This window comes from Ambystoma mexicanum, chromosome 13, assembly GCF_040938575.1.
Source record: "Ambystoma mexicanum isolate Mex_15411 chromosome 13, UKY_AmexF1_1, whole genome shotgun sequence".
Classification (NCBI taxonomy): domain Eukaryota; kingdom Metazoa; phylum Chordata; class Amphibia; order Caudata; family Ambystomatidae; genus Ambystoma; species Ambystoma mexicanum.
Window position 1 is genome coordinate 409,426,963 of NC_090938.1, and position 72,089 is coordinate 409,499,051.

A 72,089-nucleotide genomic window follows, 5' to 3' on the forward strand; every position below is an offset into this window, starting at 1 on the left:
CTGGCAAGAGTCCGACAGGTAAGAATAATGAGTCTTTTGAACAGTTCTCTAACTTTGTTCCTTTCCTTCCTTAGATGATGGCCGGCGTCCGGGCATGGCGGCGTGCTGCTGAGATGAGTAGCGCTGAAGGTGAGTGAGAGCACGATGCGCGATGCACCCCTTTCGTATTTGCATTGAACTGAGTTCTTTTTCTGTGTGTTTTAGGTGCTGCGACGTTTTCAGCGTGAATGCCGTTTATGAAGAACAAATGCGGTGGGTAAGCGCGGTATGCGGCGCCTCTAGATGTTTCCATGCTAACCTGGAGTGTCTTTTCTCTCTTGCAAATGGCTGAGAAGTTCCGGAGACAGAGTTCCCCCAGAGCGGCTGGGATTTAGGTAAGCGTTTGAAGCTTGTACAGTATTTAAAAATAAGCAAAGATTTGCAGAATGCTTACTAATGCCTTTTTTTCTGTTCTTTTCCCTTTTTCTTAGGAAGCGGCATGCCGGGATGGGAATGACACCGCCGAAGATGCCTGAAGAACAGAAGGAGCGATGACTGATGGACAGAAGCGCTGCAAGGTAAGGCTGTTCCTAACGGTGTTCTTGTTCTTGCAGGAGCTGAGCGCAGAAGAAAGATGCAGTCCTACTGGAGACCGATCCGAACACGGTGAGTGTCACGCTGCAGATGCAGAAAACGCAAAGCATGTTTCTCAGCCTTGGCTTAAATAGTCTCTGGGTATCCGAGGTGCCTCTAGGCTGAACCACACCCAAAAGACTAGACCGCACGTGCAGTTCTGGGAACAGAAATATGTGGGGGCATCCATCTTGTCACCATCAATGCACTACAAGTCCAATCCCCAATGTTATCCTATGGGACTGAGTGAGTCTGGTGCCACAAGCACCAAGTCTGACTCCAAGTGGGTCTTTGGAGGGATGGAGAGGCCCTTGAGGGCTATGTAGGTGATCGTGGCCTGGCTCCAGCCTGACATCTTGAAGGGCTGTGGACATGAGGGGCAGGAATCATGACAGCACTCCCCCTCCAAGGCCCCTCTCAAGGTGGCTCTTCTGTCTGGTCCTGCTTGGAGGTAGCGGTGGCTGCTCGCACCAACAGACTTTCTAGGGTAGGTTGTTTTAACAAGTATCTGGGGTCACTACTTGATGGTCGGTATTTCTTTGTCAAGTTTTTATTTACTGCCAGACTTGATTCCGGTGCTTCCAAATTAGCACTTACTCTCTTCTGAAGAGCGACATGAAAGGGTAGGATAGGATCCCTTTGAGGACCTTTGTGCAGGATATCTGTGAGGTCATCCTGTTCAAATGGGAAGGCAGGCCTGCTCCATCCCAGATAATCAACTACCTTGATCATTAATTGCCTGTAGAGGCATCTGTGTGCTCGTCTGATTTTGGCTTTCCAAAATCCAATTCTGGTGAAGTGTCCACTCCACTGGCTGTCTGTAAATTTTCCTGCAGGTCCCGTAACCTAGATTCTTCTGATAGGAAACTATTAGGAACATTTGCAGTGCCATACTGCAAGCAAAAGGGTGCATCATTATCATTAGACAGCTCATTGTCCTCATAATTGGAAGTGAGTGACTTAAAGAAATCCTTCTTAGCTAAAGGAGTGAAGGTTTTCTGAATATCAGGCAAAGGCATCAATGGCTTCGAAGGTTTCGAGCCAGATGCCCATGGAGTCGTTGATGTCTTCGATGAGGACGTCTTAGACGTTGTTGGCACTAGTGGCATCAATGTCGCCTCTGGTGCCGATGACGTTGAGGACTTGGATATACACTTGTCCTTTGTCCATGATGGACTTCTATGGCTCGAAGGATTCCTCGATGACTTTTCATCGTGATGAGGCCTCGACGGCTCTCGATGGAATCTGGCCTTCGTCCCGGGCTCGAGGGCGTGCAGGATTTGGCTCGAGTCCTTTCCTTACCAGCTTCAGAATGCGCGTTAGGAGCATGGCCTACTTGCTGAGGGTTTCTGGCTCTCGAAAATGTTGAGCCCAATCAGAATACAGATGGCAGAACACGGAGCGTGCATTTGCACACAAAAAACTGAATGCCCCTTTGGTGGAACATTTTATTGCTAAACAACATAGTCCCACGTCATTTACCTGGACTATTATTGAAAAATTACCGATCCCGAAAAGAGGCGGAAACATACAGACTATGCTATATAAACATGAACAACTGTGGGTGTTCTGCCTAAAAACGGACAAACTGGGTCTGAATGAACAAACCAACTGTCAGACCCTAGCAACCATATAAATAGCGAGCCACGATCCCTACGTGACGGCATTTGGAATGCTTTTCCATGTTGTTCCACTCCCCTGTTCTCCATTCCTTTGACACTTACAGGAATCACCAGTAATTCTCTCCATGAAACAGACACTCAGCTCACTCACATAGGGCAAACCCAGATTTTGAAAATCTGGTGGAGTTTCCCTTTAGATATAAATAGGTACCTGTGACTATATTTCTAAACCCATAAGACATCGGAAGCACGAGGGATTATTGGAAGCTATCTAAACAATTGTCATACCATACTACAAGATGGTACCCACATCACACCATCCTTAGATAACCTATTTGCCTTCCACCTATGTGCTGCCTATCGTGCACGAGCGTGGGTCACACCAAATAAAAATAAACATGACGACCTTTGCAGGGAGATTTGAAGCGTCACTCTAGAGGTAATCGGACGTAACAATCAAGACCAGATCCCTATAGGTAGACCACACGCTGTGCGCCAGACACGGCGTGTTAAGCACCATGGTCCTAGGGAAAATGATGTTAGACAAATAAGCATAATGATACACTCACCCCACACTACAAGATGGTGATCATACCATGCCATTCTGTGCTAGTCCCTTTTCTAACACACTGCGGCCCATCGCGTATGCGCGTGGGTCACGTTGATGAAAATCAAACACAACCTCGCACACGAACACCGCAAGGGTTTTGGAAACGTTACTCTTTGAGGTGATCGGACCGAGCAGGTAAGACTGCATCGCCGCATATAAATCCCACGCTCGTGCGCCTGGCACGCTGTTATCAAGCATCACAAGCCCATGAGACTCGATGCTATATAACCGTTACACTAGATTTAAATAATGCCAAATAAACACACGCTGGTCGTGTGCAATCCAATCCTCCAACTATGATTTTTTGTGCCCTGATTCGGAAATAATTATTCTTTCAGGTGGTCGCACGTGAATGCGATAGCAACCACGCATCCTCTATTTACTAATCATCAACACTCCTTGATGTTGACTAAAGCCAAACAAGGGTAAGTCATGGCACTTACCCATGAATGGGATTTTGGAATTGTCAAAATTAATATTGTCCAGAGTGCAGATACTCAATCCAAGTACACTGTCTATCTGTCTCTCCCCCTCCCATTTTTGTATACCATCTGCAGGTGGGGTGAATATAAGAGTGAATGAAGATATCCCTCTTATCACAACAGCATGGTAACACATGCTGTGGCCCTGAAGAAAGTGGGAAATAATCTGTAACCACTGAAACCGGTCGGCCAACACGTGACGTCCCTTTGCATAAAAAGGATAGCACTAAGGGGCACTTTTGATGAAAATAAATATTTGTGCTACATCTGCTCATTCTCTATCCCTGGCGGGTAGAAAGTGGGCTGTGAGTGTAAAGTACACCGGACCAGAAAGTCTGGATGCAGATTTGTCCTGTGTAATACCAACCAAGGACAATCTTGTCTTTTTTCTTTTCCAGTAATTTTAAATAGGAGCCATTAAGGCCCCGCAATTGCTTTTATATAAAAAAAGTGTGGTATTGTGGAACAAAGGAAAACATTAAACTATGAATGGTTCCATTTGCGAAGCAAATCATACACACTAATCAATTGCTCTTGAGAAATTCGAAAGGAAAACTCGTGAATGCCTTGGTGAAGAAATTAGAGACAGGGCAAGCTTTCTTAACTACTATCCCATCACCCTAGTTAAGCAATCCACCAGCGCTTGCTAGGGTTAGAAACACAATATGGTTTAGTTAGATATGTGCGAGGGCAAGCTTGAGTAAGGCTACACGAAGGGTAGAAACTGAAATAACCGTGAATTGTGTATACCTGTGTTCGAAGGTTTCGAGCCAGATGCCCATGGAGTCGTCAATGTCGTCGATGAAGACGTCTTAGACGTTGATGGCACCAGTGGCATCGATGGCACCTCTGGCGCCGATGACTTCGATATGGACTTGTCCTTTGTCCGTGACGGATTTCGATGGCTCAAAGGATTCCTCAATGACTTTTCATTGTGACGAGGCCTCGATGGCTCTCGATGGAATCTGGCCTTCGTCCTGGGCTCGAGGGCGTGCAGGATTTGGCTCAAGCCCTTTCCTTACCAGCTTCAGAAGGCGCGGTAGGAGCATGGCCTTCTTGCTGAGGGTTTCTGGCTCTCAAAAATGGTGAGCATTTCCTGCCTGAATGATTCCCATTCAGCCAGAGTAGAGGCCGCAGTGGGGCAAGATATAGTCCTCTTTGGTGAGGAGTCAGACGAGGATGACGAAGTAGGCAATTTGTGATGCCTTTTCTTCGACTTCCTCTTTGATGACGAGGAGTGGTGGGAGCTACTCAGTGACATTGACCTTTTAGTCTTCTTCCGTCGAGGAGAGTCGACTCTCGCTTTGTAACGCTCACCTGGTATCCACGGGGACGTCACTCAGCCTGTTCTGACCTCTTACGACCTTGAACCCTTTCCTGGAATCTACTCAACTGGAGAATGGGCCTGAAACACAGGATTGGTAGAGTTTAACTCCCTATTGTCTCTGTGTGCTTGAACCCCTTCTTCCCCCGGAGTCCAACCCTTCCCTTTGATCCACAGCTCACCTTGTTTTCTTGCAAAGTGTGCTCTCCGTCCTGCTTTCAGCGCAGGGGCGCGTTGATTGATGCGGGCTCGTTGCTGCCTATTTACTTCACTGGCAAGAGTCCGATAGGTAAGTATGAGTCTTTTGGACAGTTCTCTAACTTCGTTCCTTTCCTTCCTTAGATGATGGCCAGCGTCCGGGGATGGCGACGTGCTGCTGAGATGAGTAGCGCTGAAGGTGAGTGAGAGTGCAATGCGCGATGGGACCCTTTCGTATTTGTATTGCACTGAGCTCTTTTTCTGTGTCTTTTAGGTGCTGCAACGTTTTCAGCGTGGATGCCGGTTATGAAGAAGAAATGCGGTGAGTAAGCGCGGTATGCTGCGCCTCTAGATGTCTCCACGCTAACCTGGAGTGTCTTTTCCCTCTTGCAGATGGATGAGAAATTCCAGAGACAGTTCCCCCAGAGCGGCTGGGATTCAGGTAAGCGTTTGAAGCTTGTACAGTCCTTAAAAATAAGCGAAGATTTGCTAAATGCTTACTAATGCCTTTTTTCTGTTCTTTTCCCTTTTCCTTAGGAAGTGGCGTGCCGGGATGGGAATGACACTGCCGAAGATGCCTGCAGAACAGAAGAAGCGATGAATGATGGGCAGATGCGCTGCAAGGTGAGGCTGTTCCTAACAGTGTTCTTGCAGGAGCTGAGCGCAGAAGAAAGATGCAGGCCTACTGGAGGCCGATCCGAACACAGTGAGTGTCACGCTGCAGGTGCAGAAAACACAAAGCATGTTTCTCAGCCTGGGCGTGGCTTAAATAGTCTCTGGGTATCCCAGTGTCTCTGGGGTGAACCACATCCAAAAGACTAGACTGCACATGCATTTCTGGGAACCAAAATATGTGGGGGCATTCATCTTGTCCCCATCAATGCACTACAAGTCCAATCCCCAATGTTATCCTATGGGAGTGAGTGAGTCTGGTGCCACAAGCGCCAAGTCTGACTCCAAGTGGGTCTTTCGAGGGATGGAGAGGCCCTTGAGGGCCATGTAGTTGATCGTGGCATGGCTCCAGCCTGACATCTTGGAGGGCTGGGGACATGAGGGGCAGGAATCATGACAGCACTCCCCCCACAAGGCCCCTCTCAAGGTGGCTCTTCTGTCTGGTCCTGGTTTGTTTGTATGGATGTGATGAAATCGTCTAAGCAAGTGAGGTGCATGGATGTACTCACAAGGCTCCCATGTCCTGTCTTGTGGACCATACCCCTTCCAGTCTACTAAGTAGTATAATTTGGATCTGATGTACTTTGAATCTAGGATGTCCTTGACTTCGAATTCTGGCTCCCCGGCGACTACGACTGGCTGCGGAGGCGTTGCTACCCGGGTCCCAGGTTGAACAGGTTTAAGGAGAGACAAGTGGAACACAGGATGAATTTGCATGTTTGATGGCAAAGCTAGTCTGACCGCCACAGGATTTATCACAGAGGTGACGGTGAATGGACCCAGGTATCTTGGACGGAAAGTTCGGGCTCCTTTAATGGACACGTGTTTAGATGCCAGCCAGACTTTGTCTCCCACTTGGTAGTTGGGGGCCTTTGCTTGGTGTTGATCAGCAAACTTCTTTTGGCGATTCTTAGCGTGAAGTAGGTGTTCAGCTGCCCTTTTAAAGGTTTGAGAAATGGTCGTGTGCAAGGTTTTGACTGCTGGCATTTCCAGGGTTGTAGGAACATCCAACTCAGAAGTACGTGGGTGCCTGCCATACATGGTATAAAAGGGTGTCTTCCCAGTGCTGGTGTGTAGGGAATTATTGTAAGCATATTCAGATATCCATAATAGGTCGAACCAGCTTCCTTCAGCTTGGTGTAACATGCAACGCAGATACTGCTCGAGTGTCTGATTTGTCCTCTGTTTGACCATCCGTTTGGGGATGGTGACTGGTGGATAGCTAGATGTCGATCTGGGCCATCTTCTCCAGAAGTTAGATACGAATTGAGTACCTCGGTCTGAGACCAAAACTGAAGAAAACCCATGGAGCCATACGATGCCTTCAAGAAATACCTTTGCCAGAGTGGAAGCATTTGGGAGCCCCTTAAGAGGAATGTAATGTGCCATTTTTGAAAATAGGTCCACGACCACAAGAATAGTGTTAAACCCTTGACTGGGTGGAAAGTCAATAATAAAATCGAAGGAAAACGTGTGCCAGGGTGCTGGTGGGATTTCCAATGGTTGTAATAGCCCAGCCGGTTTCTGCTTGGATGACTTGTTTTGAGCACACATTCCACAAGATAGGATGAATTGGATAATGTCTTTACGCCACGTGGGCCACCAATAATTTTGTTTTACCTTGGCTAGGGTTTTAGCGATTCCGGGGTGGCCCTCGATCAAGGAATCATTATAACCGGACATGACTTGTTCTCGTAGTTCTTGGTTTGGTAAGAATAAATGATTCCTGAAGTAGGGCAACTGATCTTTTATCATGTAATGTTCTCCTTGTGCACTCCACGCTTGTAAGTGCTCCGGACTCATCAGGTTTTGGATTTCTTCATGTAATTCTTTCTGAGTTATGGTTGCTGTGATTCCTAGGAGCTTGTCACTCGGGATGATTGCTATTGGGTCAGGGGGCTGATACCCTTGCTCTTCCACCCCCATACGGGAAAGGTCATCGCCGTTCCCGTTTTTCACCCCTGGTCGAAATGTAATCACGTAGTCATATTCAGCAAAAAAAAGAGCCCAACGTAGTTGTCGTGAGGATTGGGCCTTTGTCGTTTTTAGGTACTGGAGGTTCCGGTGGTCAGTTATTAAGGTGATTGTGTGTCTGGTGCCCAAGAGGTAGTGCCGCCATGCCTTAAAGGCTGACTTAATGGCCAGGAGTTCTTTGTCTGTGATAGCATAATTGAGTTCAGCGGGTGTTAATTTACTCGACCAGAAGGCAACGGGGTGTAAATGGCCCGTTTCGGGGTCCTTTTGTGAGAGGACGGCTCCCATAGCCATGCTTGAGGCATCCGTTTCCACCAGGTATGGGAGATCAGGGCGAGGGTGGCGTAAGATTGGGGCTGATGTGAATCTTGCTTTGAGTTCCTGGAAAGCCTCCTCAGCTTCTGTTGCCCACTGGAACTTTTTGTTGCTTTTCCTTATTAATGACATGATGGAATGCACGATTTGCGAAAATCCTGGGATGAACCGGCGGTAGAAGTTTGCAAAACCCAGCATACTTTGAACCCCCTTGAACGAATGTAGGGATGGCCAGTTCAGGATAGCATCTACCTTGTGTACATCCATTCGGATTCCATTCGGGCTGAGAATAAAGCCTAGGAATTCCTCCATCTCGGAGACGTGGAATGAGCACTTTTCGAGCTTGGCTTAGAGCTGGTGTTGACAGAGTTTCTCCAATACAGATCGGACGTGTTTAACGTGGTCCTGCTTTGATGCGGAATATACTAGGATATCGTCGATGTACACTAGAGCACAGACATCAATCAATTCCCGTAGGACATCGTTCATGAAGTATTGAACTGCAGCAGGCGCGTTGCAAAGGCCAAAGGGCATTACTTGATATTTGTACAAGCCGTATTTGGTGCGAAAAGCGGTTTTCCATTCGTCCCCCTGTTTTACCCGAACAAGGTGATATGCCCCTTTCTGGTCTAGTTTTGTGTAGATTTAGGCATCTTTGACTTGATCAAGCAATTCAGAGATCAGTGGCAGGGGGTAGCGATTTTTTACGGTAATCTGGTTCAGTGCGCGATAGTCGATGCACGTTCTCAAGTCCCCCTCCTTTTTCGGTTCGAAGAATAGAGTACTGGCTGCTGGAGACTTCGAGGGACGGATGAACCCGTTGGCCAGGTATTGGTCAAGATAGGCCTTCAGGTGCTGGTTTTCTGGTTCTGTGAGTGCGTAAATTCGCCCACAAGGGATTTGTGCGCCGGGTATCAGGTCGATTTGGCAATCGTATGGTCTATGCGGTGGAAGGATATTAGCCTGTTCTTTCTGAAAGACATCTTGAAAGTCCTATTATTCACTTGGTAGGGTGCAGATTGCCACAGTCGCAAGCGTGGAGGTTCTGGTGTCTATTGGTTGTTTCTCTTGGCGATAACATGTGTGGGTGCAAGTCTCTGGAAAGGCCAATTCTTTTGCTCGCCAATCGATTCGAGGACTGTGAGCTACCAACCATGGCATTCCCAAAATCAACCGGAACTGTGGTGCCTTAATGAGGTCGAAAACGATAGATCCTTGTTGTCCATCCTGGCACAGAAGGGTTAAAGCTGCAGTGCATTGGGATACTGGACCAGAAGCTATTTCCGTGCCATCGACTGTGGTAACAGTGTTGGTGGTTGATTTAGGGCGTAACGGAAGCCCCATCTTTGCCGCAAGATCCTGGTCGATGTAATTCCCAACGGCTCCACTGTCTATGTACGCTCTTACTGCTTGCATCCAAGATGGTTGTTGGTGATTGATCAAGACCACAGATAGTACAAAATGGGAGGTCTGTAGTTCACTTTCTTCTCTCGACAAGTGGACACCTACACTTGCCGGGCTGGGGAGTTTTCCGATTCCTTGATGGTATCTTCCTTGTCCGTGGCCCCTACCGTCCTCGGTGGCTTCACAGGGCACTCTTTAAGGAAATGACCTGACCTTCCACAGTACAGACATAACTGCTGCTGTCTCCTATTATCCCTTTCTGCTTTAGTCAAGGGGGATCTGACCCCCCCGATTTGCATTGGTTCTCCTGAACCTTCCGTTGTTCGGGCAGTATTGTCCTTTGAATGCACATACATAGGGGGAGGGTCCGGTCTGGTTCGATCTGCTCTTCGGTCCTGCAACCCCTGATCCAGTTGAACAACAGGGTCAATGAATTCTGAGCAGTCTTTCGGGGGGTTCACTACTTGTGCGAGAACATCCTTGAGCTCCCCCCACAACCCCAGATGAAATAACGTGGTTCTCCTCTCCACGGGCCATTCTGCTTGAACTACGAGTCTATTGAACGTGGCTATGTATGTTAATAGGTCTTGTTTCCCTTGGCGTAGGGACAGAAGTTCGTTGTCTAATGCCTGCCCATGAGTACGACAGGCGAACAGCTTTTCCATCTCCTGCTGAAAGCCCCTGAAGTCATTCAGCAAAGGATCGTCTTGGGCCACAAAGGGTACAGAACAGTCTGCGGCGCTACCACTCAGGTAGGATAGCACAAAAGCGACCTGTGATTGGTCATTCGGAAAGGCCCCTGGCCTACAAAGGAAGTGCAGGCGACACTGGTTCATGAATGTTGCAGACCTCTTGGGATCCCCCGTAAATTGTTCAGGCGGGGCCAATGGAACTGCCCCAGGAAGGGTTATCTGAACAGGATTGTCTGATGGCGCTGGCATCGAGGGTACGCTTCCCGGCAATGGTGCATGCCCTGCTTGTGACTGGAGAAGTTGCCGGCTTAAATCATCAGTGCGTTCTTTGGCTACTATCAGCTCTCTCCTCAGGGTGTTGGTCTCCTGCCTGGCTGCTTGTACTTCGGAACGTAGCTGCCCCAACATGTGGGCTAACTGGTCGGTTTCTGACGTTTTCATGACGCCCAGGTAGATTTTGATGTGAGGCTTTGCTTTCTGTAACGCTCACCTGGTATCCACGGGGACGTCACTCAGCCTGTTCTGACCTCTTACGACCTCGAACCCTTCCCTGGAGGCTATTCGACTGGAGACTGGGCCTGAAACACAGGATTGGTAGAGTTTAACTCCCTATTGTCTCTATGTGCTTGAACCCCTTCTTCCCCGGGGTCCAACCCTTCCCTTTGATCCACAGCTCACCTTGTTTTCTTGGATAGTGTCCTCTCCGTCCTGCCTTCAGCGCAGGGGCGCGTTGATTGATGCCGGCTTGTTGCTGCCTAGTTACTTCACTGGCAAGAGTCCGACAGGTAAGTATAATGAGTCTTTTGAACAGTTCTCTAACTTCGTTCCTTTCCTTCCTTAGATGATGGCCGGTGTCCGGGGATGGCGGCGTGCTGCTGAGATGAGTAGCGCTGAAGGTGAGTGAGAGCGCGATGCACCCCTTTCGTATTTGCATTAAACTGAGTTATTTTTCTGTGTCTTTTATGTGCCGCGACATTTTCAGCGTGGATGCTGGTTATGAAGAACAAATGCGGTGGGTAAGCACGGTGTGCGGCGCCTCTAGATGTTTCCACGCTAACCTGGAGTGTCTTTTCCCTCTTGCAGATGGATGAGAAGTTCCGGAGACAGAGTTCCCCCAGAGCGGCTGGGATTTAGGTAAGCGTTTGAAGCTCGTACAGTATTTAAAAATAAGCAAAGATTTGCAGAATGCTTACTAATGCCTTTTTTCTGTTCTTTTCCTTTTTCCTTAGGAAGCGGCGTGCTAGGATGGGAATGAAACCGCCTACGATGCCCGCAGAACAGAAGGAGCGATGACTGATGGGCAGAAGCGCCTCAAGGTAAGGCTGTTCCTAACGGTATTCTTGTTCGTGCAGGAGCTGAGCGCAGAAGAAAGATGCAGGCCTACTGGGGACCGAGCCGAACACGGTGAGTGTCACCCTGCAGGTGCAGAAAACGCAAAGCATGTTTCTCAGCCTGGGTGTGGCTTAAATAGTCTCTGGGTATCCCAGGTGCCTCTGGGCTGAACCACACCCAAAAGACTAGACTGCACATGTAGTTCTGTGAACCGATATATGTGGGGGCATCCATCTTGTCCCCATCAATGCACTACAAGTCCGATCCCCAATGTTATCCTATGGGAGTGAGTGAGTTTGGTGCCACAAGCGCCAAGTCTGACTCCAAGTGGGTCTTTGAAGGGATGGAGAGGCCCTTGAGGGCCATGTAGGTGATCGTGGCCTGGCTCCAGCCTGACATATTGGAGGGCTGGGGACATGAGGGGCAGGAATCATGACAGCATTCCATGCAAGAGTGGCTCAACAGCCATTAGTGTCAAGCCAGCTGACAATGGGAAGATCTGGTAGTTGTCACGCCGGCCCTCGTTCTCTCTCTGCAGCGGGGAAAACCTTCACCACCCCCGCAGTAGAAACCACTCTCACGACCGACGCATCTCTCACGGGGTGGGGGGCTCCTTCTTCAGCAGACGGCGCACAGCATGTGGTCCCCACATGTAGCGTCCAACCACATACATATGTTGGAGCTATTAGCGGTATTCAAAGCGGTAAAAGCCTTTCAGACACAGTTACAGGGGAATACAGTCCTGATCTTGCCGGACAGCACCACAGCCATGTACTACCTGAACAAACAAGGGGGCACACACTCTTCAGGGCTATGCAAGCTGTCCCAAAACATTTGGATATGGGCTCTCAAACACAGGATGTTCCTGTTGTCCAACACGTTCCAGGGGAACTCAGTCTTCTGGCAGACATGCTCAGCAGAGATTTCCCACTGCCCTTAGAGTACAAATGGTGACTACATGAAGACATTGTCTCCAACGTTTTCGCAGAATGGAGCTTCCCAGAGATCGACTTGTTCGCAACTCTGGAGAACGCTCAATGCCAAAATTATACCTCCAGGTACCCACAGAACTGCTCCAAGGGGAACGGCTCTGGATAACCTGGTCAGGGATTTTTTTTTTACGCTTTCCCCCCCCGACTCCCTTACTCAACAAGATTGTGCACAAGATGCACCAGAAAACAGTCACCATGATATTGATGGCACGCATGTGGGCCCGCCACCCTGGTTCTCTCATATGATGGAGATGTCCCTCTCCCCTCCTATGAAGCTGCCCTGCCTGTACAACATGTTATCACAGGACAGGGGAGAAATGTTTCACCCATGCCCACAAACTGTGATGAATATAACTTATGGCATTCCCATTCCACGTGCAAAGTTTTACCAAAAGAGGGATTCTTCTAATATGGCGCCCTGGGGTTTCTCGATATGCGGACTAGAGGATCCGGCCAGGAAGGACAGGCAGCACGAAACACCCACTTCCGGATGGGTATATCCAAGGACGGTATTCATAGCACTTCGCGTTGCTGCTCTCCAAGGAGTCCTGCGACGCTCCATGAGTTCGCATAGTTTGACATAATTTCCGTGATTATGGAACCTTTCCAGTTTAATAACTTCTTTGTTCTTTATTCCGAATTCTTATACTTTCTATTTTATTCTGCTTTCCTTTAGATTCCGGTCTGTCCCTCATTGGAAAGACATTCAGATCACCATTACTCTGGTCGACTCGCCTTCCGGGTTGCCAGCTCCTCCCTATATTACAGTAGATCTTTTCCTCTAATCTCGTATGAGATCGGCTTTCGCTTTTGTTCCCGTGCACGGTAACTTATCGCTCCGTCCTCCCCTAGACTCAACCTCTCTTCTCAAAGCCTCAGCCCCCTCTCTCCGACAGGACATCACGAAGGGAAGAGAAGTATTTACTTTCTCTCGCGGTAAGAATATAAAACCTGATTGTCATGCCATAGGTCATTGTAGCAGCAGGGACGGGATCCTTCACCCTTTTCTTTCTGTACCTCCTTAGAGATTCTATTCCAGTCAGCTCCATCATTAATTCGCAGTCTTGCAGATCAGCAGTCTTCTCTGTAACTCAGCCATCCTTACCTTAGCAGGGTTAAACAGGGAGAGGGTGGAGGAAGTATTCTGTAAGGACACAAGGACAGTTGTAGTTATCAGAATCCAACCTAATCATTGACTCTTTTGTTTGCTATAGTGAACTCCTCAACCACCTACCATCAAACCGATTCAAGGATTGGGGCTTCCAGTTTAACAGGAACCATATCATGGATCTACGCACCCTATCAGCCCTGCACAGGGTTTTTTCTCTTCAGGGTTTCCCTGGGGGTCTCTGGGGGTGCCTCTGTTTTCAGGCCATGTGCAGGGACACAGAGGGAGAACCAGGTAGATTCCAAAATCATTCCGTTCGAGGACTTCCAGCCCCGTAAACCAACTTCCCAGAGACTCAGGTGGGTGATTTCCGTTGATAAACCTGATCTTGGAAATAATATTGGATTGAAAGTATAACACACACCCTGAATTTAGCGGCCTGGCTTCTGAGGTCATAGAGTTTGGACACCTTCAACTCCCTCAGAGATGCATGGACATACTCAGGGAAGCAAGGAAACCCAAAACCCGATACTGCTATTCCAGTAAATGGAAATGCTTTGTTATCTGATGTAATGCCAAGGGCGTCAATCCCATTGACTGCTCTCCTACTCACATTGTATTGTACCTGACCCACTTACTGGATTCAGGCCTAGTTTTTAATTCACTGAAGGTTCCCTTACCTGCTCTCTCAGCCTACACTACGTCAAAACAAAGAGTGTTGTGGTGGAAAATACCACTTATTAAGGCTTTCATGGAAGTGGTTAAGAGGATTCATCCCCCCCCATTTCAAACCCAGCTCCTGGATGGGACTGAAATGTGGTTCTGACTAGACTCATAGGGTCCCCCCCTTGAGCCTATGCACAAGGCAAGTCTAAAATACCTTACCTATAAGACAGCCTTCTTAGTGGCTATCACTTCTATAAGAAGGATTAGTGAACTACAGGCCCTCTCAGTACTAGACCCTTTCGGTAATGTTCACAGAGATAAGGTGGTTCCGCGCACTCACCCTCGATTTGCACCTGCATTTATTTCCAAATTCCACGTTAACCAGTCAATAGAACAGCCCACTTTCTTCCAGAACCCCACTAACATGGCCGTCATGTTTTACCTGGAAAGAACAAAACCTCAACATTTTTCATTTCAGTGGCAGCTGGCAGAGAAGGTGATCCTGTCTCTAAATCAGCTATCTCAAGGTGGATAGTCAAATGCTTCACACTTTGTTACACTCTTGCTAAGAGAGAACTGCCCTTCAAGCCTAGAGCACATTCTACTTCAGACACAGGGGCTTCCATAGCTTTCATTGCAAATGTTCCCCTAGAGTCCATTTGCAAAGCGGTAATCTGAAGTTCTGTACACACCTTTACAAAACACTATTGCCTAGACACTCATTCTAGGTCTGATTCTCAGGTGGGACAAGCAGTACTAAGACATCTTTTCACTACTGTTCCTTCTCACAACCCACCTCCAACTCCGGGTACTGCTCGCTAGTCTATGCACAGAATGTGATTATAAACAGATCAACAAGCATCAGAAGACATGCATTACTCACCGTGATAGCATTTCTGATGATTGTACCTGCTTAGATTCACAATCGTCCCCCCTTCCTCACGCCATGGTGGAGCGAACATAGACGTCTTACTACTTTCTCTCTTTTATGTACTCACTCACGATAAGCCTTGGGCTCCCTCATGGCAGAAAAAATACAATCGGAAGGACCTCGGCACGTGAGGGATTTTGGGTACACTACACGTCACGGTAGGGATAGTGTTACAGACATGCCTATGCCGACATCCCCTTTTGATCCTCGAAAGACAAGATGCAATAGTCTGCGTTTATGACTGGATGTCGGACCATATGCACAGCATGTGAATCTAAGCAGATAGAATCATCAGAAATGCTATTACAGTGAATAATGCATGTCTTTTAGGCCAACATTGTTGTTGGCCAAGAGAGGCATAATTAACTATTGAGTATAATCTTCAGATATATTATTGTGAGCCCAGAAAGGCACAAGGTACTGTTAAAAGTGGATCTTCAGAGGATCAAGAAGAATCCAGGGGAATGGAGCCCTCCTCTGGAGCAAGGACCCATTTCATTTCAGAACTTTTATGTTGAAAGGCAGTTATTCATTTCTTTTTTGTGAACACCTTCCAAGCTTAAAGACATTTCCAATTTCACCTTGGAGTTTAATTTTAGTGTGCAGGTCAGAATAGAACTTTGGACACAGGACAGTTTTAATTTTGGACATTCATTCTGACACTGACAAATGCTTAGATTTTGGTTTAGTTAGGGAAGTTCCTCTTAGAGCACGATCAAAGAGGCATTTTCTCAACCCCTTTTATTTTCAATAAAAGTCTTTAACCAAAAACATGGCAAATCTGTGTCCAAATTTCATTCCTGACTCCTCACACATCCCCCATGGGAGAAAGAGCAAAAGCTCCAGATTCATCAAATGTACGTTAACCGAGCCTTCAGATGTTTGATTTATTATTATTTTAAATGGTGTTTCCACAATCCTGCGGCACCCGTACGAGCATAATATATCATGATACACATGCATTCTCTATTAGTTATTTTATTTTACTTTTTTAGCTTTATTTAATTGGCAATTTGAGGTAGAGTACAACAGATTTCATTTGGTATCAGACTGAGTAAATACATACAGACAAGCAGTTAACTGCAGAACCGGAGGGAATGATACAATCAGTAAACATAAAGCATATCCACAAGTTTCATATCTTAAATTAATTGGTGCAATGAGGCAATTGATCAGTTGGAGGCTGCCTAGCCAGGTATGCATGGAACTCTACCCATTTATCTCTGGGCCTAAATGTGTGGGGCAATGTCCCGATATCCAACTCTTCAGTCTAGAGCCCAGTTGAGTGCAACCAACCACGCCTGGATTCCAGATGGGATACTGTCTTTCTACTTCTGTAATATACACCTTTTGGCTAATCATACACCCCATGTTCACAAACGATCAGAGCCTCTTATTCGGTAAGTTTGCCCATATCCCAAACAGCACTCCCAAGGGGGAGCATTCAACAGGGAGGCCCAGCACCCCACACAAAGCTTTTAGAATGGAGTCCCAAAAATCTTCTAGGCAGGCACAACTCCAAAACTTATGCATGTGGTCAGCTTGGAATGATCAGCATCTTGGACAACAGTATCCTTCAGAGTGCATTCTATCAAGTTACGTAGGAATGTAATATAACATATTTAACAATTTAAATTGCATATATTTGAATCTAAAATTTAAAGACACATCATTGGTATGTATACACATTTGCTTCCACTGGACATCTGGCAGCTCAGTTCCCACAGCTTCAGACCACTTGAGCGTTGCTCTTGGAGTGGAGGGCACCAGTTTATTTAATGCCATTTTATATAATGTGGAAAGGAGCCGCCAACCTCCACTGGAGTTAGCTACATATACCAGTTACACATTTTCCGGGGGTTCATGGGGATAGTCTGGTTACTGTGCCGCCACTGCTGCACGTATCCTGTAGTATTGCATGAGCTCCACCGCTGTGCCGGCATGCTCATGTTGCCATGTTTGCGAGGTGATGAACCTCCCTTCTCGGAACAAATCTGCCATTGCTCTATTGCCCAAGTGCACCCACTGCAAAGCCACGATCTTGTCTCATGTAGGTCTCAGTTCGGGAAACCTCCACAACGGGAGCAATTTAATATGCCCGTTCTGCCCCATTCTTAGCAAAGATGGAGCGCCATTCTAGTATCATAGCGGCCACAAGTTCAAATTCACAGTTATGCCTGCATTTTCGGTCAAGGATCAGTGTTCGGGGATCTGACTTGTCTGCCGCCAGTTTTTCCAATTTGACACGTTCGGGGGCGACTCTTCACCATACATATAGATAGAAAATTGGGCCTGTACTGCCACCAAGTATAGTTCAAGATGCTGGGCCATAAAGCCCCCTTTTTCATAAGGAGGTGTCATATCAGACCACTTTTTACAGACGGCTCCTGAGTGCCACAAGAACTGCGCAAATGACCCATGTATTCTAGAGAAGAAGGATTTGCAAGGCAAGAGAGGGACGTTAGCACATGTATATAGAAGCTTGGGCAGTAGTACCATCTTTATCAGGGCGTGTTTACCCGCCGCTGGGATTGGGAGTGGCTTAAACCTGGTTAGTTCACCCTCCACATGTCGCTGCACCGCCAGATAGTTGTTGCACAGGAGAGTGGATTTCTCTCTAGACACCACCACTCCCAGGTACTTAATATTATCCGAGGATCACTCGAGGAGATACATACCCTACAGATATTTAGTGCCGCTAGTCAGCGGGAAGAGGTCTGACTTTGAGTAGTTTATTGTGAATCCAAAGAATTCACCAATTTGAGTATTATTTTGGAGAATCAGGTCTAGATTTGCCTGTGGGTCTCTAAAATACAATAATACATCATCTGCATATAGAAAAATAATCTCAGGGGAGCCAGTAAGGTGGATGCCGCGTTGTTTATGGTGGTCATGAACAAGGTCCGCCATTGGTTCGATGGCCAAGGCAAAAATGATTGGAGACAGGGGGCAGCCCTGCCGGGTGCCCCTCTTCAGGGCAAATTGCTCTGTGACACATGAATTAACCTGCACCCTAGCCATCAGGCGATTAAACAGTAACTTGATGCAGCAAAGCATTTCTGGACCCATTCCCATTTACCAGTAAGTACTCGCACAAAACCATGTTAAGGGCCTTTTGGGCATCAATGGTCACCACCACTGCTTCAGCCACGGAGTCCACCCTGGCCATCACATTGAACAAGTGCTGGATATTAAGTGATGTGGACCTGCCCGGAACAAAGCCACCCTGATCACTGTGGAAAATGTGGGGCATTAGTGGGAGCAGACAGCTTGCTAAGGCTTTCGCTTATATTTTGGTATCTACGTTCATGAGTGAGAAGGGCCAGTAGGATCCCCACTCATTGCTTGGTTTATCAGGCTTGAGTAGAATAGTTATAGTGGCTTCCCGCTGTGATTCGGGTAGAAGGGAGTTGTGTAGTGACTCCTCCCAGACCTCGAGAAGGCTGGGAGCGAGGAAGGCCAAGTATTCATGGTAGAATTCTGCAGTTAGGCCATCAGGGCCAGGAGCCTTACCTCTGGGGAGATCAACAGTTACAGCCAGGATTTCCTCAACCAAGAGGGGAGGCATCCAGCTTGTCCCTAGCTTGATCGTTAAGGTGCGAGAGTTGTATTCCATCTAGTAATGACAATATGGCTTGTTTGAATGGATTGTGTCTTCCCACTTATTACTCATCCTTTCTTTTTCTTTTGTTATCTCCGATATCCAGCTTCAGCTGCTTTGGAAAAGAATTTCAGCAGAGGGCACTGTGCGTCGACTCAATGCCCCTCGAGGGCCTCCGTCTCAAGGATGATGTCATTGAAAGTATATATAGTATGCGCAGGGCCGGATGGCTTCAGTTCCGTTTTTCTGACTAAGCTTTCGCTTTGTGAACTACTGTCACGACTGCTGGCAGCTGGTGAGTCTGGCAGAGGTGGAAACTTCAACGCCATTAGACTGTTCCGCAACGTTTCCTCGAACGCTATCCCGCAGTCTAGTCTTTTCCCAACATGGCGTCGGTCGAGTATTTCACCATTTGTTACTCGGCGGCTCAGCGCGTTGCAACTGTGCTTTCCAGTGTTGCGTGCACTCCTTTCTGCGAATCTTTCTGCGGTCTTAGTCCGCCTTCATTCCCTTTACCCCCGGTTCCTAATTTGCTTGCTTGCTACCAATCTACCCGTTTTTTCCTTGCCTCTTCATCCTGGTTCCCTGCCTCTCCACCTTCTTCTACATTCTGCTTGTTTGTGGCAGTTGTGTCTAGCATCCTCTCTCCCGTCATTGGAGTTCTCCTCCGGAGATTCTGGTTCAGTAACGCAAGTTATCTCACAATGGATCAGCCTATCGACAGTCCTCTTCGGTGCATCGTGGTTTTTTTTATGCCCTAGTGGCTTTTTCCCCTAAAACATATCTGGCTGTCATGGAGAGGAGTCATTGTGAATTTCTCTATATAGAGTCACAGTGGCTTCCTTTTGAGGCAGACCGTATCTGCTCACAAAGAAGAAGACACCAGCGCGACACCCCCGAAGAAAGAAGTTGAACTATTCTACCTCATCAGGTGAGGAGGAGGAAGGGACTCTGGGGGTGCGCAGTAATTCTAGCAGTGAGGAGGACATAGCAGATTCCGTGGTCAATCCAGTACAAAAGTCTGATAGTCCTGACAGATTGCAACGCCAGAGTGAAGACATGGCCACGCCACAGCTATTACAAGAGCTGGTGGCAGCGGTCCAGAACCTCCAGGTTGTGGTCCAGACACTCAAGACCGATAACGCGGCTCTTCAACAGAGAGTAGCCGCTAGAGAACAACAGTCTACGGATCTACCCCCTTTACTCCTGGTGTCAGGGAAGTTTGATGGCTCAGAAAGGAAGGTAAAGGAATTTCTAGAAGCCTGCAATATACATTTCACATTCAGACAAAATGCCTTTTCCACAGACCATGCTAAGGTGGGGTTTATGATAACCCATTTAACCGGGAACGCCTTGGCATGGGCAACCCCTTTGGTTTCCCAGTCTGATCCAGTCCTACAAGATTACGCTGCTTTTAAAGACCTCCTGAAACAGACCTTTCTTTGGACGGAATGTGCCCACATCGCCAGTGAGGACTTACTGGATGTTCGCCAAGGGAACTCCGATCTACTCACCTACATATCCACCTTCAAGAAATTGGCTACTGAGGCTGGTTGGCAAGAACAAGCCCAGTACACGATTTTCCGCAGGGGATTGCGGGAAGAGCTTAAAGACGAACTTGCCAGGATTCCTCGTCCTGACTCCTTCTCGGATCTACTAGCGGCGGTTCTATGGATTGATTTCCGTTTAACCGAACGGAAGAACGAAAGGAAGAAGAGTCGTAGCTCTAACTCATTCCCAGACACTCACACTGCCTCCTCACCTGCTACCCGGAATGCCCGAGATGAACCCATGCAAATCGGTACCACCAGACCTCCTTTGACCGCAGAAGAGAATAAAAGGAGACGAGATGAGAATCTCTGTTTGTATTGCGGTTCGGCAAATCATCTATTGAGGGATTGCCCAGATGTGCCTCCAGAAGGTCGGGAAACGAACGCCCCCGGTAGTTGGTGGGACAGACTACCGAGGGACTCTCCCTTGTTCCTACACCACACTCTCGGTAACCTCTGCAAAAACATCCGAAGACCTGCGACTGATGGTAATAGGAATCAAACTTCGTTTCAGAGATAAGGAGGTCGACACTCAGGCGTTATTGGATTGCGGAGCCGCAGTTAACTTTCTGGACACCCTGTGGGCAGATAAGGTGGGTCTACTCAGAATTGCCAAGAAAGAAGATCAGAAGGTTGAAGGGGTGGACGGTACTCCCTTATGTTCTGGACTCATAACCCACACCACCGAGATGGTACAAGTCTCTATACAGCAACACAAGGAGCAGATACTGTTTGACATTATCCTTGCTGCTCATTTCCCCGTCATTTTGGGAATCGGTTGGCTTCGGAAACACAACCCCACGGTGGATTGGACTAACAACCTAATGAGCTTTCACTCCAAGTACTGTCAAAGGGAGTGTTTACTGGAACCATTACATGAAACCGTTAAGACGGTAAGCACTACGGAGAAGAGTTCCATTCATTGTATTCCAGGTTGTTTTTCTGAATACTTGGAAGTATTGACCTGGTCCCTTAGGCCTTGGTTCTTTTCGTACGGATTTATCCCCTATCTTTGTCAGAAAAGGCTGTACTCAGGCGTTACCTCGATGACAATCTAGCTAATGGACTGATCCGCTCTTCTAAATCACCTGCAGGAGCCTCGTTGTTTTTTATCCCCAAGCGAGACAGCAAGGAGTTGAGGTCGTGCATCGACTACAGGGGACTTAACAAGGTGACCATCAAGGACCGCTACCCGATGCCCATCATCTCTGAAATTTTTGGAAGCGGTCCAAGGCTCAGTAGTCTTCACCAAGCTCGATCCATGCAATGCCTACCATCTACTTCGGATCAGAGCAGGGGACAAATGAAAGATGGCTTTTTGCACACCCTACGGCCTGTATTAATATCAGGTGATGCCGTTTGGCCTGGTTAATGCACCCTCAATCTTCCAAAGATTCATGGACCGTTTGTTTTTCGGATCTATTGGGACAAAACACAGTGGTCTACTTGGATTTATCCTAGTGTATTCCCGCAATCACGAAGACCATACCCCCCAAGTTAAAGAGGTTTTACACAGATTACAACAACACCACCTTTTGGTAAAGCCGGAGAAATATACCTTTGCCCAGTCCTCCTTGTCCTATCGAGGATTTATTCTATCTGAGCAAGGAATCACCATGGATCCCAAAAAGGTCGAAGCCATACTAGACTGGCCGTCACCTACCTCCATCAAAGAAAGCCTACGTTTCTTGGGACTTGCAAATTTCTATAGGAAGTTTATTCCAGAGTTCTCACAACTTACTCTTCCCATTTCTTCCTTGTTAAAGAAATCTTCCAGACCCTTTATTTGGTCAGTAGAAGCTGGGAACAGCTTTCTCAGCTTGAAACAGAGTTTCTGTTCAGCACCCATTCTTAAGCAGCCATATCAACTAAGACCCTTTATCCTGGAGACCGACGCTTCAGCAGCAGCCGTAGGTGCCATTCCCCTTCAATCTGACCAAGGCCAGGAACATCCTGTGGCTTACTATTCAAAGACTTTGACCCCAAGTCAACGGAACTATTCTGTCATTGAAAGGGAACTTCTTGCCATGAAACTGGCTTGCCTTGAGTGGAGACATCTACTCCAAGGGAGTCTTCATCCCTTCCAAATATGTACAGACCATAAGAATCTACAAATCCTCAAACAACAAGAATGTTACAACACCAGACAAGCCAGATGGGTTCACTTCTTTGCTCAATTCGATTTTTCCATAACCTACAAACCTGGTACCCAGAACCAGATTGCGGATGCATTGTCCCGCCGAGACGACACTAAATCGACCTACAGGAAGGAGTTGATGTTCCCACACACCCGAATTATCACCTTGGTGTCCTCCTTTATGCAGGACGTGAGAGAAGCCTCTCTGAATGGGTCAACACTGGATACTAGTAGACTGCCAGTCAGCTGTAAAGATGGTCTATGCTTTGTCCAAGGAAGACTCTTCTTGCCCACACAAAAACTCCGCCAAAAGGTCCTTCGATGGTGTCATGACTCTAAGACCGCCGGACATCGAGGGATACGAGGAAGGCTGGAATTGCTTAAACGTTCTTTCCATTGGCCAAACAAGAAGACTGATACACAGACCTACGTACAATCATGTTTAGTGTGTCAGCAGAACAAGCATTCCACCCAAAGACCATTGGGCTTATTACACCAAGATCTGATCCCTTTGGGTCCCTGGAGGTCCATCTCTACCGACTTCATCGTTGAACTACCTAGTTCCTAGGGTTGTACATGCATTATGGTCACTGTGGACTCTTATTCCAAACTAGCTCATTTCTCTCCGCTGTCTAAGTTACCGGCAGCCTCCGTCATGGCGGAAGTCTTTCTCAAAGATATTTTTCGGCTACACGGCTTGCCCCAGAAGATCGTGTCAGATCGAGGTACCCAATACACCTCCCAATTCTGGGAGGCCTTGTGTAAACTTTTGGGCATGGAGAGAGCCCTTTTATCAGGATTTCATCCCCAAACAACGGCCAGACCGAAAGGCTCAACGGAACATTGGAACAGTATCTGAGATGCTTTGTCAATCAACAACAAGACAACTGGGTGGCCCTACTTCCTACCGCTGAGTTCGCGTACAATAATGCGGTACATTCCACTACAGGTCTCAGCCCCTTTTGTTGTACGTTTGGTTTCCATCCTCGATCCATCATACCCACCATCTGTAAAGAGACCAACATCCTGTCTTTGGAGACTACACTCAAACAGCTTAAGGAAGCTCATTACACAGCTAAACAAAGTCTACAGGAGGCCAGCAGATGGTATAAGAAGCAATCAGATAAACATCGGAGTCAAGTGCCTACTTGGGGTACAGGCACAAAGGTTATGCTGTCCACAAGGTTCTTGCCCCAGTGGGTTCGTCCCTTCCAAACTATCTCCCAGGTACATTGGACCATTTGAAATAGAGTCCAGAGTCAATCCAGTTGCCTACTGATTAAAGTTGCCAAAGACCCTCAGACGGATCCGTCCGGTATTACATTCCTCTCTCTTACGCTCTTTTGTACCTGATAGTAGGAAGCAAATTTCGCCCAAATTAATGATCCAGCCCACTTCTGCCGTGGATGAATATGAAGTCTCACAAATCCGTGACTCTCGATACCATTGAGGGCGCCTTGAGTATCTCATACACTGCAAAGGCTATCCCTCCTGAGAGGATACTTGGGAACCAGAGACTCAGGTCCATGCCCCCCAACTTCTACTCCAGTTTCACAGACTTCATCCAGGTAAACCGGGAGAAGGGGTCTTCGAAGGGGGCATACTATCACGACTGCTGGCAGCTGGCGAGTCTGGTGGAGGTGGAAACTCCGACGCCATTAGACTGTTCTGCCACGTTTCCTCGAAACGCTATCCCGTGGTCTAGTCTTTTCCCAACATGGCCGCCCGTCGAGTATTTCACCATTCGTTACTGGGTGGCTCAGCGCGTTGCAACTGTTCTTTCCCGTGTTGCGTGCGCTCCTTTCTGTGAATCTTTCTGCGGTCTTAGTCCGCCTTCATTCCCTTTACCCCCGCTTCCTAATTCCCTTCCTTGCTACCCGTCTACCCGTTTTTTCCTTGACTCTTCTTCCTGGTTCCCTGCCTCTCCACCTTCTTCTACATTCTGCTTGTTTGTGGTAGTTGTGTCTAGCATCCTCTCTCCCGTCATTGGAGTTCTCCTCCGGAGATTCTGGTTCAGTAACGCAAGTTATCTCTCATTGGATCAGCCTATCGACAGTCCTCTTCGGTGCATCGTGGTTTTTTTTATGCCCTAGTTTTTTTTCTGCTAAAACATATCTGGCTGTCGCGGAGAGGAGTCATTGTGAATTTCTCTATATAGAGTCACAGTGGCTTCCTTATGAGGCAGACCGTATCTACTCACAAAGAAGAAGACTCCAGCGCGACACCCCCGAAGAAAGAAGTTGAACTATTCTACCTCATCAGGTGAGGAGGAGGAAGGGACTCTGGGGGTGCACAGTAATTCTAGCAGTGAGGAGGACATAGCAGATTCCGTGGTCAATCCAATCAAAAGTCTGATAGTCCTGCCAACTACGGTGCTCTTCAGATACTTCTTTGAGACTTATCAAAAAATGTCGTTGTCTTCTGCTTCGACAACCCCAAAGACTGGGTTTAAAAAGTGCCAAGACTGCAACGCCAAGATTTCGCTGACAGATGCGCATTGAGTATGCTTGTGGTGTCTCCGTGTGTAGCACAAGACTTCGGCCTCTCAAAGTGTCAGTCGATAACCAGAAAAGCTCTGACGTAAACGGAAATTGGCGGTAGGCAGACTCACCAGAAAATTCACTTAGACTACCCCGTAGAAAAAACTTTCTTCAGAGGAAGCGTGTCATGATTCCTGCCCCTCATGTCCCCAACCCTCCAAGATGTCGGGCTGGAGCCAGGCCACAATCACCTGCATGGCCCTCAAGGGCCTTTCCATCCCTCCAAAGACCCACTTGGAGTCAGACTTGGCGCTTTTGGCACCAGACTCACTCACTCCCAAAGGATAACATTGGGGATTGGACTTGTAGTGCATTGATGGGGACAAGATGGATGCCCCCATATATTTTGGTTCCGAGAACTGCATGTCCAGTCTAGTCTTTTGGGTGTGGTTCAGCCCATAGACACGTGGGATACCCAGAGACTATTTAAGCCTCGCCCAGGCTGAGAAACATGCTTAGTGTTTTCTGCACCTGCAGCGTGACACTCACCGTGTTCGGATCGATCTCCAGTAGGCCTTCATCTTTCTTCTGCACTCGGCTCTTGCAAGAACAACAACACCGTTAGGAACAGCCTCACCTTGCGGCGCTTCTGCCCATCATTCATCGCTTCTTCTGTTCCGTGGGCATCTTCGGCGGTGTCATTCCCATCCCGGCACGCCGCTTCCTAAGGAAAAGGGAAAAGAACAGAAAAAAGGCATTAGTAAGCATTCAGCAAATCTTTGCTTATTTTTAAAGACTGTACGAGCTTCAAACGCTTACCTAAATCCCAGCCGCTCTGGGGGAACTCTGTCTCCGGAACTTCTGATCCTTCTGCAAGAGGGAAAAGACACTCCAGGTTAGCGTGCAAACATCTAGAGGCGCCGCATACCTCGCTTACTCACCGCATTTCTTCTTCATAACCGGCATCCACGCTGAAAACGTTGCGGCACCTAAAAGACACAGAAAAATTACTCTGTTCAATACAAATACGAAAGAGTCCCATCGTGCATCGCGCTCTCAATCATCTTCAGCGCTTCTCATCTCAGCAGCACGTCGCCATCCCCGGACGCCGGCCATCATCTAAGGAAGGAAAGGAACGAAGTTAGAGAACTGTTCAAAAGACTCATTATACTTACCTGTCGGACTCTTGCCAGTGAAGTAACTAGGCAGCAATGAGCCCGCATCAATCAACGCGCCCCTGGCTGAAAGCAGGATGGAGAGCACACTTTCCAAAAAAACAAGGTTAGCTGTGGATCAAAGGGAAGGGTTGGACCCCGGGGGAAGAAGGGGTTCAAGCACACAGAGACAATAGGGAGCTAAACTCTACCAATCCTGTGTTTAACGCCCAGTCTCCAGTCGAGTAGACTCCAGGGAAGGGTTCGAGGTCGCAAGAGGTCAGAACAGGCTGAGTGACGTCCCCGTGGATACCAGGTGAGCGTAACAGGAGCGTAAAAGGAGGGGGACTTGAGAACGTGCATCGACTATTGCGCACTGAACCAGATTACCGTAAAAAACCGCTACCCCCTGCCACTGATCCCTGAATTGCTTGATCAAGTCAAAGATGCCCAAATCTACACAAGACTAGACCTGAGGGGGGCATATCACCTTGTTCGCGTAAAACAGGGGGACAAATGCAAAACCACTTTTCGCACCAAATACGGCTTGTACGAATATCAAGTAATGCCCTTTGGCCTTTGCAACACGCCTGCAGCATTTCAATACTTCACGAACGATGTCCTACGGGAATTGATTGATGTCTGTGCTCTAGTGTACATCAACGATATTCTAGTATATTCTGCATCAAAGCAGGACCACGTTAAACACGTCGGATCCGTATTGGAGAAACTCCGTCAACACCAGCTCTACGCCAAGCTCGAAAAGTGCTCATTCCACGTCTCCCAGGTGGAAATCCTGGGCTTTATTCTCAGCCCAAATGGAATCCGAATAGATGTACACAAGGTAGATGCTATCCTGAACTGGCCATCCAGAATTCATTCAAGGGGGTTCAAAGTATGCTGGGTTTTGCAAACTTCTACCGCCGGTTCATCCCAGGATTTTCGCAAATCGTGCATCCCATCACGTCATTACTAAGGAAAAGCAACAAAAAGTTCCAGTGGACAACAGAAGCCGAGGAAGCATTCCAGGAACTCAAAGCAAGATTCACATCTGCCCCAATCTTACGCCACCCTCGCCCTGATCTCCCATACCTGGTGGAAACGGACGCCTCAAGCATGGCTATGGGAGCCATCCTCCCACAAAAGGACCCCGAAACGGGCCAGTTACACCCTGTTGCCTCCTGGTCGCGTAAATTCATACCCCCTGAACTCAGTTACGCTAATGCTTTGATTAGCATTGGTTCTGCGGTGTGGACATCCCCGCTCTTTTGAGGAATCAACTCCTCTGTCTGGGTTTCTTAAAACAGAGGGGCGTATTGCCTGAAAGAGCTCCTCAAGTTGAGGAGGCCTGGTTCTGGGAAACCCCTAGGGGGATCACCCCAGCTTGGGCTGAACTATTCAACTTCTCTCCCTCTTGTCTGTTGATTCGAGGTGGGAGCAACGCCCTGCCCTGGCCAACACAACTGTGGAGCATCAAGGCACAAGTTGTGAGCTGCAAAATCGAAGAAATTGACTCTCTCCTTACCTGCACACTTCCCGCTCCGATTTGCGTAAGCCTGTGCCCCCTGCAAGCAGTTTGAAGCAAGCGCGGTGTCGTATTTTTTCTCATCGAGAGGTCAGGTTATCTGAGTCACGTGAGCGGATTGAAGCACCGCCCCCAGGAAGCAGGCTTAAAAGAAAGACCCAGCCGCCCTTGCGGCGTTAAGCCTGTCGCGGTGAGAAGGGTGTCGTTGTCTGCTGTTTCCCGCTGTTTACGCTGGATACGCAGTAAGCAAGAGAGAGCCTGCTGCTTTTACAATCCTACACACCCAAAAGGAAAAAAAAAATAGATATGGAGAGCACCAAACCTAGAACACGCCTCCAATAGAAGCTAGAAGAAACTGTTCCAAATCTTCCAAAACATACCTCAACGCTGAACTTACAAACCACTACACTTAAAGAACCCAGCAACAACACAAGCAAACCGAAGCCTCTTACCCTTAAAACTCTCCCACAAATCCCCAATCACAACAAAGAGCAATCCGTATCCCTCAATTCTACGAATCAAGATTTGTCATCTACCTCCACCACCGCTCCACCAAGCACTTCACCATGCTCCTCCAATCAAGTGGCCGAAGAACCGAAATACCCCAAATCCACAATTGCAGTCAAAACACAGAGGAACGACAGAAGCCAGAATATAACAACCAATCAAATACCAGAAATGACCTCCGAAACCCCAATAGTTTTCGGAAAAAGAGCTTCCACTTCGCCACTCCAATCTGACCTCCAGCTTCATACTCTTACAACCAAAAAATTGAAAGACTCAACGCTGAACCTAACACTACGACAACGAGCGATCATAGCCAAACAACAGTGGCAGTCAACTTACCATATTACAGACTCCTCCCAAGACAACTGCTCTAAACCTCCAAACCGAGCATCTCGACCTTCACTTGACATCACAGAAATAGATGCCATCATGGACTTCCAGGCACAGAAGAAAACTAAAGACCTTACAGACGAACATAAGGGAAACACGAACATTATATCTAGTACATCGACACCACTCCCCACCAAAGCAAATTTGTTCTTCCCTAAAACATTCCTGGAAGAGAACCTATTGAATGCAACGACGGCCACCTTAAAGCAACAAGACTCAGACTACCCTCCACAAAAAACCGAAAAAACACTGAATACTTCAGAATCCAGCAAAAGAATCCCAACAACAATGCTAAATCTCCAAAATACGCTAGTGGCTGTTCTATCATTAGCGATGGTCCCCTTCTTAAAGATCCAAGAAGCAACAGTCGATGCCACCAAAGACCAAACCACTTTCCTTGCAATGATCCTAACAAAACAAACAACCATAGACTGTTTCATAACTTCAATTCAAGATCGATTGAATCATGAAGCAGAATCCACAATAATATGGCAGAACCGCATAGCTGAAATAGCAAGATCTGATCGAATGGACAAGCAAACTCTTATTGAACCATTGACAACATTTACCACCAAAACCATGGACGAGAAAGCAAAAAGAAACCTACAAGGGACCATGGTCCAAGATCAAGGCACAAGGTGCCCTCATACAGAACATTCCTCAACAAAAGGCGATTCTAAGAAAGACCAAACAACCCAATATGAACTTCAAATGCACAATTTACCAACTCAATCCAATATTCCTAGCACAGAACCCCCAACATGTACTCCTTTTGACATCCTTAACCTAACCAAACGATGCCAGCCGAGCAAAACTACATCTACAAAAGAAACAACAAAACAAAACGTCAAACAGGCTCACGAGCTTTCCTGCGAAAATTGCAACTCAACCCAGAGCAGAAAACTCAATCCTCTCCTACAAAAACAAAGAATCCCATCAACAAAAAAAAGAGATCGCTAATCCTTTGGCCAAGGACAAGACAAAGGCAAATACGAAGAACAACAAAAAACTGAAATCCCAACCACAAGAAGAACTGGTCTCAATTGAAGAACATGAGCCACAAGACGCGTTACTGGAAGCAATCGACCATGACCCTGAGCCTAAAACACCGACGACAGCAGATGCACAAAATACAACGTTGACTTCGTCCGCACTTCAAACTAGCAATAGAGAACATGACTCCCAAGAAGACTCAATGATCACAATAGATGAATACTGTGAGATCTCCTCTACCTCAATGTACACAAATATTGACGAATCAACAACAAACATGTCACTTGTGTACTCATCAATATCAACTGAAGAATCCTGGTTCCTGTCAGAACCTGACTCCCTAGCTGATACCACGGAAAGTAGACCAATTGAAACAAACACCGCTTTAAACAGACTGGCCCTCATTACGACCCTGGCGGAAATCGAAAAAGGATGGCGGAAATGCAATACCGCCATCGAATAGCGCTCGGTGCGACTATGACCCGTCACCGCAAAGTACGAAGCCATTAGCGACACCGTAGTGAACGCCAACGCTAACTGCACCAAGCACGCGCGCGCGCGCCATGCCAAACCGCAAACACCACCATGGCGCAACGGTACGCCAATTCCGACCCTAGCGGACATGTACCTAACGCCATCAGGCATGGCGTAATGTACCATTCCGCCATGGCGAGAAGTACGGCATCGCGAATCAACCGTAAACGGCCCCACTGAGTGCCTGTACACCGCTCCCTGCCCGCAAAGTACAACCCCCCGTAGGTGCAATGAAGCCACAATGCAACCATTGAAATGTACAAGTCACCCATGCATGGCAACGAACAAAAGAAACACAAGAGGGGCCAATGGGAGCTGCAGGGCACAGATGGCACGAATACAGAAGCCATCCCAATGGACATGACCACAGTCCCCCACCAAGAAACGCACGCAAACACAGGCACCTGTGACCAGCAATATTCCGAAAATCACATCATTCCACCAGTCCACCTGGCTGACCGGCATCTGTTACACAAAACCCAATCCCCCGCCCCTGAGCATGACAACATTCAAACAGTCATATTGGCAGCCCCCATCCCTGACCTCACTGGGCTTCGTAGGCAAACGCGCCCAGCACAGTACCACGCAACTAAACCCCGAAGCTGGAACCCAATGCAGATCTCCTCACAATACATCGCCCCCCAAATAGGCATATGCCACATCACTTGCAAAGAAAAACGCTACACGGGCCAAATCAGAATAGAAATTTTATGCACATCAAAATCACCAAGCCCATACAGCCATCAGGCCATGAACTCCAAAACACTAATCACCATTGTGGGCTGCTTCCGCAAGAAATGACCAGCCACTACCTGTGTGTCGCCCTGTTCCCCCATGGTACACAGAGCCACATTCACGTACGAAAAGGCAACATGGAAGCGCACAGAACCGCAGGGCCGTCCCAATGGGGAGGCACTAGTCCAGCTGAAAGGCCGAAATGTTGCTCCGAGCCACCAGTACTGCGTAAGGGCATGTGGGCCATTGGCGATCGTCCCATAAGATCGTAATGCTGCTCCACTGATTAACACGAAGCAGCAGGTGTCGGGAGTAAAATCCATCTGCAGGAGTGGCATACAGATGGCAGTGGCAAAAGGGGAGGAGATACCTGTCAACCAAAAGAAAAGAAAAAGAACAGAATGGCCATCAGAACTACATTCCAACAACTCACTTCAATGATCACACGAAATCCACAGCCATATGCATGCTAGCCCACTCAAAAGGATCATCACCACCCCAAAACCACTTGCGACTCATAACCATCTATATCGAGGTGCAAACACCATCACAAACGAGTGTACCTGTGCATGCGTCTGTCAAAACAGATTCCATCAGATGGGAATGTTAACGTGCATGGACACAAGTGTCTGAGGGCGCCTCGAGACAGGGAGGGCTCAACAAGGCCAGATGGACGATGGTCCCACTATGGCAGCCCTGCACACATAGCGTAGGGGAGGCGGATAGATCCCAAGAAGCCCTGTACATGGCAAACTCTGTATCAAATCACCTGCCCATGCATCCATCCATCATTCCCTCATCCCGGGATCAAAACGCCTGAATAATTACTCACATGACATTAGAAACATCCATTGAGTCTGTGCGTTATGCAGCCTGCTAAATCCACAGTGCCCCAGCCCGTAATTCCAGTGTTGTGAAGTAACATGTATTTGGGAACGGACGGCCTCATCGCCCACGTAGCTATTGCGCATCCCAAACTATTCATATCAATCATTGCTCCCTCGCCATGGGCCCTGTCTCAAGGACATAGAACAATAGAACGTTATATTTGCAGTCAGACCTGTGGGCATCTCCTCGCCGCTAGCTGGAAACCGAAAGCGCCGCCCTTCGAATTCCTCATTTGCAACATCACGTCGAAAAGGCATCTGTGGCCGTTTGAAATCACTAATTATTCCATCGAGTGCGGCTGTGTGTAAAAATGGCAACTGCCTTCACCCACGAATGGGACGCCCCGCCCGTCGTTGCAACTCGGTACAGTGATGCATGAGGGCCCACCGTTACTCGAGTACTACGTTCCACTGACCCCTCACAAGTCTGTTCGCGACTGCACAGATAGTATGTGAAACAATGGGACCACAGCAGAATGAACATATCAACCAATCTTACACGGCCATCGGGTACAAAAACATGATTGCAATAGCAAGATACAATTCCCCGAATTGCAGCGTTGTGCGCGGGACGTGCTCGGCCAAAGGGGAGAGCAGTTTGCACAGGTGGAATCAATCACCACAGGTGGAGGCCATACAGCCTGAAAACACATAAATTGCACAGCCAGTCTCCTCCCACAACCACACCGAAATGCTACCGGCAGGACTCGCGATGTTGGCCCTGGGGGACCTGATAGCACTGCAAGTGCTCCGACTCCAAGAAGAAGACGAACACCAACTACAACCAGCCGCACGGAGGAGACGCAGGAGGAGGAGGAGGCCAAGGCAGGGCCAGCAAGGCCCACCAGCACAGCCACTACCACCACGCAGGCAGCCCGCAATCCCACGCCTCCGAGCACATCCGTTCAACCTCACTGATGAGCAGATCCACACCCTCTACCGTCTGGACCGGGACACCATAGCCGCCATTGTGGACATGACACAGGCTGACCTTGTCAGCATGATAGATAGCCCAACCGCCATCCCACCCCTACTGAAGGTGGTGTCTGTACTACACTTCCTGGCCACAGGCACCTACCAGCACACAGTCGGACAGTTGCATGGCATTTCTCAGCCACTGTTCTCACGGACACTATTGCAAGTGCTCGATGCCCTCCTGCAGCACGCAGACGACTACATCTCTCTACCACGCTCGGAGCAGGAAATAACCAACACAAAAGTGGGATTCCATGCACTTGCCGGCATACCGGGTTGCATTGGTGCCATCGACTGCACCCATGTTGAATTGGTCGTCCCACATGCCATGGAGGCCCAGTACCGCAACCGAAAACAATTTCATTCCCTGAATGTACAGATGGTGTGTGACTCCAACAGGATCATTACACATTGTTGTGCCCGATTCCCTGGATCAACCCATGATTCTATGGTCTTGAGGAACTCTACAATACCACGCTACATGGAGCGACACGCAGGGAACAGATCCTGGCTACTCGGTGAGTCTCATTACATGCATGATGATGTGGGGTATGTGAATTGGCAATGACCTGCCAGGAAGGGGGGGGGGGGGTGCGTACGTATCAATGGCATTCCACATCATACGTTTCTCGTCCACATACAGGTGATGCTGGATATCCACTGAAGAGATGGCTCCTCACACCAGTCCGGAACCCACGGGACCAGCATGAGGAGGACTACAACCATGCCCACTCACGTACCCGTGTAGTCATTGAACAGGCATTCGGCCTACTGAAGACTCGTTTCCGCTGCCTCAGCAGGTCTGGCGGGGCACTCCTGTACCGCCATGAGAAGGTTGCAAAGATGGTGATGGCATGTGTCATGCTCCACAACATGTGCGTACGTAGAAATGTGCCCATGCCCCCTGACGCAGAACTGCAAGCACCTGATGATGGTCATGATGAGGGTGGGGATGTGGCAGCACCTCATGGAGTCTGCGAGGCACCGGAGGCCCGTGACATTCGTCAGCATCTCATTGATGTATGCTTCTAGCACTCACGCCTGGTGGCTGATACATGGACACGGGACTCGTGGCACTGCGTGTGTCTGGGACATGCACAATATGGACTGTACGCCTATGATGGCCTAGTACACAAAGATCAATGTCCACACTTCTCATTGGTTGATCGTGCACTTTTTATGGCATATGTGATATCATGTTGAACACCCTATCGACCCGCCACCCAAGTGAGCCCAACACACCCCCTCCACCCTCCTACCTCCCCCCCGAACACCAGTGTCCAAAGATGCTCATTGTCAGTGGGCTGTCGCTATTGCATGCCCCCTCTGCGGGTATCAGGGGCACCCCTGCCTGTGGAGCGCAGGTTCCTTCCAGATCTACGTTGGGGGCTGCCCTGGACGGAACTTGCAACGGATGATGTGTCTGCCTGCTCACGTCCATGCATGTCCCTAAGGGTTTGCGAGAGCTCAGTGAGCACACGGCGCACTGCGGCACGTTCGGCACATACGTCTTTGGACGTCGCATGCAGTTCCCCCCTCAGGCTCTCGGTGCTTCTCTCAATTTGTGCCCTTAGCGTCTCTGTACCTCTCTCCATTTCTGCCCTAAGTGTCTCAGTTGATGTTTCTATGTCTGCCTTAGTGCCCCCACATTCATCGGCATGGTCCTTGAGGAGTGTGGCCAGTTGCTGCTGTTGTTCGATCAACTGGTCGAGGGACTGTTGCCTCTGCTGGGCCATGGCCATTTGCGGGGGTGTCACAGAGGGGCTGTTGTCCTCATGTTGCCTTGCCACAGGGCTTGTGGGGGATGGCCAGTCGTCGTCTTGTGGGTGCCCCTGCGTGGTATCCTCATGTTGTACGGGATGGGACAGACAGGGGGATTGGGACAGGTCATGGATGGATCTGACTTCGGCATCCCCGTTTTCTGTGTCCGAGCATGCTGCCATCAATGGGGTGTCACCTATGGTGCTGCTGCCACCAGAGGCAGTGCCTTCTGTGGCATCCATTGGGGGGACCTGTGGTGGTGGTGTTGTGGGCATGCTGGCTGCTGGGGTGCCTGTTGATGTTCCCTCCTCTGTGCTGCCACCTGATTTGTGCTGCTGCCGTGTCTTGATGCGTGCAGCTGAGGTGGAGGGTCTCTGGCCGTTGGCCTTGGCCCTCTTTGCAGGTGTGCTGGTAGGGGTGTCCTGTAGCTCGTCGTTTGGATCGGACCCTGTGGTGGAGTAAAGGAGGGCGAGGGTTATTGATGGGTCTGTGGGAATTGGAATGGCATTGTATCACATGCTTTGGGGTGGTACCTGAGGGTGATTTGGGTCGGGCCTTGGAGGTGCTTTGATTTGTGTGTGGAGTGAGGGTGCAGTTGTTTGGCAGCCTGCAGTTAGGGTGTGCCTGCTGCACGTGTAGTGCGTGTATTAGGGGTTTTTAATTATTTATGTATTTATTGTGGGTTTTAACGTGCGCTATCAGGCCGATGTGTGTGGACGTTCTCCTGGACATGTGTTTCTGTTGCACTATGTGGACGCATGGTACTTCACATGGATGGACTGTGTGGATTTGGCATTGTTTTATCTGGCCCACCTACCTGAATCTTCGGATGTCTGCACTCCTTTCTCCATCCCTCCGACTCCCTCTATGCTCTCCATTCCGATGGTGGAGGCACAGATTTCTTCCCAGGGGGTCAACTTGATGGGTGATTCAGGACCTCCCCCGGTGGCTGTGGCAATGTTGCGGTTGGCAGAGAGTATGCTGCGGACGCGTATCCGCAGGTCGTCCCATCGCTTGCGGCATTGCTGTGGGGTGCGGGGTGCGGTCCCCACCGCACTTACCCGCTGTGCCACCAGAGCCCATATGGCCTTCTTGTTTGCAAGTGCCGTCCTGGTCATTTGCGTGCAGAAGACGACGGCAGCATTCTCCTGGAGGGTCTCTGTTAGCACGGTGAGTTCCTCACGGGAGAAGTGGACCTGCCGCTTGCGGTCGCACGCTTTCTTCGCTACTTTTCCCATTTTTCTTGGTTTCGCTAGGGTGGTTGACGGGTTGGGGTGTGTTTCAGGGTAGTGATTTTAGTGGTTGTGTGGTTTTAGTGTTTTTATAGGTGTACGCCGGGATGTTTCCCGTTCCGGGCCCATGTTTTAACTTCCGTTTCCGTATATTTCCGGTCACCGTACTTTCCGGTAGGCGCACACTGCGGTGACCGCTAAGAGGGGTGGCGGTATTGCACCTAGGGCGCCGTACGGCGGCGGTGTGGGCCGTTTTGGGGTCATTTCCGCCATCGGGGACTTTGCACTTCCGCCGTGGCGTGGTGCTCGTGCCCGATGGGTCGGAATGGGCCGCACTTTGCTCCTTCGTGCAATGGCGGAAACGCTATTTACGCTGTGGCGCTCCGGTCAGTCGCTTTCCGCCAGGGTCGTAATGAGGGCCACTGACATTTACAGATCTGCGTCAGGAACTAAACATATTTAGACTCTCGCTAACTGCTTCAGATTTAAGGCCGGACGGAATACTAATCTTGAATGGAGTGAACATTCTTTGCCTACTCAACTCTATCCCGATACTGTCGAAGATCGCTACACAAGACATCAACGTTATACATTTTCCGAACAAGAAAAAGATGGAAACAGTCCATATTGACTTCCATAACAACCAAACGACCCATCTAGTTATGTCCACCAAAAAACAACTGGCCAAATAGGGCTTCATCATAGAACAAATCCAAGTAACAAGACTCATGGTTCTCAAAGAAAAGAAATTGGATACCAACACAAGACCTCAAGCTGCCCTGATTCATCGCAAATACGACCAACACCAATCTTCACGTAGACCACGAACAAATGAAGAACCATACCTAACAGGAAACGACAACCTGTTTAGGCAATCAAATTCATACCAGAAAAACAGAACGACAGAAGTACCAAGGGAGATAATCTCCCCAACGCATCCCAACAGAAATTCATCAACCAGAAGCGAACACCGAAACACACAAAGGAAAACCTTTCTATAACAACCAACAGCAAATGGAAATCCGACAACTGAAATAACTTTATCTTCATGGAACACGAGAGGGTTCAAACATCTTCTCTCAGAGGGAGCTACAAACCAAAAAGAAATGGCTACAATATGCCTCCAAGAGACCTGGATATCGACAGAAGTTGTCTGTGATGGGTTTTCTACGTATATGAACCCGGCAATCGCCATACAACAAGGCAGACCATCATCCGGTATGATAATCTTGACTAAGATAGATTCCAATTGGTCAATTGTTAAAAAGAAAAACATCCACCCATGGGCCCAATACATTGTCATCTGTATTTTGACCCCGTCATCCAAACCAGAGCAACCTCCAAACAGAACACATTTAACAATCTTCAACATATACTGGAACGCAATAGCAATGACTGATAATAAGTTCATAGACTCCATCTACAACGAGTTCGACAAAATAGCAAACTCTTTCGCGAAAACTGAGTTTGTAGTCGCCAGTGATTTAAACATCCACCTTTACATCCCTGAAGGAATTCGTCTAGATATCCAGAAAATATCCCCAAGAGCAAGAAAATGGACCAAAGAGATCGAGATCCGAAAACTAATACTAACAGAACACCCGCTAAATATACAAGGTTAAATGCCGCCAACATTGTCCAGCGCAAAATCGAAATCGATTATTGACTATATTTACATCTCTGAAGGAATAAAGAACAACCTCATTACCACAGAAAACACTGCACAATCTAATAGCGACCATTGCCAAATATCAATAACATGGCAGGCAGAACAAATCGAGAATTTCTCCCTCAACCTCCCAGATCTAGAAATAAACAACGGTCTAACGAAACTAAGATTAAAACAGCACCAAACGACCAAACTAGTATCTAAATTTGAAAGATCATTGTTGCCTGACCATGAAAAACTCAACTACGAATGAGTACTCAGAGATTACCAGACCCTCAAAAAAATAAACACGCATTCAATACGGACATCAAAGAAAGGAAAAAAATGCTTAAAAAAAAATACGCCAACTGAAAAAACTAAACACAACAGCAGCAAATATCACCATAAAAAAAGAAAAACAGAATTACTCTATCAAATCAGCCAAGGGATTACTGCTACAAGCGGACGCTGAAGCTATTCTAGCGGCAATCATAGGGAAAAATACGAGGCAATTATGGTCCCTCCTAAACGGAAACAACAGAACAACAAATTTGATCCAAGAAGTCGATCCGGAAGCGTGGACTACACATTTCAACACTTTATATAACATCAGTACATCTGTACAGACCACCCATCAAGAACCCATTCGTCCTCCGTGGAATCTGAAATGGGAAACCGAGGACATCATTCAAGCTATCAGAACTCTAAATCCATCAAGAGCACCAGGCCCAGACGGACTGTCAAACGCAATCCTGAAGGATGCACCAGAAAACTGGGCTAGCCTCTTTTCCCATCTTCTCCTTATCATAGAAAAAACTCAAAAAATCCCAAGTAGTTGGACATTAGTCATCTTGATCCCAATCTTCAAAACTGGTGACAGAAAGAACCCACATAACTACAGACCCATAGCCTTACTTGACCCACTAGGAAAGCTTTTTGCAAACTTTCTATTGAAAAAACTTACCGATCGGGCAGCAAATAACAGGAAACTAGAAAAAAGGCAAACAGGATTTGTAGGCAAAATTGGAACCAACGTCAACTTGATAATACTGAGCCTTCTCAAATACGAAGCTGCACTAAGAAATCAACAGGTACATGCAGTTTTTATCGACCTAAAAATAGCATTCGACTCAGTAAATAGAATAAAACTATGGACTAAATTAACAACATGGGGCCGTCCACCAGCAATTCTTCATCCGATCAAGCAACTATACACTAACACTTCAGTCCGAGTCAGGCTAACAAAACATGGTAAAGTTACACAACCGATCAATACTTTCAACGGTCTTAAGCAAGGATGTCCCTTAGCTGCCTGCCTCTATAATCTATACACTTATGACTTTGTCAACTCAATCAAAGATCCACTTGCAAATCCACCGAAACCTAATAATGAATCAAATCTATCATTAATATACGCTGATGACATCACAGTCATGGATAAAACCCCATCAGGTCTACAAAAAACTCTGGACAAAGTGGTAACTTACATGAAAGTTAATGAACTTCAGATCAATGGCACCTCTATGTAGCAATATTCTGGAGAAAAACACTGGCATTACCGAAAGGTTTCCCCATGACAAGGATCCGATTTGAACTGGCGTTGCAATCATTACAGTCCATAATACTATGGAAACGGAGGGATCTTTACAGAAAAATAATAAGTCATGAAAAGATTCTAGCGATAGAAATACTGAAAAGTAAAAACAACGCACTGAACGGAACGGTTCTCCAACAATGGACCAATAAGATCAAGTCTAAAATGGACGCCGAAGGCATTACCGAAGAAACGCTAATAAACAGGCCAAAACATGCAAAACGAAAACTACAGAGGAATGATTGGATAAAAACCCTCGAAGACCAAACCAACTATAAACGCCATCAAGTATGCGAAACAGACTTAAGAGCCCTACACGAACTTCCCCCATACCTGACCTGCTTTCCAGATCGACAGACCCGAGATCTCTTCTTAAGGTTCCGATTGAACATCCTACCAACTCAAGACTATCTGAGTATCACTCAACAGACAGAAATTAAATCTGCAGATTGCTGTTTCTGCCAGAATGAGGGAACCAAAGAGACATTGTTCCATATCATTATGATTTGCCCAGGACTACAAGAAAAAAGAAATCTATTCAAAGAATTCTTCAGAATATCAAAAAAACAGACGATCACAAAAGAACGCTGGAACCAACTACTAAAAGGCAATGAGAAACATCTAATTCTAACGGCCATCAAATTTTGGATAGAAATCGAAAAGAATACGAAAAACTAAAAAAAGGACATCAACCAATGGCAATTTCCTGAGCGATTCTTCAAAAGACCAATATAATGAAAAGTTTGGTTTACCAAACATACCATTAAAAAAAAAAAGAATAAATTACGCTATCACAGACAAAGAACTCCTGGCCATTAAGTCAGCCTTTAAGGCATGGCGGCACTACCTCTTGGGCGCCAGACACACAATCACCGTAATAACTGACCACCGGAACCTCCAGTACCTAAAAACGGCAAAGCCCCAATCCTCACGACAACTACGTTGGGCTCTTTTTTGCTGAATATGACTATGTGATTACATTTCGACCAGGGGTGAAAAACGGGAAGGCCGATGCCGTTTCCCGTATGGGGGTGGAAGAGCAAGGGTATCAGACCCCTGACCCAATAGCAATCATCCCGAGTGACAAGCTCCTAGGAACCACAGCAACCATAACTCAGAAAGAATTACATGAAGAAATCCAAAACCTGATGAGTCCGGAGCAATTACAAGCGTGGAGTGCACAAGGAGAACATTACATGATAAAAGATCAGTTGCCCTACTTCAGGAATCGTTTATCCTTACCAAACCAAGAGCTACAAGAACAAGTCATGTCCGGTTATAATGATTCCTTGATCGAGGACCACCCCGGAATCACTAAAACCCTAGCCAAGGTAAAACGAAATTATTGGTGGCCCACGTGGCGTAAAGACATTATCCAATTCATCCTATCTTGTGGAGTGTGTGCTCAAAACAAGTCATCCAAGCAGAAACCGGCTGGGCTATTACAACCATTGGAAATCCCACCAACACCCTGGCACACGTTCTCCCTCGATTTTATTACTGACTTACCATCCAGTCAAGGGTTTAACACTATTCTTGTGGTTGTGGACCTATTTTCAAAAATGGCACATTTCATTCCTCTTAAGGGGCTCCCAAATGCTTCCACTCTGGCAAAGGTATTTCTTGAAGGCATCGTATGGCTCCATGGGTTTCCTTCAGTTTTAGTCTCAGACCGAGGTACTCAATTCGTATCTAACTTCTGGAAAAAATGCTGCTTTATGGCCCAGATCGACATCCGGCTATCCACCAGTCACCATCCCCAAACGGATGGTCAAACTGAGAGGACAAATCAGATGCTCGAGCAGTATCTGCGTTGCATGTTACACCAAGCTGAAGGAAGCTGGTTCGACCTATTATGGATAGCTGAATATGCTTATAATAATTCCCTACACACCAGCACTGGGCAGACACCCTTTTATACCATGTATGGAAGGCACCCACGTACTTCTGAGTTGGATGTTCCTACAACCCGGGAAATGCCAGCAGTCAAAACCTTGCACACAACCATTTCTCAAACCTTTAAAAGGGCAGCTGAACACCTACTTCAAGCTAAGAATCGCCAAAAGAAGTTTGCTGATCAACACCAAGCAAGGCCCCCAACTACCAAGTGGGAGACAAAGTCTGGCTGGCATCTAAACACGTGTCCATTAAAGGAACCCGAACTTTCCGTCCAAGATACCTGGGTCCATTCACCGTCACCTCTGTGATAAATCCTGTGGCGGTCAGACTAGCTTTGCCATCAAACATGCAGATTCATCCTGTGTTCCACGTATCTCTCCTTAAACCTATTGAACCTGGGACCCGGGTAGCAACGCCACCGCAGCCAGTAGTAGTCGCCGGGGAGCCAGAATTCGAAGTCAAGGACATCCTGGATTCAAAGTACGTCAGATCCAAATTATACTACTTAGTAGACTGGAAGGGGTATGGTCCACAAGACAGGACATGGGAGCCTTGTGAGTACATCCATGCACCTCGCTTGCTTAGACGATTTCATCAAATCCATACAAACAAACCAGGACCAGACAGAAGAGCCACCTTGAGAGGGGCCTTGTGGGGGGAGTGCTGTCATGATTCCTGTCCCTCATGTCCCCAGCCCTCCAAGATGTCAGGCTGGAGCCATGCCACGATCAACTACATGGCCCTCAAGGGCCTCTCCCTCCCTCGAAAGACCCACTTGGAGTCAGACTTGGCGCTTGTGGCACCAGACTCACTCACTCCCATAGGATAACATTGGGGATTGGACTTGTAGTGCATTGATGGGGACAAGATGAATGCCCCCACATATTTTGGTTCCCAGAAATGCATGTGCAGTCTAGTCTTTTGGATGTGGTTCATCCCAGAGACACTGGGATACCCAGAGACTATTTAAGCCACGCCCAGGCTGAGAAACATGATTTGTGTTTTCTGCACCTGCAGCGTGACACTCACTGTGTTCGGATCGGTCTCCAGTAGGCCTGCATCTTTCTTCTGCGCTCAGCTCCTGCAAGAACACTGTTAGGAACAGCCTCACCTTGCAGCGCATCTGCCCATCATTCATCGCTTCTTCTGTTCTGCAGGCATCTTCGGCAGTGTCATTCCCATCCCGGCACGCCACTTCCTAAGGAAAAGGGAAAAGAACAGAAAAAAGGCATTAGTAAGCATTTAGCAAATCTTCGCTTATTTTTAAGGACTGTACAAGCTTCAAACGTTTACCTGAATCCCAGCCGCTCTGGGGGAACTGTCTCTGGAACTTCTCATCCATCTGCAAGAGGGAAAAGACACTCCAGGTTAGCATGGAAACATCTAGAGGCGCAGCATACCGCGCTTACTCACCGCATTTCTTCTTCATAACCGGCATCCACGCTGAAAACGTTGCAGCACCTAAATGACACAGAAAAAGAGCTCAGTGCAATACAAATACGAAAGGGTCCCATCGCGCATCGCACTCTCACTCACCTTCAGCGCTACTCATCTCAGCAGCACGTCACCATCCCCGGACGCCGGCCATCATCTAAGGAAGGAAAGGAACGAAGTTAGAGAACTGTCCAAAAGACTCATTATACTTACCTATCGGACTCTTGCCAGTGAAGTAACTAGGCAGCAACGAGCCCGCATCAATCAACGCGCCCCTGCGCTGAAAGCAGGACGGAGAGCACACTTTGCAAGAAAACAAGGTGAGCTGTGGATCAAAGGGAAGGGTTGGACTCCGGGGGAAGAAGGGGTTGAAGCACACAGAGACAATAGGGAGTTAAACTCTGCCAATCCTGTGTTTCAGGCCCATTCTCCAGTTGAGTAGATTCCAGGAAAGGGTTCAAGGTCGTAAGAGGTCAGAACAGGCTGAGTGACGTCCCCGTGGATACCAGGTGAGCGTTACAAAGCGAGAGTCGACTCTCCTCGACGGAAGAAGACTAAAAGGTCAATGTCACTGAGTAGCTCCCACCACTCCTCGTCATCAAAGAGGAAGTCGAAGAAAAGGCATCACAAATTGCCTACTTCGTCATCCTCGTCTGACTCCTCACCAAAGAGGACTATATCTTGCCCCACTGCGGCCTCTACTCTGGCTGAATGGGAATCACTCAGGCAGGAAATGCTCAACATTTTTGAGAGCCAGAAACCCTCAGCAAGTAGGCCATGCTCCTAGCGCGCCTTCTGAAGCTGGTAAGGAAAGGGCTTGAGCCAAATCCTGCACACCCTCGAGCCCAGGACGAAGGCCAGATTCCATCGAGGCCTCGTCACAATGAAAAGTCATTGAGGAATCCTTTGAGCCATCGAAATCCGTCACGGACAAAGGACAAGTCCATATCGAAGTCATCGGCGCCAGAGGTGCCATCGATGCCACTGGTGCCATCAACGTCTAAGACGTCTTCATCGATGACATTGACGACTCCATGGGCATCTGTCATGATCTCTGCTTCCAAAAGGTCAGGGTTTTCCCAACTCCCTTGGAAGCAGATCCATAACCCAGGTTCCGAGTGCCAACCAGTCCCAATTGGGACCTTTTGGACCCAGTCCTGGCGCCAGTGGCACCAGGCTCATAAATATGCCCAGTCCCAGCGCTGGAAGCGCCGGGCTCATAATGCTTGGGTGGACTTACCTGCAGCAGACCATGCTGCTTACTTGCCTGCCAGTTGAGCCTCTGATCCTCTTCTGTTTGGAACTACTTTTCCTGTTGGGTGGGGCACGAGCCACTCCCTAGATTCAGAACACTGGAACTCTTCTGGAAAGCAGGAACTCTTTTCTTACCTAGGCGTGGCTGTGGAAGGAGACACCTAAGCACTACAGGAGGCTATTTAAACCACACCCGATGGATGAATCTTGCTTTGCGTTATTCTGCATCCTCTGCAGCAGAACGCTCATCGTGTCTTCTGCATCTGATCCTGGGCCTAAGGAAAAAGGCTTACCATCCTGAATCCAGTCTTCAGCAACACCTATAAAGACAAGAAAGAACAGGTTAGCATTACGGTCTTCAGTGACAGCTCTTCACTTACCTGGTCCAGCAGCTGTCACCAACGCCTCGGGCTGCATTCCGGCATCTGAAAGACAAAGGCTTACCTACTCTTCGTGCGCTCCGGAGGTCTTCACACTGCATTCCGGCATCTGAAAGACAAAAGCTTACCAACTCTTCGCACGCTCCGGAGACCTTCGGCGCTGCATCCCGCATCTGAAAGACAAAACAAGGTGCGTTTAAAGACATTGGGGAACTTAAATACTCACGTGCCATTACTCCTTTCCACATCTAACCCAGTGGGTATTCCGGCACCCTGCAGCCGCTCCGAACTTGTACCTGCAAAATAAAAAGACAGTTAGAGCGCATCGTGAAGCAGGCAACAAGCGCTTACTTACGTGCTTCCACGCACTTCTATTCATCACACGGGCTCCATCTTCAACTCACTTCAGCCCGTCATCCGCCATCGCCGGAACCCTGCAAAACAAGAAACATCATTACTAAAGACTTTAAAGACATTAGAATTACTTGAAACTTACCGTTCGTGCAGTAAACGACGGACAGCAGTCCTCTGAAGTCAAGAGGCCTGCTCCCCTTATCCAGTGAAGAAACTGGTTACAGCACCCTGCCCCGAGGCAGATGGAGAGCACAGCGTTCACTTACCTAAGGTGAGAGCGTTAACCTTTGGGGTTCTACAGGAGAAGAGAAAGGGAAGAAGAGAGAGACATTCAATAACCCAGTTCCTTAATCCCATATTTTCTATCTGCAGACATCTTACCCTTCAAGTCAGACATATAGTGCACAGAGGTCCAGCCCAAAGAGCCAGCCGTGTGTTACACATCACCTTTGCAGATACGGTATACGCCCAGTCAAGACCGGCGCCTCTACGGGAATCAGGTGAGCGTTACACATCTGGCTCGAAACCTTTGAACACAGGTATACACAATTCACGGTTATTTCAGTTTCTACCCTTCGTGTAGCCTTACTCTAGTTTGCCCTCGCACATATCTAACTAAACCCTATTGTGTTTCTAACCCTAGCAAGTGCTGGTGGATTGCTTAACTAGGGTGATGGGATAGTAGTTAAGAAAGCTTGCCCTGTCTCTAATTTCTTCACCAAGGCATTCACGAGTTTTCCTTTCAAATTTCTCAAGAGCAATTGATTAGTGTGTATGATTTGCTTCGCAAATGGAACCATTCATAGTTTAATGTTTTCCTTTGTTCCACAATACCACACTTTTTTTTATATAAAAGCAATTGCGGGGCCTTAATGGCTCCTATTTAAAATTACTGGAAAAGAAAAAAGACAAGATTGTCCTTGGTTGGTATTACACTGGACAAATCTGCATCCAGACTTTCTGGTCCGGTGTACTTTACACTCACAGCCCACTTTCTACCCGCCAGGGAGAGAGAATGAGCAGATGTAGCACAAATATTTATTTTCATCAAAAGTGCCCCTTAGTGCTATCCTTTTTATGCAAAGGGACGTCACGTGTTGGCCGACCGGTTTCAGTGGTTACAGATTATTTCCCACTTTCTTCAGGGCCACAGCATGTGTTACCATGCTGTTGTGATAAGAGGGATATCTTCATTTACTCTTATATTCACCCCACCTGCAGATGGTATACAAAAATGGGAGGGGGAGAGGCAGATAGACAGTGTACTTGGATTGAGTATCTGCACTCTGGACAATATTAATTTTGACAATTCCAAAATCCCATTCATGGGTAAGTGCCATGACTTACCCTTGTTTGGCTTTAGTCAATATCAAGGAGTGCTGATGATTAGTAAATAGAGGATGCGTGGTTGCTATCGCATTCACGCGACCACCTGAAAGAATAATTATTTCCGAATCAGGGCACAAAAAATCATAGTTGGAGGATTGGCTTGCACACGACCAGCGTGTGTTTATTTAGCATTATTTAAATCTAGTGTAACTGTTATATAGCATCGAGTCTCATGGGCTTGTGATGCTTGATAGCAGCGTGCCAGGCGCACAAGCGTGGGATTTATATGCGGCGATGCAGTCTTACCTGCTCGGTCCGATCACCTCAAAGAGTAACGTTTCCAAAACCCTTGCGGTGTTCGTGTGCGAGGTTGTGTTTGATTTTCATCAACGTGACCCACGCACATACGCGATGAGCCGCAGTGTGTTAGAAAAGGGACTAGCACAGAATGGCATGGTATGATCACCATCTTGTAGTGTGGGGTGAGTGTATCATTATGCTTATTTGTCTAACATCATTTTCCCTAGGACCATGGTGCTTAACACGCCGTGTCTGGCGCACAGCGTGTGGTCTACCTATAGGGATCTGGTCTTGATTGTTACGTCCGATTACCTCTAGAGTGACGCTTCAAATCTCTCTGCAAAGGTCGTCATGTTTATTTTTATTTGGTGTGACCCACGGTCGTGCACAATAGGCAGCACATAGGTGGAGGCAAATAGGTTATCTAAGGATGGTGTGATGTGGGTACCATCTTGTAGTATGGTATGACAATTGTTTAGATAGCTTCCAATAATCCCTCGTGCTTCCGATGTCTTATGGGTTTAGAAATATAGTCACAGGTACCTATTTATATGTAAAGGGAAACTCCACCAGATTTTCAAAATCTGGGTTTGCCCTATGTGAGTGAGCTGAGTGTCTGTTTCATGGAGAGAATTACTGGTGATTCCTGTAAGTGTCAAAAGAATGGAGAACAGGGGAGTGGAACAACATGGAAAAACATTCAAAATGCCGTCACGTAGGGATCGTGGCTCGCTATTTATATGGTTGCTAGGGTCTGCCAGTTGGTTTGTTCATTCAGACCCAGTTTGTCCGTTTTTAGGCAGAACACCCACAGTTGTTCATGTTTATATAGCATAGTCTGTATGTTTCCGCCTCTTTTCAGGATCGGTAATTTTTCAATAATAGTCCAGGTAAATGACGCGGGACTATGTTGTTTAGCAATAAAATGTTCCACCAAAGGGGCATTCAGTTTTTTGTGTGCAAATGCACGCTCTGTGTTCTGCCATCTGTATTCTGATTGGGCTCAACATTTTCGAGAGCCAGAAACCCTCAGCAAGTAGGCCATGCTCCTACCGCGCCTTCTGAAGCTGGTAAGGAAAGGACTCGAGCCAAATCCTGCACGCCCTCGAGCCCGGGACGAAGGCCAGATTCCATCGAGAGCCGTCGAGGCCTCATCACGATGAAAAGTCATTGAGGAATCCTTCGAGCCATAGAAGTCCATCATGGACAAAGGACAAGTGTATATCGAAGTCCTCAACGTCATCGGCACCAGAAGCGACATTGATGCCACTAGTGCCAACAACGTCTAAGACGTCTTCATCGAAGACATCAACGACTCCATGGGCATCTGGCTCGAAACCTTCGAAGCCATTGATGCCTTTGCCTGATATTCAGAAAACCTTCACTCCTTTAGCTAAGAAGGATTTCTTTAAGTCACTCACTTCCAATTATGAGGACAATGAGCCGTCTAATGATAATGATGCACCCTTTTGCTTGCAGTATGGCACTGCAAATGTTCCTAATAGTTTCCTATCAGAAGAATCTAGGTTACGGGACCTGCAGGAAAATTTACAGACGGCCAGTGTAGTGGACACTTCACCAGAATTGGATTTTGGAAAGCCAAAATCAGACGAGCACACAGATGCCTCTACAGGCAATTAATGATCAAGGTAGTTGATTATTTGGGATGGAGCAGGCCTGCCTTCCCATTTGAACAGGATGACCTCACAGATATCCTGCACAAAGGTCCTCAAAGGGATCCTATCCTACCCTTTCATGTCGCTCTTCAGAAGAGAGTAAGTGCTAATTTGGAAGCACCGGAATCAAGTCTGGCAGTAAATAAAAACTTGACAAAGAAATACCGACCATCAAGTAGTGACCCCAGATACTTGTTAAAACAACCTACCCTAGAAAGTCTGTTGGTGCGAGCAGCCACCGCTACCTCCAAGCAGGCTGCTTATCCGACCACTCTACCCGATCGGGATGGTAAACGTATAGATGCCTGGTTTAGGAAAGTATTTTCTGCTGGGAGCATGGCTCTGAAATCAGCCAACTCTACATGTGCCCTTGCGAAATTCACTTACACTCTATGGGACTGTATATCAATGACGGCTGAACATATTCCCGAAGGGAAGGAAAGAGCGGTTTCTTGGCCATTGTAAAAGATGGCAAAGGGGTCATGTGTGAGTCTCTTCAGTCAGGTTTTGATCCTGCTAACAAAATCAGCAGAGCCATGGCGGCAAGCACCATGATATGCAGGTTTGCATGGTTAAGGAAGTCTGGATTTGCACTGCAGTCTGGACTCCCTAATATGCCTTTTGACGGGTCCCATCTTTTTGGCAGTAAGGCTGACGAAAGCCTTGAGAAGCTGCAGACCTCGAAGGCAGCAGCCAAGTCTTTAGGTGTCTCTACTAGGCAGCCTCAGTCTTTTCACTCCAGTGGAACTTCTTTGAGGGGTAGATTTTTCGCTACTACTCCTCAGTTGGAAGAGCGAGATGAATGGCTGGTCTAAGAGGCCAAAGAAGATTCCCTCGTGGTGGACGAAGGAGAGGTGCAAAGACCTCCCAAGCAGCGGCATCTTTACCTACAGCCACTCTTTGAGCTGCCTCAAAACCTCTCTGAGGTCTTGACTCACAACACCCCAGTGGGAGGCAGACTGTCTCAGCATCTGAAAGAATGGTGGGTTATTACTTCAGATGCATGGGCATTACAAACCATAGCCCAAGATTACTGCCTCCCCTTCATTCAGAGACCCCATAATCATTCACCAGGAAGCCATTCCTTAAAGGTTCCAGATCCGTTACTCGTGCAGGAAATGTTGACCCTGCTACAGAAAGGTGCTACAGAGCCAGTGCCTCTAACGGAGAGGAACAAATTATGGTATTCTCCATATTTTCTAATCCCCAAGGAGGACTGAGACCCATCTTGAACTTGAGATACTTGAACAAGTTCCTCAGGATGGGCAGGTTCAAGATGGTCACACTTTCTCTGATCCTTCAGGCCATCCAGCTCCAGGAGTGGATGGTGTCATTGGACCTTCAGGATGTTTACTTTCATGTACCAATCCATTACAAGCACAGGACGTACCTGAGGTTCGCCGTTGGTGGGTTCTCATTATCAGTTTCGAGTTCTGCTGTTCGGGCTGACCTCCACCCAAGGGTTTTCACCAAACTGATAGTAGTGATCGCAGCGAATCTCAGGAGAGGGGTAGGATTCACATCTACCCTTACCTGGACGATTGGCTGATCAAGGCGCGTTCTTCCGAACAAGTCCTGGATCCTCTCAGTGTGACCTGCCACACTCTCCACAGACTGGGCTTCTCCCTCAATTACAAGAAGTCCCACATGATACCATCTCAAAACCTCCAATTCAGCTCCAGTTAAGCTCCAGTTCATCCGGGCTGTACTTGTCAGTACTATAACAATGAGCAATAGTCCTATACACACTATACACACTGACTAACCTGATATGGTTCATTAGGCGACTAAGGCTAATAAGAATCTCCCTGAGGTCTCTGTCAGTCCCTTAGCAAAGAGAGAAGGCGCAGAGGCCCTTTGGTCCCGAGGTGATGCGTCACTGGCGGCAGCGGACTCGGCTGACATCCACTTCCTCCTCTGGCTCAATGAGAAACTAGGTAGGGAGACAGAGAGCGGGATAAGGCTCTATGATGAACAGAAGGGGGAGAGCCCGTCCCTCCGAGCGGACACCGTACCTGCATGTTGGGAAGTCAGGACCCAAGCGGGTGGAAGTTTCCTGAACAAGGGAGGAAATGAATGGAATGAAATAGGAAGTAAACAGCGATAGGACAGGTAAGTCAAAATATAGGGACAGGGTCAGAGTGGCAAACCTACGAGCATTAGCAATGCGACATCTCCCCGGTCTCCCTTGAATATAAACGCAGCGTTTCCTTGGCGCTGATGCCGCTGTGATCATGTGACTGTCTTCCTCTGCTGCTGGAACTAGTACAATACTCAGCGCATTGGATGCCTTGTTGGAGGAACATGAAATGAAGGAACAATACCGTCTCCAATGGCTCTTCAAGGAATGATGCTGGAACTGGGACAGGACCGTACTGGATACATCTTTGGGAAAAACGTTGCCATCCTAGGTGAGGGCTCAAGACATTCTGCAGTGGCCAGCGTCTCCCGGCCTTTGACATTTTGAGGTTGCTCGGCCTCATGGCATCCTGCATTTTCCTGGTGCCAGAGGCTCATCTGAGAATTAGATCCCTTCATTGGGCTCTCAGGACACAATGGTCTCAGTTCTCGGGCAACATGTCAGACCTACTTCAGGTTCCAAACAGGGTCACACAGGATCTCCTGTGGTGGGCCTGCAAGGACAACATTCTGAAGGGAGAACCTTTTTGGCAACCGTGGCCGAAGATAACAGTAGTGACAGACACCTCACTCACAGGGTGGAGAGCCCACATCAACGATCTGACAATCAGTGGTCCTTGGTCTCCAAACTACATACAACCTTTTAGAGCTGAGGGCAATCAGACTTGCACTGAAGGCTTTTCTGCCCTCTGCACAGGGAAAGAATGTCCTGATAATGACGGACAACACAGTGGCCTCAACAAGGAGGAGGTGTAGGGTCACTTCCACTATGCAGAGAGGCAATGCAGCTCTGGTACTGGGCAATTCAAAAAGGGAGCTCCCTCTTGGCCGTTCACCTATCCAGGGAGGAGAACATAGTGGCGGACGCTCTGAGCAGGCAGAGCACAGTCTCCCACGAGTGGGAACTAGCTCAGGAAGTCCTTCAAGAGATCTTCACCCTTTGGGGAGGGCCCTCAAGTTAGCGACCAGTGTCAAACGGAAGTGCGAACTGTATTGGTCCAGGGAATCTCCCCCAAGAGTAGCTCTGGGAGATGTGTTGGTAGTGGGCTGGGAGTTTCCACTCCTGTACGCGTTTCCTCCAATCCCCGTTATTCCTCAAGTCATCAGGAGGTTGAGAAAGTTTGGGAAAACCATGATCCTAATTCCCCTGTATTGGGCCAGGAGGAGGTGGTACCCAGACCTTTTGGACATGTCCATCTGCCCTCCAATACTTCTTCCACAAAGAGAGGACCTTCTCTTGCGAGAGGAGGGTTGGGTTCTCCATCCAGAGGTCCGGACACTCAGTCTTCATGCATAGTTTCTGAGAGGCTGAGGTACATGGATTGGGACCTCCCAGATGATGTAATGGAGATTTTGTTTGTGGCCAGAAGGCCAGCAACAAAATCTTTGTACCGCTGCCTTTGGAACAAATTCTGCAGCTGGTGCAGGGACAAGAATGTTGTCCCTTTGCCATGCAAAACGCTGGAGGTGTTATCTTTTCTACTGTACTCGGCCAATCTGGGGCTCCAGATTGGGACCATTTAAAGGTTTTTTGGCTGCACTTTCTTCAAGCGCTCGTCTGAGGAAACGTCATATTTTAAAATACCTTTAGTGATGCAATTTCTAAAGGGACTCACTAATGTATTCCCTCCATTGCCTTTTCAGGTTTCTGTCTGGGACCTTAATCTTGTTTTAAAGTTTCTTATGTGTGCACCATTTGAAACGCTCTGTTCATGTCCCTTAAGACTACTAATATTCAAAACCATCTTGTTGGTAGTGCTAACATCACCCGGTAGGGTGAGTGAGTTGCAGACACTATCTTCTAAACTGCCTTTTACGGTATTTCATAAGGACTCGTCCTTAGGGTCAAACCTTCATTCCTACCTAAGGTCATATCAGATTTTCATTTGGGACAAAAGATAGTGTTACCTAATTTTTACCCTCCACCTCATCCTGGCAAGGAAGAGGAGAGACTACACAGACTCGACCCACAAAGGACTCTGAGTTTCTACATTTCAAGGATGTCAAAGTTGCGTCTGGATGACCAACGGTTTATAAAATAGACTGGTCATAAATTGGGACAGGCTGTAACCAAACAGACCTTTTCCAGATGGATTATTTTAGCTATTTCCGAATGCTATAAGCTGGCCGGGAAAGATCCCCCAGAAGGCTGGACAGTCCATTCCACTAGGGGCATGGCTACTTCCTCTGCTCTGCAAAGAGGTGTTCCTATAAAAAAAAAACATTTGTGAGGCAGCCACTTGGACTACAAGTCACACTTTTACAAAGCATTACTGCCTTGATTCCACCTTAAGTTAGGATGGAAGCTTTGGGAAAGCAGTCCTTTATTCCGTTCCGCCCAGTTGCCTCCAGGTTAGGTGCGCTATACAAATGTCAAAATAAATAAATAAATGACAATCCCTGATTAAAAAATTCTCACTCCAAATAAAACACTGCTTTGGGAGTCTATCAAAGGATGAGTACGTGGGAAGACACAATCCATTCTAAGAACAAGTTACTTACCCCTGGTAAAGTTCTCTCGAGTGGATGCTCCTCCCACATATTCCTAATCGCCCCTCCCAGCCTACCCTGCAGTAGAATTTCCATGTTCATGCAGCTTATGTTCCTTTAGAGTCTAGTATGGTCAAATCCGCTTTATTGCGGGTAGTTCTACTTAAAAATGACACGAAAAAACAGAACTAAAGCCAACGGGTGCTGCGCATGCTATATATACCTTTTGATGACATTATCCTCGAGACAAAAGGCCCTCGGGGAACATAGAGTTGAGCGTATCGACACACAGAGCCCTCTGCCGAATTTTTCTTCCAAAGCAGCTGAAGCTGGATATTTGAGATATCAAAAGAAAAAAAAGATGAGGAGTACATGGGAGGTACATCCAGTCGAAAGAACGTTACCATGGGCAAGTAACTTGTTCTTCTCCATGTAGAGGAGTCAAAGTATATAGAGACTTATAGAAGTCACAGAACACCTTGAGTATATCTTGCTCTGCCCAATTGGGATTACCCTGTGCATCAAGGATGCAATCGACTTGGGTGTACCCACATTCAGTCTTCACTAGTTTGGCCTATGTCCTCCCCGGTCCCTCCCCTTCACCATATTTCCTAGCCGCCAATGGGCAGGAAAAATATTGGTCCTTCCTCTGGGCATGGGTCCCAAACTGCTCTACTTCTGATCGTATTTGCGCCTGCACCTGTGGATCTGAGGTCCTGCCCTAGGGCCTTGAGTTTAGTTTCACACCGTTGTAGATAATTTCTGATAGCTTTAGGAACCCCGGCATCTCTAGAGATTGCAACGCCCCTGATGTAGACCTTTAAGGCTTGCCACCTTATGCCAAGGGATGGGGCATCCGCAGTATTGCAAACAAAGAATGTCTCGATATCTGACCTGATCTCAGCTTTAAAAATTATGTCTTTCGAGAGACCAGGGGGTACGGGCAACATAGTAGCCTGACACCAAGGCTCCGTCCTCTGCCCTGGTAGCGTAAAGGTGGAGAATAGTCCGTTGGAGCAGAAATAACAGACACCAAGGTGGCGAAGGACCGGCGGCAGTGGACTTGGATGGCCTGAGGCACCCTTGGGGCAGTTGCACAGCCCAACAGAGCTTCTCCCAACTAGGAGAGCGGAGATGCGAAGAGCGTGAGGCCGGGCGGCCCATCAAGCAATGGTCCGCAAAACAAGGAATTGCCGGAGGCCTCAAGTGACACCGGCAGGAGTGCAGATGAAGACTGGTGCCCCCTCCCCTGCTGCGTGAGGCCTGCCCCAAGGTCAGAGCGGGAGAACTGGCCACCGGCAGAGCAAAAGACATCTTGCGGCAGACGGCGAAGAGGAGAGCGGCACTCAAGCCCTCTGGCCCAAGCGGAATCCAGAGGGCCGGTACCGGTGCAGACACAAATGCAGGGTTGCCGGCAAGATCGGACCCCCATCCGCACGCAGTGTCCTGGAGAGGAGATCGGCCCCGGGACCCCTGCTGGAAGAGATAGCAGCCGTGCGGTGGCTGTGAGGAATGCCCCCCGGCCCCTCGGCTGTGGAAGCATGACGGGCAGAGAGGCCCGAAACAGCGTAAAGAACCGAGTGCTTGCCTTCAGCTGTCCTTTGCCAACAGATGCTTCTAAAGAACATGCTGGCCTTATGCACATTGAGCCCAGAGATTGCTACTGCCCACTGACTGTGATCATCTAAGGGGGGAAAGGCTGGTGGAGCCCCTCAGGCACATAGACTGGGAGCCACACACACAGGGGCACCCAGGTGGATGTGGAGCCGAGACTGAAATAATACCCTCTGACCCCAATAGCCAACAAGAATTCCAACAAAGATAGATTCCTTTAGTCACCTACTGTCTTTGTGCAACTGTAGTATATGCAGATAGATTCCTTTAGTCACCTACTGTCTCTGTGTAAATTTTTTAATATTATGTCTGTACATATGTATATCTGTAACCTGTACAAATTGCGCCCTGATGCCTCCGGGCCTGTGGGTTTGCGCGTTACAAATAAAATAAATACAAATACAAATACAAATACAAGAAGAAAGGAGGGAAGGGACCGGAAAGCATCAAAGGGCCCCTGAGGTACAGTGAGCGGGCTGTTGCAAGGGACACCCTTGCAGCACACCTGTAAAAAAATAAAATACATTTTAAAAAAATTAAAAAAGGGATGCGGGGGTGTCACCCGGCTCATTATACTTTACAGCATAGTGAGTGGGGGTTGCGGGAGAAACCCCTGCAGCCCCTGTTAAAAAAAAAAAAAAGAAAAGAAAAGGACCCTTCTGCGCCGGTTCCCGATCACAGAAGTGAAAGGGAACTGGCGCTGCAGGGAGTCAGCGTGAAGAAAAAGGTAAGTAGGGTTTGTGTATGTTGGGGGCATGGGTGGGGGTGTGTTGAGGCTGTGGGTGGGGTGTGTGTCGTGGGTGTGTTATGGTTGTGGGTGGGGGTGAGGATATGTTGGGGTTTCAACGTGTGTTTGCATGGGAAATGTGCAAACTTTCGGTGGTTCACACATTTCTCATGCATACTTTCCGGCTGCGGTAAAATCAGCCGCTGTCGGATCACGTAGATCCTATAAAACACTAAGGGAGTCTTCCCAGAGGTCAGGGGCACTGGAAAAGCAGCAGTAGACTGGCGCAGAAGACATGAGGTCAGAGGGCTATATAGCAGCAAGCCCCTCAGACCCTCGCTTGGGGGGCCCGGAGGTGTTACACGTGTCGGCACATTAGTGGCAGATTGAGGCAAGGTGAACAGGGGTGAGCGACCACTGCATATCCTACCTTGATGAGCTGGAAAGGGGTGCTCCAGCAATACAGGTTCCCTGAAAGTGAGGCCATGGCAACAGGAAAGGGGGAGGGTGGACCCCACCTGTGTACAGCCGAAGTCGGCTCCATTAGAAACGACATTCAGGCGATCTTGGAGGAGATAAGGGGCATGAGGACTGACATTGGTGTAAAAGTGGCAGAACTCTTGAGAGTAACCACCCTAGAGGACAAGATGGAGGGCCTGGAGGCAAACCAAAGCTCATCTGTGGTCCTGGATACGCAGGTGGGGACGTGCCTTCAAAAAATTGAGAAACGAGAGGAGGAACTGAGGCTAAAGGTGGAGGATATCGAGAATAGGGAGAGGCATAACAACATCTGCTTTTTCGGCCTACGGCGAAAGAGGGCGAAACCCTGGCTGGACTGGAACGAAAGATACTGGAGATCATGGGGATGGTCCTGGGCTCCAAGGAAGGCGAGACGGTGCCCCTGGAAAGGGTCCATATGGTGGGCGGAGGAGGCAGAGGGCCTCGTTCAGTCCTAGCTAAGCGCATTACTACCGAGACAAGGCAGAGGTGCTGGAGAAAGCTAGACGCATGGGGGACATTGAGTTTGACGGCTCCAAGGTGGCCATCTTCCAGGAACTCCCGGCCCAAACTCTCCTTAGGCGCAAGAAATGCATCCCCTTGACAAGAATGCTCAGAGAAAGAGGGGTAAGATACAGATGTGGCTACCCTTTTGCGCTTATCTACGAATGGGAGGGCGAGATACGCCAGGTGGTGACGGAGGATGATATCAAGCAGGCCCTGGAGGAACTCTCGGGACAGGGGTTTTGTGGGGGCAGAATTGAAGAAGATGAAGGGCCCAGCCAAATCAGCAGAGCGACAGGACTGGGAACACCATGGGGCGACGCAAGATTCAGGGCGCCAGGAAGTTCCAGAAGCTTGGGACCCCACCCTTGCAGGTGGACATCATCTGAGGGGAACATGGCGGTCTAGGCGAAAGGTTTTTTAGCCAGACCCTGGGGTTGTAACCCAAAAGACAGAGGGACCCCACGAGTTGGTTCATTGTTTGATATGAAGCATGTTGGGGGGTGAGAGGTGAAGCCAATGAAGATCGCCTGAGGGATTGTTACACAGGAATAAGGCTGACCTGTTTTAATGTTTTACTGGAGGGGAGGATGGGAGCTATTTGGTGAATTCATGTTTGGGATAGGGAGATGTGCACGGGGCAACAGTGAGGTGGCCTAAGGCTGGGATAGGGAAGGGGACTACGACAAGGGACGTGTGGGAAACCAGGGCAGGGACACATGCCCTGGTGGTTTGGTTCATGGCACTGCGATGCAAGTAGTGTGGGACCGTGGGCATAGGGGGGGAAGGGGCCAAGCAGGGGGGAGATGGAAGAGGGGAAGGGATACCATATGCAGTCAATCACACGAATGAGGGGAGGCATGGGCTCCTGCTACATCCGAGGAGTCTCAGCTGGCATGGGCACGCTAAATGTCAAGAGTTTGAACTCCCAGAACAAAAGATCGCTGACGGGTAATATGTTCCATAAACAGCGCTCAACGGTCCTCTTTCTTCAGGAGACATATTACAAACGGGGCAGAATCCCCAATTAAGGGGAGCGACATTGCCACAATGTAAAGATCGCAATAAAGAGCGTGTAGCTATCCTACTAGCGAAAACATTTCGGCTGATGGGGACGCAGATCAAGAGAGGATTTGGGGGCAGGTTCCTGGGGATAAAGGGTCACCATAAGGGAGTACAGTATGATATGATACGTTATTTATAATGCGCTTAATACCCAGAGGTTTCTAAGCGCACCCTAGCCACGGTCTATGTGCCTAACGCGGGGCAGGTGAAGTTCTTATGCAGGATATTCGAAATGGTGTAGGGATGGGTGGAAGGTATCACTGTCCTGGGAAGGGATTTCAACCTGTTGGGAGACTCAGGGATGCATTGCTGGCGACTTAACAGGGACAAGTAGAGGCTAGAGACAAAAGAAAACATCAACTTTAGGCACCTGCTGCAATTCTACCACTGGACGGACATATGGAGGAAACACCATGCCGGGCCGGTGGTTACACATTCTTCTCCCCTCAACACCAAACCTACATCAGGATAGATATGCTATTGGCACGCCGGGAACTAGATGCAATAACACAGGGCCCTAGAGTTGAAGCTATAACATGGTCTGATCATGAATTATTGGTGGGAGTCTGGAAGGTAGAGAGCCCCCCGAGGAGGGAAACCTGATGGAGGTGTAACAATACCTTGGTAAGGGATCAGGTGTTTAGGGACTTCCTAGGGAAGGAAATAGGCACATATTTCATAACGAATGACCATGGGGAGGTGGGCATGGCCACGGTATGGGAGACCACAAAGGCATCATTCAGGGTACTGCTGAACTCCGAAGGGGCACAGAAGAAAAGGGAAAGGGGCCTAGTGGAACTAGGTTGCAGAGCCAACTGAAAGTACTCAGAGCACAGATGAACAAAGCAGACGCGGACTTGGAAAAGCTCCTAAGGGATGTGAGGGATAAAAGGCAGGAGCTACAATCAATCTCCATAGGGAAGGTGGTCAAGCGAATAAGGTACACGACACAGAAATATTATGAGCAGGGGGACGTGGCAGGTGCCTTCCTGGCAAACAGGGTGAGGGGCGATAGGGTAAGGAGGAGGATCGTGGAGATACGGAAAGAAAACAGGACTATTGCAGAGAAGGGGGAGGAGATTACGTCCCAATTCGCAGAATACTATAAGGGGTTATACTCTGAACTGGAAGAGGTAGGGAGAGAGACGATCCACAGCGATTTGGAGGGTACGCAGCTTCCCAATCTGGCAAAAGAGGTACAGGAAGCACTGGACAAGGAAGTGACGAGGATAGAGGTATTGTTGGCTATCTGTAAATTAAAGGCTGGAAAAGCCCCACGGAAGGACGGGTTTACCGCAGATTTTTACAAGCAGTATCAAGATCTGTTGGCAGCACCGCTGGCAAAACTGTTTAACTCTATAACGGGGGAAGGATCGATCCCGCCAAAGTTCCCCAGAGTGCTGATAATGGTGATCCCAAAGCCAGGTAAGGACTCATCCTGCTGTACCTCCTGTAGGCCCATTTCATTACTAAATGTTAATGCCAAGATTGTCACCAGGGGGCTGGCATCCTGCCTAGAAGCCCACCTCCCAGGACGGGTACACGCAGATCAAGCAGGCTTTATATTGCATAGGCATGGAGCCGATAACATGGGGAAGACACTTCCCATCCTAAACTCACAGAGGTGGCAAGGGAAGGTGTCATGTTTCTAGCCCTGGATGCTGAAATGGTGTTCGACAGGGAAAACTGGGCCTTTATGGGGGAAGTCGTCTTGGAAATAGGCCTGGGTGGGAGCTGGAGCCAATAGGTCAGGGCCCTCTACTCGAAGCCAACGGCCAGGGTGTTGGCTACTGGGAATGTCTCACAGTCGTTCCAGTTACAAGGAATGTGACAGGTATGCCCACTTTCACTGCTGCTCTATACGCTGGTGATGGAGCCATGGGCCAGAGAAATACGCAGTAATAAGGGGATTAAGGGAGTCGCGGTCGGAAAACTAACATAAAAGATGAGTCTCTTTCCGGATGACGCCGTGCTATACATTGCGGATCCACTATGCTCGGCACCCCACATTATGGACAATCTGAAGAAGTATGGTAGACTATTGGGATTCAAGGTTAACTTTGACAAATCTGTGGCTCTGTTTGCGGGGGAGAGGGGGACTGTCGGGAACAGAGATAGTATATGAGGCGGCTTCCATTCCAGATAAAAGATGACTAATTCCGATATCTGGGAGTGCAGGTTTATAAACAATTCCGTGAGCTCTATGCGGGGTACTATCTGCCACTGTGGACGACGGTGCGCAAAGACCTACAATGATGGGGCAGGCTGGGACTTTCCTGGATGGTGCGTCTGAATTGTATGAAAATGGTGGTACTGCCTAAATTCCTATTCATATTTCAGATGCTCCCAGTGTTGGTCCCGAGGGCCTTCTTTGATGAGGTAAGAACGCACCTGCTAAACCTTTTGTTGGCACGGGCCAAGGACATGATAGCATACAGGACACTGATCCTGCTTAAGGAGCAAGTAGGGGTTGGCTTCGCAGATCTTCCCACATATTATAAAGAGTCTCAACAACGGGTGCTGGTGGATCATCTAGACCCGGCCTCCGGAAAAAGCAATGGGTGCCACTGGATAACGCAGTTCTAACGCCGGTCCCCCTCTGAGAATGGCTATGGGTCCCCCAAGACCATATCCCGAGGAGGGTACTGACCCACCCGATCATGGAAGTCTTATGGGCTCTTTGGAGAGACGGTGGGAGGGAAAATAGGTCGCTGTCTACATGGCCGCCCCCGCTGAGTTGCATTTGGGCCCCACCAATACGAGACAGAATCAAGGAACCTTTGGCATTCCAAACGTGGTATTAGGCAGTGCTGGCTATTTGTGGGAAGAAGGCGAGTTTACCGTAATAGAGAGGCTAGCAGACTGCTTGCAGATAGGCACCCTATTCATATTCTGCTATCTACACCTGAAGAGAGTTCTGTCGGAGGCTAGATGGGGGGGTCAACCTAAAGAGGGGACTGCTCACAAGGTCAGGTTCCAGGGGACTCATAGCCCGATTATATAAGGGGATATTGCTAGCGGAACCCAGGGACCCACTCCCAGCCATGGAAAAATGGGGGCGTGACCGAGGAAGAGAAATAGACGATGCTCTATGGACATTGATGTGTAGAAAAGTGGCAAAGTCAACAGTGTCCTTGCAGTATAGACACCAGGCCATGAAGGCCCTACCCAGGTGGCACTGCCCACCAGCGGTGCTTGCAAAGATGTGTAGGGGATATGACCCGTACTACTGGAAATGTGGGGGGACCAAAGGGAAGTCCTGTCGTGGATTAAAGGGGTAGACGGGATCAACGGGGAACTCTCCCCATGGTGGCTTCTCTTTAGGGTAACGAGGGGGGAAGAAGAGGGTGAGGATGGGCACATGGTAAGGGTGATGTTGATGGCAGCTAACCTCGCCCAAAGGTGGAAAAACCCAAGGAAGCCAGACGAAAGGGAGTGGGTGGCAAAAGTGCAAGCCATCTACGATATAGAATATCTTACACACTTACTTGATCGATGAATCCCGTACAAACACTGAAAGCCAGTGGGTGCCTTTTTTTGGGAAATATGGACTCTAAAAAGGGGTGGGTAGGCGATGGGCCGAGAAGGGTGAGACATCGAGATCGTATGACAAGGAACACCAGGGGCTCAGTCCCTTAAGGACGGAGAAGAACCATGCGGGGGCAACTCTGGGTGAACTAGAGCGGGAGGATGGCAATAGGATGAATACACATGGGGATCCCGAGGTCATCTGCTGGGAGAAAGACTGTTATGGTGAAGGGGAGTCCTACGGAAATACGTTGAATTGACTGCAGGGGGAGGGGGATGGGTGTAAGGGGCAGGTGGACTACAGGGGAGAAGGGGTGGAGGATATGTTTAAGGGAGTGGTGGAATTAACTTACAACGCGGTCTGATCCGCACACACGAACTTGAACCCACAGACCAAATCACAGCTGTGACCCGGTGAGGGGCGACTCAAAGGGGGAGGAGTATCATGGGGAAGCACTGCTCATACAAAGCTTGTATTGTTATATTCGAAATGCCAATAAAGTTCAATTCCCCCTGCCCCACCAACAAACGATGTCTTTCAGTGCTTCGGATTTGAATCGCCAGGAACACCCCGGGCAACTATCTGTTCTAAATGACATTATCACTGGGGAATGGTCAGACAGGGTATGCAGCGATATATCTATATTCAGTACTCTGCCCATGAGCGAGCTAGAGTGTAAAAACATATCAATGCGCAAGGCCATGTCATGCACAGAGGAGTAGAAAGTTTACTCCCTTGCATGCATATGTAAAAGGTGCCATGTGTCCCTCAAGGCCAGAGACTCCATATGGACTAGTAGCTGCCAAGCCGCTTTTGATTGGGGCCTGGAAACCAAACTCCTTCTGTCCACAGTACGGTCAAGAATTAAGTTCATACCCCCCCATATAATAGGAATCCCAATGTAACCAGCCAATATCCCTGCTACGACATCATAGAACTCTGTGGAATCAATATTCGGACCATATGTATTCACCAATAGCAGTTCAATCCCTTCCAGGACACAATGGATGATGACATATCTCCCCTCTGGATCCACATACACCTTTTTTCTGAGCAAATTTCAGGGATTTATGCACAAGTATCATGACTCCCTTATTTCGTCGAGTAGGAAGTAAAGTACCTATTTCCTCCTCAGGATGGGGCTATACCCCAGCATACCCCCTCATTAGCATGTGTCTCCTACGATAAAAGAACATTTACTTGATGTCTATTCACATAGGCCATCAGTTTCCATGATATAGTGAAGTTCCCCAATCCTCTAATATTCGAGCACATCACATTTAACCGCATTGCAATAGTAATTTGATGATGCAATACCCTCCATGGTTTTGCACTCTGTCTATTCCGCCTGCATAACTCGGAACAAGAACATCTGTACACTCAATTGCCAAAATCTTTTTCCAGGTTTTCAACCCAACTTGCATGAAATGCGCAACCAGTGCTTAGCCGCACGTTAGGACCTGTTTTAAACACAGTTCCCCCACCCTCACTGCGACTCCCACCCCCATCTCTCCAACCATACCAGAACCCAACAAGGCCACGAGGGAGCTATTAATTCCAACATATACCGAGCAGCTGCAATGGGGCTAACTGTTGCCGCATTGCAAAATACATAACAGGGAACTCTGAATCTCATGCAATAGTGATGGATTGGTAGCAGGTAATTATAGAACTGATACTATATACTCCTATAATAAGCGGAGGTATCGGACCTTATCTAAGAAGAAAGCAGTCATTCTTGCAAATGCTGAGCAGCAGGATCAGCCTCAGGATTACCAATTGGGTTCAAAGCTTCAATGAACTTTCCTGCATCGTTTGGGACTGTGAAGAAGTAGTTTACCTCAGAATTGGAACTGTAGGCGTGCTGGAAACAGCATTGCATATTGAATGTTACGTTCGCCCAACAGTTTGTTAACCCCTATAAAATGGCAGCGTTCCTGTTGCACTGGTAATAAGAAAGCTGGGAAGATGTGGATTATTTGGGAGCCCAGTTGCATTTCCCTCTTGTCTCTGGCCAAGTGCAGCAGGTGGTCTCTGTCCCGGTAATTTAAGATTTTTTGCGATAATGGACAGAGGAAAATCTCGTACTATGCAGATATTGTTCCTGCATGATCGTGATTCCAGGTAGTCACATTTATTTGTCACAAGTTTCATATCCTTTCCAAGGGGAGCCACTTTATTTTGGAGCACTTGTACATTTCCCTCTGTTGCCCCAATTCTCACCTCCGCCTCTGTTATGCGTATCACTTCCTTTGCCAGTTGCAAGCACATGGAGGCAACATTTGCCGTAATATCGTTCTCGTGGACAGCCACAAATCCCTTGGCCATGGCTTCCATCATATGCGTGAGATCTGTAGCTGGTGCCGGAATATGCTAGTCTTGATCAGGCTGAGGTCGGTGTGATGGCCCTGGCTCCCCCCGGGGGGCCACTTTAGCATATTTATCCAAGGCACTGGTTTTTTTCCACCTCTGGCATCCCTTGTCATGCTGAGTGGGTATGCAGACCCCCACCTAGGACGGTCAGGCAGGCAGAGGAGAGGTCAATCACCAGTGGCATCCTGCAAGGATGTTGGGATGCTATTTAATGCAGTGTCAGGCCCAAATCCGACTGCGTGCCCAGCGTGGCCTCAGCGCAGGCCCTGGGTCACTCCTAAAGCATCCCGTTCCAGCGTCCACACAGCCATTATGCAGAACCGCCAGGAGGCTCTATCTCTAGCACAAACAATGCCTGGACTCAAGGCGCAGGCACAGAGCGTTCCGCCTAGTTGTTATTGGGCTTTGAATTATTCTCTGGCACCCCAGGGTTCCTCTCCCATGTTGTATGTATGCAGGGCCTTCGTGTGGTCAGCGCGCTGGGTGTCAGCACCCGAAGACATCACGAGAGAGCAGCTTCACACCTCTCCAGGTGGCCTGCAGCTATGAGGATAGGCAGTGTGTGATCCGGGAGCCAAATGACTTTGATGCTGGCAGTGACACAGGGACAGAAGCATTAAATGAACGCTCCTCACACTGGCTGGGCACGCCGTAATATGCAGAAATGCTGAGGCGCCAGCGTCCCTCGCAGTCTATGTGAGATCGGAACTCACCATGCGCAGAAGCGCCGGCCCCTGTGTAGAGATATCGCGAGACCTCCCAGTCTCACGAGATCTCGTGCGCGGCCGGGAGTGCGGGCCCCGTGTGCCGAGCGGGAGTCCAGCGGGAGAAAGCCACAGAGCAGGACGTGCTCCTGGGCGCTCCTCTCAAGAAGAGGCCTCCAAGCCGCAAGAGAGACACGGAACATTTACACGAGCTGCGCCACAGTTCCGGGGCCTGTTGCCCATCATTGACTCGTTTCATATATGTTGCAGATTTACTTGAGTGTCACTGAAGAAAAAGACACAACCTGCAACTACACCGCCTCTTATCATTTATTGTGAGAATTATACAACATAATTGGTGACGAGGATCACCACTAAAACCCACGCGGAGCCATGCAAGGAGCGACACCACCACCGCCCTTCCTGCAAACTCCATGTAGGCCTGCCATTCCGTGGCCACAATGGCAACCCTTATTCACAACGTATGTAGAGGCCATGGGCGGTGCGGTCTACTCGGCGGCGAGACGCAGGGCGATGTTACTAAATGCCTTGGGTGTCGAAGGACAGAGGGTGTTTGAGAGCCGGTAGCCGGTGATAACGACGATGTATTTAAGGAAGCTGTAAGAAGGATTGTTAAAAGGTTCGCCAGTAAGGAGAATACCGTCCTACACAGGATCCGGTTCTACAGCCGCAAACAGGAGGCGTCCGAACCCGTTGATGACTATGTCACCAAACTGCGCGAACTGGCGGCGCTCTGCAGCTTTGGTAACAACGCGGAGAGTCTCATCTGCGACATGCTGGTGGTCCACACCAACAGTAGAAAAGTACAAGATAAGTTCATTTTAGAGAAGGAACTACAGCTGGAAAAAGCAAGTTAAATAGCGAGAGCAGTTCAGGAAACGGTAGACAGAAGGAAAGAATTTGCAAGCGGCCACGGCCCTACCGAAGTACAAGCTGTGGCATTCCGCCCAAAGGAGGAGAGGCCGGTCCTCGATGCCAGAGAAGGAAAATGGCGGAAGAAAGAACCGTTGAAATGCCACAGGTGCACCAGCACGAAGCACCTAGCCTTCGATAGAGAGTGCCCTGCAAGAGACAAGGAGTGCTCAGTATGCAAAAAGATTGGACACTTTTCAATTGTGTGTCGTTGGTGCAACAAGAAGATCACGAGTGTAAACGCTGAACACAACACAGAGAGGGATTCGTCCTCGAAAGATGAAGGGAGACCTACAGTCATCATGGTGAACAGCTCACGGGCCAGAAGGGAAAAGCCCCATTGTGCCATCAAAATCAATCGACTGGAAACAAGAGTCATGGCTGATTTGGGTTCTGATCTCACCATAATACCCCTACGCACGTACAAAGAGATGATGGGTACGGAGACAGTCCAAGTACTCAGCACACGGCACATGCCTACAGTTTTTGATGGTGCGTCTGTAGACTTGTTGGGCTACATCAAAGGGAAAGTAGAGTTCAAAGGAAGAGAGACCACCACCAAAGTTTACTTTAGTCAAGAAGGCCCAGCGGTATTAGGGTGGGACGACCAGGCGAAACTGAAAATCAAGCTGGACCCCAGCACAGAGGATCAGGTACTGTCAGTCAGTTGGAGGAGCGCACCAGTAGCGAAAAGTGATTACCCCAAACTATTTTCGAAAGAACCAGGACACATCAAGGGCTTTGTCCACAAAATATTACTCAAAACCAACGCAGTCCCGGTCAAGCACAGAGTAAGGCCAGTACCGGCAACTGCAAGAGACACACTCAGAAGCCAATTGAACAGAATGAAGAAAGATGGCGTCATCCAAGAAATTGAAGCTTCTGAGTGGCTGAGCCCAGTGGTACTCATATTGAAACAGAACTCACAAGAGCTAAGAGTATGCATTGATCTCCGCAGCCTAAACTTGGAAGTTATTGCAGACAGCTACCCACTGCCGAGCATCAATGAATTAATCCTCATGATGAAGGAAGCCATAGTATTCTCGAAATTGGACATGAGGAACGCTTACCATCAAATACAACTAAACAAGGAGTCCAAGCCACTCACCGCTTTCATCACCCCGTTTGGCATGTACCAGTTCACTAAGATGCCATTTGATTTATCATCCGCAGCCTTGGCGTTTCAACGCATGATGGATGCTCTACTGCGGAACGTCAGGAACGTGGCCTATTTCCAGGATGACATCCTTATCTACGCAAAGGATGAACAGACGCACAACGTCACATTGAGGACAGTCCTCACCAAACTGCAAGAAGCGGGAGTGAGATTAAGGCACGAAAATGTGTGTTCAAAGCAAAAGAAGTTGAGTATTTGGGATACAAGATATCAGAGAAAGGCATAAGTCCCAAGCAAAACCTAGTGCAGGCCATAATTAAAGCTCCAGAACCCACCAACAAAGACGAAGTGAGGTCATTCCTCGGGTTGACAGAGTACTATGCAAAATTAATCCCCAAATTCTCAGAAACCTCAGCGCTGCTGCGAGAGCTCCTCAAAAAAGGGTTGGAGTACATGTGGCAGGAAGCTCAGAAGAAAGCGGTGGAAAGCATAAAACGACACATAGTTGAAGCGCCATGCTTGCAACCGTTCAACCCAGAGTGGAGTACAGTCATCACTACAGATGCCAGTGCATATGGATTAGGGGCTGTCCTCACTCAGAAGAAGGGCGACACGGAACAGGTGGTAGCGTTTGCCTCGAAAGCCCTATTGTCAGCTGAACAAAACTACTCCACCATAGAGAAGGAGATGCTAGCGTGTGCATGGGCCGTGGAACATTTCAGGACATATGTGTGGGGCACAAAGTTCAAGTTGGTTACCGACCATAAGCCCCTTATCCACATGCTCAGCCCAGGTGGCACCAAAGTGTCGACGCCCAGATTAGCACGCATAGCAGCAAAACTGCAGGAATACACCTTCGAGGTGCAACACATCTCCGGATGGAAGAATTCGCAGGCGGACTGCATGTCAATATTGCCAGAGGGCAAGGACAATGCCACCACTTTCTTACAAGAAGAATGCATTGTAGCATCCATTACAGACCTCAAGGCGCCCGACTACCTAGAACTCAGCACCGGAGGCCGCACTCACTCTTCGCCCACGAGCAGTGCGCCACAGCTTCGGGAGATCACGGCCCCACCACACCCGCAACAGCAAGCATGCCACAGCCGTCGCAGGGGGCTCTTAGTACAGTCTCTGCTGCCCCGATTCACTCAGCTTCTGCCTATTCACCAGGGGTTCACAGTCCAATGTTTTCCACTCGTACAAGCACCAAATATCATCACCACAGACAGGATGATCATGCAGAGCCTAAAGACTAGGCAGCCATCATGATCGGCTGCTCGACAGTGCCCCCCCATTCTCTGTCAGTTCAAAGGTAGGTTGGCCATTTTCCTCTGAATGCAGCCCTCAGTCGATAGTATTGTAGTGTCTCAGTAAGTGTGTCCATATTCTCCTTTTTCCACTTTTGCATGATTAAGAATGGGAACGTGTCCCCCACAGCGTTATAGCCTAATGTGCTGCAGTGTGCCTTTATCAGTTTGTCCATCGTAGATGAAATGTCTTGGAACCACCACAAGGGCATTTTTTTGTAATAAGGTACCCCTGTCCCAGTTTGAGTGAAGATCTTACGCCATGCCAGTAACGTCATGCCTACAGTGCCATACTGGCAGTTGTCAGATTTGCCAGCCACCGCCTTTCATTTTTAACATGCAGCTGTACTTCTTCTGTCCCAAACCAGTATGAGGGATATTGTTCTTGGGCCACAAGCCGATATCCTTCAAAATTAGTAACCATAAAGCCACCTCTGCCACATGGCTTAGAAATGTGTTTTAATTTCACATTTAGCCTCAAGTTGTGTCTTACATGTGTTATAGTTACTTGCATATGATTTCCTGGATCAGGATACTGTGACACCTAGGTATTTGATGCTGTCACTGGCCCATTTGAGGTTGTACCTACATTGGAGTTTGCTTGTTTTTTCAGTCGGGGGGAATGCTTTGGATTTAGTATAATTCTTTGTGAAGTGTGACAAATCTGGACAATTTGTCTCTTCTTCCCAGAGGGGAGCAACCCCCTTTGAGGCTACAGAGGTGAGCCTGCTTATCAAGACCCTCCCTAGGAGTCTTGTCAAGTGGGACCTCACCGGGAGTGACTCCCCTCTTGGAGACAAGGACTCCCATTCCTGTGCGGAACTTCCGGTCTAGAACACATTATCCGCCTACATGGGAATCAGAAAGACTTTTGTTAACCCTGTTTTGGATTCACTGAATAGTGAAATATCTTCAATCTCTTTGGCTTCAGGTAATGCTGGATCTCGCCTGAACTCTGCAGGCAAAGAGGAACAGCACACCTCTTTTGTTTCTGATGTCGTACATAAAACCACAAGGAACTTTGAATCAGAGAGGAATAATCCTACGCAGAAGTGAGCCTCTAAGAGGGGGACTTCCTGGAGGGGCTGAGCCATGCTAGACTGTGGAGCCAGCGGTAGCATGTAGAGTGATCGAAACACTCACAAGACGCTGGAAGACTGGTGCCCTGACTGAGTAGCCAAGGTTGGAAGAGAGATGGAGACGGTAAAGCAACAGTCTCGACTGGTGGCGCGACCACACAGAAGCTGTGGTGGGTCTCAAACCTGTTAACTGAAACCGAGACTGAAACCAGACTGCAGCAGAGAGCCCGGAAGCCCAAGCTCTGCATTAGAAGTGCGTTACCTGCCGAGCTGACCAGCGGAAGGGAAGCAACCGCTCCCAAAGAGGTAACGCCGTTGAGAGGGGCGAACAGAGACGTTTGACGCTAGGAAAGCCACAAAGATTACGGAAGCCTGATCAACCTGAGTAGGCAGACGCCCTACCTAGATCAGGTAGAAGCAAGCCTATTAGAGGGTCAGAGGGCTTTGGAGAGCCCAGAGGAACTGAGGTACCTTAACATTCAAGGCCGGGAAGGCCACAAGGGTTGTGGGAACCAAGACAACCCGACGTGGCAGACTCCCTACCAAGACCAAGATAAAGTAAGTCTGTCAGAGGGCCAGAGGTCTTGGGGAAGTCTAAGATCCATGGAATGGACCAAACAGAACTGGAGAGAAGGAGAACCTGGTGGATTCCAGTGCTTAAGTTTAAAACAAGAACATTGTTCAGACCAATTCAAAATTTGTGTAATTGTATTAGGAAAACCTTTTCTTCCTGGAGAGAGAGAGAATCAGAAAGAACTGAGATTTGACATGCAGAACCAGTAGAAAGGTTGCAAACTGTGTTTTGTGACATTGATAAACTTAAAACCTATGGAAAAGAAATCCAAGTGATTGGATCAACCAGAAGCCAAGGACAGAGGCTATTGCTCCGCGTTCTTCTTTTTGTAAGTGTTCCTAATTAGTACAGCCAGTTAGCTGAATAGAATTTGCACTCAGGACTATTTCTTTAGACTTTGACAAGCACCCTTAGTTTTAGTTGGTTAGGCAGGGAACCTTCCTCCTAGCAGTAGGGCTAGATGGGCGTTTTCTTTTTGTTTAAATGAAATATCCAATCAACATGGCACAATGTAGTCCGAGTTCTACTCCTGGTTTGCCACAGAACTCAGAAAAGTCTATTCCAAAATGTGTCATATCTCATTATGGGATATAGGTTATCTTGGGAATTTTTAACAAAAGCAATATGCGGTCCGTATGTAATGCAATGATTTTGAGGGTTACCTTATATGCATATGCCTCGCTGAGCATGCTGTTCTCTTATCAGGTCCACAAGGAGATCTTTGCTACCGCAAATAGCAGGGGAGATTAGAGGCAACTGTGGAATGCTCCCTTGCTAAGCATGATAGGTTCTAATAGTGCCCCATTTACTAGTACTCTATTTGTGGGCTGCGTATAGAATATACAACTATCACTGAAAACTCTCCCATCCCATGGTCTGACCACCATTACATCCAATTTGACCTCAACACTTCCAAAGAACCTCCCAACCCTTCCATCCCCCTCCCCCAAGGTTTCACCAGAAGTTCACACCAACTCAATGTGGAAAGGATCACTCCCCTCCTCAAAGTTTCCGCCCTTCAGGCCCCGTTCTCAACTAACCCTGAAATTCTAGCCGAAGCATTTAAGTCCACGATTACCAAAGCAGTTGACTCTATCGCCCCCTCACTCTTAGGAAAGCCAAAAAAACCAAGCACACTAATGCCTGGTTCTCACAGGAACTCCTCCAGCTGCGTGCAAAAAAAAAAACACCCTCGCAGCCTGGAAAGCAAAACCTAATGACTCAACCAAACTAGCCTTCAAAGCTATCTCTAAAGAGTACAAATCAGGAATAATTATTGCCAAGGCCAATTCCTTCAACACTAGGGTAGCCAATGCGAAATCAGATACAAAAGAAATTTTCACCATCTTTAGGGAGCTAGAGTCCCAGTCCACCCGCCCCACCAACCATTCTGAAGGATGAAAACTGGTGTAATAAGATCCAATCAGCCATGCTCAACAAACTTAATACCCTGCAAACCAGAATCCTGGCCCACCAAAAGGCTCTTTCTCACCTTATTGCCTCACAGAACGACAACCAGGAGAAGCACATTAAAGCCAACTCCGCCCCGTTATTCAACTTTAAGGACATGACCGAGACCGAAGTCATCTCTTTTCTAAAAACGATCAAACCCTCCAACTGCAAGGGCAACATATGCCCTGCCCAGCTCATCAAAGACTGGCCCAACTCTCGCCCCATTTCTGACAGCATTCATTAATGCCTCCTTCCAGTCTGGCCTGGTTCCTACGGATCTCAAAGAGGCTTTGGTACGACCACTCCTCAAAAAACCTTCTCTGGACCCATCGCCACCGGGGAACTACAGACCTATCACTACTGTTCCCTTCCTGCTCAAAATTCTGGACAAAGCAGCTTACCTGCAGGTCCAAGAGTTCATAGAGGACCACCACCTTCTTGCCCTTCGGCAGTCTGGCTTCAGACCACGACACGGGACCGGAACTGCCCTTCTTGATCTAAAAAATCAGATGGATGACATTAGAGACGCCGGCAAACCAGCGCTCCTGCTGCTCCTAGATTTATCGGCCGCTTTTGACCTTGTGGACCATAATACCCTATGCAACCACCTTTCCATTGCAGCCAACTTCTCTCCCAAAGCCTGTGAATGGATTACCTCCTTTCTGCAGAAAAGGGCCATGAAAGTATTCTCCGACTCAGCATGTGCCTCACCAAGTCATATCACTTGCGGCGTGCCGCAGGGATCCTGCATCGCGCCCACACTCTATAACCTTTTCACGAGACCCCTCTTCAACCTTCTTGACTCACTGGGCATCTCATACACTAATTATGCTGATGACACCCAGGTGCTCATTCCACTCACAGGCAACTACGAAGCAGACAAGGCACACTTAACTCCATCTATAGCACCATCCAAGCATGGATGGCAGAAAACTGGCTCTGTCTCAACAGCGACAAAACTGAGCTTCTGCTGATCGGCTCACCCACCATCCTGGGTAACCTTGACAAGAAATACTGCTCATTCACCTTCGACAATATACCCATAGTGGTGTCCCACACAGTTAAAACCTTGGGAGTCTACTTAAACTCTAATCTCAACATGAACAGGCAGGTCAACGCTATTGCTTCTTCATCAACCTACTACGCTGTTAGGCAGAAACCTGTGCAGTTCCCTTAGGGACCACTGCAAAAGATTTAAGACTACAGGTGTTTGGCAGTAAACCCACTTGGTAGCAGTCTGCACCACACAGATTCACTTGGTAGCTGTGGCTGAGCAGTCAGACTTCCCTCAAGCAGAGTTAGGCAGTATATAGAGTAGACACAATAGGTACAGAGACACAGTAGCACAAGCAAACACTGACCAGAGCTTTGGTGTAAAAGTATATAATTATTTATTTAAAGACACACTTGTAATTTACACTGACAAAAAGAGGTGAGTAAATTCAGCACACAGTCACTATCATATATATACAACCCTAATTACTTATTAGACAAGTCTTAGTGAGAAACAGCACTTATTTTCAGACAGAGGTCAGCGCTTAACATAAGATGGCACTCTAATAAGTTACATAAAAAAAGGGAGGGAAAAAGGCAGAGTTATGGAAGCACACAAGTTTCAATACTTTTACAAGAACCACAGTAAGGCAGGATAGGCAGAGTTCTACTGGAGAGCAAGGAAGTCAACTGCAAGGCTCACTCTTGGAGAGAGCAAGCAGAAGGGGTCCAGGTTCACACAGTGGGGTTATGCCCAAAGAGTCTTGTAGATAGTTCGCACAAAAAGGATGAAATTAAAGTTAGCTAGGTTGTCCCAGGCTAGCCCAGGTTAGAAAGTCGAGGCTTTACTGTCACCCCGAACGATCTGTCGCAAGGGAAGCCAGGCGGGAAACAGTACCTTAAGTGCAAAGGAAGCTCCGGCGGGGGCAGTTGTTCCTGGCAGCGGGTGCAAGTCGGTGTTTCGTCCAGATGAAGAGGAGGTCTCGCCGTGGAGGAAAGATGAAGGTCGTTGCACTGCCAGGGAAGAAACCAGCCGCGGAGTTCTTCGGTTAAAAGGTACTTCCCTTCTCTTCGCGGTAGTGGTAAAGCGTGGTATTCGGTTGCCGGGGTGCTTGGCACGGACAAGGCGGCCACGTGATGCTCCAGGAAGGTGAAAAGAAGGCAAAACTGGTTAACCCCACCAGTCAAAGGAAGAAGACTCTCCGGACTGGAGATCTCCTCTGTCGTCGGGAAAAGTGGTGAGACGGTTCAGCAGGGCTCCACCGGTGGTGTCATCGTTGCAGATCGGCTCAGCTTCTCCCTCCTCGGATTCTTAGGTCCTGTGGCGACTTCTGAAGTTCCAGTCCTGAAAGCCCTGCTTTTATGCAGCAAACCCCCATTCATTCAGCCTAGCTGTCAATCAAACATGCTAAGTGGTGAGCCGGCCCAGTTGGGCCAATCACACAAGAGTGCGACTTGAGTTACCAAGGTAACTCAGTCCAGGGTGCCTAAACCGCCTCCCACACCCCCTGTGGTACCCAGACAGAGGGACACCACTTTTGGAGGCTTCTGTGGAGAAGCCCGCCAAAAAGTGGAACAAAGGGCTCGACTTGGGTTGGAGTCACAGAAGAGAACACAAACGCCATTTTAGAATCGAGTTCTGGCAAAAAATACCAACCAGTGAATTAATATTAAATAAATAAACCGGCGGTATGTTTGAGGCTATAAGAATTAAATAATTAAAGT